The sequence below is a fragment of the Syngnathus typhle genome, linkage group LG18 (assembly GCF_033458585.1).
Source record: "Syngnathus typhle isolate RoL2023-S1 ecotype Sweden linkage group LG18, RoL_Styp_1.0, whole genome shotgun sequence".
Taxonomy (NCBI): domain Eukaryota; kingdom Metazoa; phylum Chordata; class Actinopteri; order Syngnathiformes; family Syngnathidae; genus Syngnathus; species Syngnathus typhle.
Window position 1 is genome coordinate 2,614,856 of NC_083755.1, and position 68,202 is coordinate 2,683,057.

General features: G+C 48.4%; 5 protein-coding genes, 1 long non-coding RNA gene and 1 other non-coding gene across 10 annotated transcripts in view; 3 read left to right on the forward strand and 4 right to left on the reverse strand.

The window, feature by feature from the left end:
* The first annotated feature begins 1,144 nt into the window (after positions 1–1,144).
* LOC133143284 (U2 spliceosomal RNA) lies at positions 1,145–1,344 on the forward strand. Its single transcript, XR_009710400.1, has one exon. It is a non-coding gene; the product is annotated as a U2 spliceosomal RNA (small nuclear RNA).
* A 17,785-nt stretch (positions 1,345–19,129) lies between these two features.
* On the reverse strand, positions 19,130–29,402 carry LOC133142596 (uncharacterized). 2 transcript variants are annotated; one of them, XR_009710222.1, is made up of 6 exons: positions 29,190–29,402; positions 28,629–28,923; positions 27,249–27,349; positions 25,276–25,390; positions 25,075–25,201; positions 19,130–21,305 (listed from the first exon to the last, which is right to left on the reverse strand). It is a non-coding gene; the product is annotated as an uncharacterized LOC133142596 (long non-coding RNA). The 2 variants fall into 2 exon arrangements; XR_009710221.1 differs by having other exon boundaries at positions 25,075–25,390.
* Positions 25,204–33,504, forward strand: wnt3 (wingless-type MMTV integration site family, member 3). Of its 2 annotated transcripts, XM_061263917.1 has the most exons (5): positions 25,205–25,343; positions 27,966–28,187; positions 29,428–29,669; positions 31,471–31,736; positions 32,010–33,504. In XM_061263917.1, exons 2-5 carry the CDS (start codon positions 28,153–28,155, stop codon positions 32,487–32,489), a joined length of 1,023 nt encoding a protein of 340 aa, XP_061119901.1. In that variant the 5' UTR covers positions 25,205–25,343; positions 27,966–28,152; the 3' UTR covers positions 32,490–33,504. The 2 variants fall into 2 exon arrangements, with proteins under 2 accessions (XP_061119900.1, XP_061119901.1); XM_061263916.1 differs by lacking the exon at positions 27,966–28,187 and having other exon boundaries at positions 25,204–25,343.
* A 102-nt stretch (positions 33,505–33,606) lies between these two features.
* LOC133142593 (vesicle-fusing ATPase-like) lies at positions 33,607–42,779 on the reverse strand. Its single transcript, XM_061263915.1, has 22 exons — positions 42,644–42,779; positions 42,068–42,153; positions 41,881–41,977; positions 41,580–41,619; positions 41,253–41,419; positions 41,060–41,167; positions 40,875–40,950; positions 40,508–40,663; positions 39,322–39,521; positions 38,641–38,806; positions 38,433–38,507; positions 38,180–38,367; positions 37,195–37,290; positions 36,897–37,053; positions 36,698–36,831; positions 36,561–36,627; positions 36,402–36,481; positions 35,492–35,626; positions 35,310–35,423; positions 34,336–34,391; positions 33,941–33,985; positions 33,607–33,835 (listed from the first exon to the last, which is right to left on the reverse strand). Exons 1-21 carry the CDS (start codon positions 42,653–42,655, stop codon positions 33,961–33,963), a joined length of 2,235 nt encoding a protein of 744 aa, XP_061119899.1. The 5' UTR covers positions 42,656–42,779; the 3' UTR covers positions 33,607–33,835; positions 33,941–33,960.
* A 213-nt stretch (positions 42,780–42,992) lies between these two features.
* On the reverse strand, positions 42,993–47,930 carry psmd11b (proteasome 26S subunit, non-ATPase 11b). The gene is made up of 13 exons (XM_061264702.1): positions 47,779–47,930; positions 46,973–47,074; positions 46,709–46,905; positions 46,540–46,597; positions 46,263–46,457; positions 46,045–46,189; positions 45,910–45,970; positions 45,770–45,832; positions 45,566–45,691; positions 45,456–45,491; positions 45,335–45,386; positions 43,972–44,114; positions 42,993–43,894 (listed from the first exon to the last, which is right to left on the reverse strand). Exons 1-12 carry the CDS (start codon positions 47,867–47,869, stop codon positions 43,972–43,974), a joined length of 1,269 nt encoding a protein of 422 aa, XP_061120686.1. The 5' UTR covers positions 47,870–47,930; the 3' UTR covers positions 42,993–43,894.
* A 2,099-nt stretch (positions 47,931–50,029) lies between these two features.
* On the forward strand, positions 50,030–52,287 carry cdk5r1b (cyclin dependent kinase 5, regulatory subunit 1b (p35)). The gene is made up of 2 exons (XM_061264601.1): positions 50,030–51,020; positions 51,115–52,287. Exons 1-2 carry the CDS (start codon positions 50,119–50,121, stop codon positions 51,128–51,130), a joined length of 918 nt encoding a protein of 305 aa, XP_061120585.1. The 5' UTR covers positions 50,030–50,118; the 3' UTR covers positions 51,131–52,287.
* A 551-nt stretch (positions 52,288–52,838) lies between these two features.
* The window catches only part of myo1d (myosin 1D), a 15,684-nt gene continuing 320 nt past the window's right edge, over positions 52,839–68,202 (reverse strand). The window contains exons 1-22 of one of the 2 annotated variants that reach the window (XM_061264067.1): positions 68,047–68,202; positions 64,770–64,978; positions 64,372–64,465; positions 64,143–64,308; positions 64,021–64,074; positions 63,855–63,950; positions 63,674–63,790; positions 63,400–63,603; positions 63,170–63,315; positions 62,979–63,093; positions 62,732–62,902; positions 61,563–61,633; positions 61,175–61,249; positions 60,970–61,102; positions 60,742–60,908; positions 60,058–60,265; positions 58,604–58,827; positions 58,270–58,321; positions 58,013–58,117; positions 57,825–57,938; positions 57,283–57,437; positions 52,839–53,734 (exon numbers count right to left, since the gene is read on the reverse strand). The exon at positions 68,047–68,202 is cut by the window's right edge and continues 320 nt beyond it. In XM_061264067.1, coding sequence (XP_061120051.1) covers positions 53,578–53,734; positions 57,283–57,437; positions 57,825–57,938; positions 58,013–58,117; positions 58,270–58,321; positions 58,604–58,827; positions 60,058–60,265; positions 60,742–60,908; positions 60,970–61,102; positions 61,175–61,249; positions 61,563–61,633; positions 62,732–62,902; positions 62,979–63,093; positions 63,170–63,315; positions 63,400–63,603; positions 63,674–63,790; positions 63,855–63,950; positions 64,021–64,074; positions 64,143–64,308; positions 64,372–64,465; positions 64,770–64,978; positions 68,047–68,141 — 2,928 coding nt within the window. In that variant the 5' untranslated portion in view covers positions 68,142–68,202 and the 3' untranslated portion in view covers positions 52,839–53,577. Of the gene's footprint in view, positions 53,735–57,282; positions 57,438–57,824; positions 57,939–58,012; positions 58,118–58,182; positions 58,322–58,603; positions 58,828–60,057; positions 60,266–60,741; positions 60,909–60,969; positions 61,103–61,174; positions 61,250–61,562; positions 61,634–62,731; positions 62,903–62,978; positions 63,094–63,169; positions 63,316–63,399; positions 63,604–63,673; positions 63,791–63,854; positions 63,951–64,020; positions 64,075–64,142; positions 64,309–64,371; positions 64,466–64,769; positions 64,979–68,046 lie in introns of both variants that reach the window. The other variant, XM_061264065.1, reaches the window with a different exon arrangement.

Consider the following 68,202-nt stretch of genomic DNA (forward strand, 5'->3'; position numbering starts at 1 on the left):
TCAACATTCTTTCATGGTCTGCCTGGGTGTCGTGGCTGAAGATCCTAGAGAAAAGACCCTAAACATGCAACTGCATATTGGCCATAATATAGCATAGAGGCGGCTGCAACCCCAGTTTGAATCTGGTTAATAGCAGAATAAATTTGTTACAGTTATTTTTTATTCACCCTAAACAGTCTTACGTTGGACCATGACAAATTTACATACACACGAGCTTACAGAAAATGACAACTTCTCGTGGGGCTAGTGGCTCGTTCCTTGCTTTGAACGGACAGCCAAAACGATTCCTAACAATTCCTGTGTGTGTATGGGGGGGGACAAAGGAACCAATCAGATGGCCCGAATCCATGCATGGCCGATGACGGCAGTGATCAACACAGTGGTATTTGAGAAGTGAAATGAAGTTTATATTATTTGCAGACAGTGTGCAATCATTATTTAAACAAAAGTAGGCAGGTGCATACATTTGGAAACCCCATCAGAAAAATGACATCAATATTTAGTAGTTCCTCCTTTTGCAGAAATAACAGCCACTAAACCAGTGGTTCTTAACCTGGATTCGGTCAAACTCTATGAGTTCCGTGAGTCGGTCTCAGGGGTTCAGCAGAGATCAGACACACCTGATTTATAAATTCGTGATAACGCATATCTGAACTGGTCTCGCAAAGGCAACAGCAGAAGTCCTACTGATTTGCTGGCATGTCATTTGTCGTGAATTCATGCATTGTGTTGGTTTTATTCTTTCAACAAGGTGGTGTTCATGCACTTCTGGATGAGTTCCGCTCTATTCTTCTGGCCCAACTCTTTCGGCGCAGCCGTTAGGTAGATATGATGACCATGGAAAGTTCTTTGTGAATGATCAATCTTTGCCTTTCATGTTCATCGGGACTACACTTTTAATAGGTACCTACACTGTGTATTTGGATAGAGACTGCTGAAAGGGGACACATATATGCCTCGTGAACTACATGCATTGCTGCGGGTGAAGAAGTGTGAACAAATAAGTCAGCAGACAAGTTTGCTGATTTATTAGTGCCCAGAAGAGAAGCACTCTGTTCCGTACTGTAACCTGTTAGTTTTGTTCCCAGTTCTTTACAGTTTACCAGTTCGTGACATGTAAGCGAGTCCGTCACTCGTATACTCCATCGCTTCTCTGCCTTTTGGCTAAAATCAAGTGTAGTATCTGTTCTTGGGTTTGGGGGATTAAGATAGCTGACCATAGAAGAGAAAAATTTAACCATAAAAGTGGTGCCAGGGCTCGAAACTAACGATTGCCCGATTGCCCGGGGCAAGTAGCGATGGCAGACGGGCAAGTAGAATTTTTCCTCACTTGCCCGAACTTGCCCTGCCATAATACCATGTTTTCAAGCTGTAAAAAGACGATTTTGTGCATAATTTCTCGCAACTTCTGCCGCTTCTGGTCCGACATTTTGTTTTCTAGGGAGCGGTTAGTTTCTCGTGTAAGTCTGCAATACATTGATAACGGCAAAGCGCTTCGTAATTAAATGCATGCTCCCTCACCCGTCCCTGGCTCTTCTGCGGCTGCGCACCAGCAGAGCTTGTTTCCGGTTGAATTTTGGTACTACAGTAGACTAGTGTGGTTTAATTGCATCAAAAGTTCTACACTGTATTAAAACAGGCTGCAGGCACAATATGATGGAATAAAAACATATGAAGGCAAAACTTATAGTGTTGTCTTTTTTATTGCAAAAATGTGTCGGGCAAGTAAAAATCCACTCCAAAAAAATTCGGGCAAGTAAAATTTTGTTTCGGGCAAGTAAAATTTTCTCCAACTTGCCCGAGGGCAACTTGGGCAAAAAATAAGCTTCGAGCCCTGGGTGATTTTACCCTTGCTTTTACTAATCAGTTCTGTTTTCATCCCGACAATGAAGGTGATTTTAAAGTTGGAATGAGACATTTTTTACTTCATCTGGAAATCCAAGTTGGAGAGACTGAAGAGAGACACCATGAAGAAAAACAAAAAAAAGAAGGAAAAGAAGTGCCAGACTTAAAGCTCTTCCTCTGAAGCAGATATGTTGCCCTGCACATGCGAAGCGCGCTCCTTACACCAAATGTCATGTACCAGCGCCACCTGCGACAGGACCACGCCCCCCTATCAGCCGAATTGCCGCCACCTGCCACAGGCTCAGGGACAGCGCTATATCAACGCCGCCAGCGCAGACCCGAGTGTCCGTCTGTCGCATGATATTGCTTCGCTCTCCGGTCCACGACAAACTGGCGTCCATGAAGAATCGAAGATACCGCAGAACAGCTTGTTCTTCCTAGCCTGATCGCCGATCCAGTGCTAGCTCCAGCTACTCCCACCGCAATAAAGTCTCTATCGCTACGCACTTGGCTGTACTGTCCAATCCCTTACACCAAATGCACCGAAAAGCCAAGCAATAACACGATTCTGGATGGGCTCATACCTCCGGAAACTAAAGCTAATAACCACCGACCAAAGAATTCCTGTGTCTTTTAACCTGCCACCTTCTTTTTCCTTAATCAAGAAGTTTTTGAAGTACTTTAAATTAGAGCAAGAAAATAGTGAAATTTTAACAAATCACAGATCTATGATCTCTGTCCTACAGGAGCGGGAAGCGGTGTGTCCAGTGCGCGGCCTTGCATTCGGCGAGCCCACAACAGTTTGGCCCAACGTCAACCACCCCGCCCTCTCGAAACAAACTTCGGGACCTGTCATGGATGGTGGCCCGTGATGTCCTCCCAGTCAGGTCCGTTATGCACTCTCGGGGCATGTCAGCGCTCTCAACGTGCCCCTGATCTGGCTGTGGCGCCCAGGAGTCAGTGTGGGACCTGCTCTGGTAGTGCAGGGCTGCCGTAGACCTGTGGGTGACCTGCAATTCCCCGCAAGGAAAGCGCTTAATGCAGACCTTGTACTCTATGGGGTGAGACCGTTGAAAATCAAGCAAGAAGACTTTACAAAGCAGTTGCTGACCTTTGCTGCCATCAATGACGCCATGTGGACTTCCAGAAACTTGCTGGTAAGGAAGCACAGACAGATCCCCCCCCCAGCCCGTGGCTGTGCTCCAAATGGCTGCAGCAACTCTCACAGCTGCACACGGCAAGCCTAGGAGACATCGACCAGGTATTGCAGTACCTCCAAGAACAGTGCACCCCCTCTACTGGTTAAATCAATAGTTCAAAACCAAAACCATTTCAATCCGTTCGCTTCATTCTTACAGGATTAAGCAGTCAATTATGACTTGATGGGGTCTGATCTCAATGTAAGATGTTAGGATTCGAGGCTTTCCCACCAAACGGTTTGCAAATAGGTTCATTTCTCAAGGCTTCATGTGAACCCCCCCCCCCTGCTGGTCAAAAAGAGTAATTTATTCCATTAATGAGAATTACATTCACCTTTATATTTTGCTTCATGTAGCCTGATCAAAATGAATAAAACTTCTCTCTGTATGTGCATTCACGTGTAACATTGAAGGAGGTGGACGTGTGTTTCAATATGTAAATAAATACCATTGTTGTCTATTAAGAAGCTAAAAGTTGATGGAACACATTTTTTTTGTAGGGATGCTGTGTTTTAACAAGTAAAGATTGATGTGCTTATGGATGAAGATGACTTGTACTTGTAATTGACAGGGGCGGAGCTGTCAACTGATCATCACCTGGTGGTGGGTTGGCTCCGACGGTGGGGAAGATGCCGGTCCGACCTGGCAGACCCAAACGTATTGTGAGGGTCTGCTGGGAACGTCTGTGAGAATCCCTTGTCAGGAAGAGCTTCAACTCCCACCTCCGGCAGAGCTTTTCCCACGTTCCGGAGGAGGCGGAGGAAATTGAGTCCGAGTGGACCATGTTCCGTGCCTCCATTGTTGAGGCAGCCAACCGGAGCTGTGGCCGTAAGGTGGTTGGTGCCTGTCGTGGCGGCAATCCCCGAACCCGCTGGTGGACACCGGCGTTAAGGCATGCCGTCAAGCTGAAGTAGGAGTCCTATCGGCCTATTTTGGCCTGCGGGACTCCGGAGGCAGCTGGCAGGTTCCGGATGGCCAAGAGGTACGCGGTAGCTGAGGCAAAAACTCGGGCGTGGGAGAAGTTTGGCGAGGCCATGGAGAACGACTTCCGGACGGCTTCGAGGAAATTCTGGTACACCATCCGGCGTCTCAGGAGGGGGAAGCAGTGCACCGTCAACACTGTTTACAGTGGAGATGGCGTGCTGCTGACCTCGACTCGGGACATCGTGAGTCGGTGGGGAGAGTACTTCGAAGACCTCCTCAATTCCACGACGCGCCTTCCATTGTGGAAGCAGGGCCTGGAGACTCTGAGGTGGACTCTCCAATCTCTGGGGTCGAACTCACTGAGGTAATTTAAAAACTCCTCGGGTGCAAGGCCCCAGGGGTAGATGAAATCCGCCCAGAGTTTTTAAAGGCTCTGGATGTTGTGGGACTGTCATGGCTGACACACCTCTACAGCACTGCATGGACATCGGGGACGGTGCCTCTGGATTGGCAGACTGGGGTGGTGGTTCCCCTCTTTAAGAAGGGGGACCGGAGGGTGAGTTCCAACCATAGGGGAATCACATTCCTCAGCCTCCCTGGTAAGGTCTATTCAGGGGTGCTGGAGAGGATGGTCCGTCGGGAGGTCGAACCTGTCACTGGCCAAGCAAGATACCTGGGCCAAGTTTGAGAACCAGTTAGTGTGCTCGAACCTCATAGCTGGTTGAAGCGCTGGTCTTGGAAAGCAGGATCGAGTCCTGATTTTGATTCTCCTTTATATACAAGTTTGAATGTTGTCAGGGTTTTCCAAACTATCATGATCGTTATTTATTATTTTGGAATGTATGTAACCAGTAATAAATAACCTAGCTTGTCCCATCCTACACAATGTCGTAAAACATCCCCTGCTATGTTTTGACCAGAGGTCAAGGGCTTTCTCTCCATCCAGTCCACTCACACACCCACCCTGTTTCTCTTAATAAAAATGCTCTTGCGGGAGGCGAGAGTTAGACGTCATTCGATCATTGCTGTACGCACAGTGACGAATGGACTCTCCGCCTGCAGCTGCCCAGAAAATGACTTACCGTTTTTTTCCGTGTATAGTGCGCCCCCATGTATAGTACGCACCCCTAAAAATGGCATGCTGATGCTGGAAAAAAGCTTGTACCCATGTATAATACGCACCCAATTTTTATGAATTATTTTTAATTTTTTCTTTTTTTTTTTTAAGTCCCAATGATCGTCACACACGTAGGGAGGCAATGGGTCCCATTTTATAGTCTTTGGTATGGTCTTAACTAGGCTGGATGTAATTTTTTTTGTTGCCGTTGATTTCTCCGACTGCCCCTAAACGCACCACCGCGCTCCGTGCGCGCACGGGACAGCAAACGAGCAGGTGATCGAGCAAGCGTCTGATACGAGAGCATTGCGGTCGCATGGAGCGTGTTTGAAGTGAACAGCAGAGAAGAAAGGAACAAGGCAAAGTGTTGTGAAATAAAATATTACCTGTAATACGGATTTAGGTAGAGAACTGAACTCTCGCTCTTTATATAGCTGACGTGTCTTGCGCATCCGTTCTGCGCATCTGTAATGGCGGCCTCCGTATGATATCCGGTTTGCGTGTGTGCGCGTGTGCGTGTGTGCGCGTGTGTGCGAGAGCGAGAGAGAGCGAGAGAGAGAGCGCGAGAGAGAACGCTCAACCGTAGCGCGCCGCCGACCGCCCAACTGCACCGAGCTGGTCGATTATTGTGACAGAGCCGTCCCTGAAATTTAGAAGATATTTTTAAAGTCCTGATGTACTTTCTAAAATTTAAGTGGACCTCAGTGCGCACTGCGCAGGGAGCTTAATTTGGTGCGGTCGCGCAACCGCAGCGCGCCGGGCGCTCACTGTCGCATTGCTTGAAGAGCGCCTTTGTGTTTTAGGATGAACAGCAGAGACCAAAGGAACAAGGCAAAGTGTTGTGAAATAAAATATTACCTGTAATACGCATTTTGTTATTTGCTGATTGAAACTGCTAATTAAACTGTGAATTGAAACTAATAGGAATAAAACAACTCTCGCTCTTTATATAGCTGACGTGTCTTGCGCATCCGTTCTGTGCATTTTATTTCACAACACTTTGCCTTGTTCCTTTCTTCTCTGCTGTTCACTTCAAACACGCTCCATGCGACCGCAATGTTCTCGTATCAGACGCTTGCTCGATCACCTGCTCGTTTGCTGTCCCGTGCGCGCACGGAGCGCGGTGGTGCGTTTACGGGCAGTCGGAGAAATCAACGCCAACAAAAAAAATTACATCCAGCCTAGTTAAGACCATACCAAAGACTATAAAAATGGGACCCATTGCCTCCCTGCGTGTGTGACGATCATTGGGACTTAATAAAAATAAAAAAAAATAATAATAATAATAATTTTTTTTTTTGTACCCATGTATAATGCCACCCCAGATTTTAGGACAATAAATTAGTTACATTTTGCGCACTATACACGGGAAAAAACGGTACTTGTCTCCCATGTGGTTCTTGCAAAATAAGTTAGAGTGAGCACCACTCTAACATTTTGGTGCCGAAACCCGGGACCCTCATACCCGCCATCTGGCTGACGGAGGAGGACGTGCTGCATTGTCGACAGGCCAGGGTCCATTAGGAGGACCTAGAAAAGAAAGTCCTGGGAAGAGAATTTTTCGCTGGGCCAGCATCTTAAGTCTGCCTTCGTCTGACAGAGGTGGATTGACGGGACCCGGCAGTGCAACGAAGCAGGTGACAAGTAAGTTAAAACCCTAAAGTTGTGTGTTTGTGTTGTTGTGAAACACGTAAAAAGTTAAAGGTGCACGAGATATACGGCTTTGGTTTGTCCGAGCTATGAGATACGACTTTGGTTTGTCCGAGCCATGAGATATGGCTTTGGTTTGTCCGAGTTATGAGATACGGCTTTGGTTTGTCCGAGCTATGAGATACGGCTTTGGTTTGTCCGAGTTATGAGATACGGCTTTGGTTTGTCCGAGCTATGAGGTACGGCTTTGTTTTTTCCGGGCTATGAAACAGCTGGGATTCTAGTCCCAGTGGAAGGAACGGGCTAAGAAAAAAACTGTTTATTTTTCCTAATTGAAGAAGGGCGTAGATACTTTTTTTTTTTTTCCGTTTTTCCAAGCTGTTTGGGAGGGTTTTACACCCATCCTGGATAGGCCTAAGAATAAAAAGCGGTAGAGTTTGTGTGGTTGAGAAAGTGTGACTGGTAGAATAAATTGACTAGATAGCAGTTCTAGCATTGATCAACGGCAATAATACAGGCTAGTAATTGTTGAAAGGTCAATTTAAACCTGCATTGAGGATCCTCAAAGAAAAGGAGGACTGTCCCGGTTGCAGCGCAAGCAGAGGAGCAAGGGAGGCATTCCGCTCGTGCGCAAAACTTGTATACAACAACTATGCAGTGGGCTAGACATGCTAAAAAAGTGATCCAAAAAGGCAAAAGTTCTTATGTATTTCATCCATTGATGATGGTAATGATCTAGATGAAGATACAACGGTCTTCTTCCAAAGTTCCCAAAGGGGGAGAGGAAGAGTTAGAGACCAACAAGGCCGCAGGCCGCCATTCAATTCAAACTCCACATCAAATTTGGACTGTTGGAATTGTGGGGAACGGGGACACTTGGCAAGAGTGTGTCGTCGTGAAAAACAAAAACAATCAAAGGGCGGAGGAAGAGGCAGAGGAAAAGTAACATTTTCAGCATGACAAGCTTCCTCCACTTTGACTCCTCATGCTAATACAGAGAAAGAAAGAATAGATGCCAATATGACAATGCTGTTTGTATGCCCAATGACAAATGACCAGAGATCAAATTGTGTGTGTACACTAAAGTTAAAATTTGCAAATCAAGTGGTAAATAAATGGAACTTGCTTCTAGAAGATAAATGAAAGATTCGAAGTCACTGAGGTAGTTAAAAAACTCCTCTGTGGCAAGGCCCTGGGGGTGGATGAGATCCGCCCGGATTTCTTAAGGGCTCTGGATGTTGTGGGGCTGTCATTGCTGACACGTTGCTAAACAGCCTTCTTTTGGACAATGACAGTTTTCCACGCAAGTTTACAGTCGATACAGTCTTGTAGGGCGAGTGGCGCAATGGATGACACATGACGGCAGATTCAAGTGATGAGAATCAAAACAACAGACTTAAGAGACCCAAGGTTAATTAACTCAACCCGTTTCGTTTCAATTGACAGCCCAGGTGACATGCACCTCAGATGAAATGGGGCTAGTTGATCAACAGCAATCTTTTAACGAAGGGCTCATCTGGGAGTTGAAACCCGGACCTCTCACACCCAAAGCAAGATTCGTACCCCGAGACCACACGTGTCAAACTCAAGGCCCGGGGGCCAGATATGGCCCACCGTAACATTTTCTGTGGCTCGCGAAGACAAACTGTGAATTAAATGTAAGTCATGCTAAAATTGCAAATTGTCAACTTTTAAAATCCATCCATCCATCCATCCATCCATCCATCCATCCATCTTCTTCCGCTTATCCGGGGTCGGGTCGCGGGGGCAGCAGCTTCAGGAGGGACTCCCAGACTTCCCTCTCCCCAGCCACTTCATCTAGCTCATCCCGGGGGATCCCAAGGCGTTCCCAGGCCAGCTGAGAGACATAGTCTCTCCAGCGCGTCCTGGGTCGTCCCCGGGGTCTCCTACCGGTGGGACATGCCCGGAACAACTCCCCAGGGAGGCGTCCAGGAGACATCCTGATGAGATGCCCGAGCCACCTCATCTGGCTCCTCTCAACGTGGAGGAGCAGCGACTCTACTCCAAGTCTCTCCCGGATGACCGAACTTCTCACCCTATCTCTAAGGGAGAGCCCGGACATCCTGCGGAGAAAACTCATTTCGGCCGCTTGTATCCGGGATCTCGTTCTTTCGGTCACGACCCATAGCTCGTGACCATAGGTGAGGGTAGGAGCGTAAATCGACCGGTAAATTGAGAGCTTTGCCTTTTGGCTCAGCTCTCTCTTTACCACGACGGACCGGTACAAAGTCCGCATTACTGCCGACGCTGCACCGATCCGCCTGTCGATCTCGCGCTCCATCCTCCCCTCACTCGTGAACAAGACCCCAAGATACTTAAACTCCTCCACTTGGGGCAGGATCTCATCCCCGATCCGGAGAGGGCATTCCACCCTTTTCCGATCGAGGACCATGGACTCGGATTTGGAGGTGCTGACCCTCATCCCGACCGCTTCACACTCGGCTGCGAACCGCTCCAGTGAGAGCTGGAGATCACGGCCTGAAGAAGCCAACAATACCACGTCGTCTGCAAAAAGCCTAGAAATTCTGTCCATAGAAACTATGAACAGAATTGGTGACAAAGGGCAGCCTTGGCGGAGTCCAACCCTCACTGAGAACGAATCCGACTTACTGCCGGAAATGCGGACCAAACTCTGGCATCGGTGATACAGGGACCGAACCGCCCTTATCAGTTGGCTCGGTACCCCGTACTCCCGAAGCACCCCTCACAGAACCTCCCGAGGGACACGGTCGAACGCCTTCTCCAAGTCCACAAAACACATGTGGACTGGTTGGGCGAACTCCCTTGCACCCTCGAGGATCCTGCTGAGGGTGAAGAGCTGGTCCACTGTTCCACGGCCAGGACGAAAGCCACACTGTTCCTCCTGAATCCGAGGTTCGACCTCCCGACGGACCCTCCTCTCCAGCACCCCTGAATAGACCTTACCAGGGAGGCTGAGGAGTGTAATTTCCCTGTAATTGGAACACACCCTCCGGTCCCCCTTCTTAAAGAGGGGAACCACCACCCCAGTCTGCCAATCCAGAGGCACTGTCCCCGATGTCCACTCGATGTTGTAGAGACGTGTCAGCCATGACAGCCCCACAACATCCAGAGCCCTTAAGAAATCCGGACGGATCTCAGCCACCCCCGGGGCCCTGCCACCGAGGAGTTTTTTAACTATTTTGGTGACTTCGACCCCAGAGATTGGAGAGTCCGCCTCAGAGTCCCCAGGCCCCGCTTCCACAATGGAAGGCGTGTCGGTGGAATTGAGGAGGTCTTCAAAGTATTCTCTCCACCGACACACGACGTCCCGAGTCGAGGTCAGCAGCACGCCATCTCCACTGTAAACAGTGTTGACGTTGCACTGCTTCCCCCTCCTGAGACGCCGGATGGTGGACCAGAATTTCCTCGAAGCCGTCCGGAAGTCATTCCCCATGGCCTCGCCAAACTCCTCCCATGTCCGGGTTTTTGCCGCAGCAACCGCCGAAGCCGCGTTCCGCTTGGCCATCCGGTACCTGTCAGCTGCCTCCGGAGTCCCGCACGCCAAAACGGCCCGATAGGACTCCTTCTTCAGCTTGACGGCATCCCTTACCGCCGGTGTCCACCAGCGGGTTCGGGGATTGCCGCCACGACAGGCACCAATGACCTTACGGCCACAGCTCCGGTCGGCCGCCTCAACAATGGAGGCGCGGAACAAGGTCCACTCGGACTCGATGTCCCCCGCCTCCCCCGGGACATGTGAATAGCTCTGCCGGAGGTGGGAGTTGAAGCTCTTCCTGATTCCACCAGACGTTCCCAGCAGACCGTCACAGAGCGTTTGGGTCTGCCAGGTCGGACCGGCATCTTCCCCCACCATCGGAGCCAACCCACCACTAGGTGGTGATCAGTTGACAGCTCCGCCCCTCTCTTCGCCCGAGTGTCCAAAACATGCGGCCGCAAATCCGATGACACGACTACAAAGTCGATCATCGAACTGCGGCCTAGGGTGTCCTGGTGCCAAGTGCACACATGGACACCCTTATGTTTGACCATGGTGTTCATTATAGAAAATCCGTGTCGAGCACAGAAGTCCAACAATAGAACACCGCTCGGGTTCAGATCGGGGGGCCGTTCCTCCCAATCACGCCCTTCCAGGTCTCACTGTCATTGCCCACGTGAGCATTGAAGTCACCCAGTAGAACGATGGAGTCCCCAGAAGGAGCGCTCTCCAGCACTTCCTCCAGGGACCCCAAGAAGGGTGGGTACTCTGAGCGTCCGTTTGGTGCATAGACACAAACAACAGTCAGGACCCATCCCCCCACCCGAAGGCGGAGGGAGGCTACCCTCTCGTTCACCGGGGTGAACCCCTATGTGCAGGCGCCCAGCCGGGGGGCAATAAGTATACCCACACCTGCTCGACGCCTCTCACCGTTGGCAACTCCAGAGTGGAAGAGAGGGCTTGAACCGGAACCCAAACTGTGCGTGGAGGCAAGTCCGACTATATCTAGTCGGAACTTTTCTGCCTCGCACACCAGCTCGGGCTGCTTTCCAGCCAGAGAGGTGACATTCCATGTCCCAAGAGCCAGCTTCTGCAGCCGGGGATCAGACCGCCAAGGTCCCTGCCTTTGGCCGCCGCCCAGCTCGCACTGCACCCGACCCCTTTGGCCCCTCCCACAGGTGGTGAGCCCATGGGAAGGGGGACCCACATTTCCTTTTCGGGCTTTGCCCGGCCGGGCCCCATGGGCGAAGGCTTTGAGCCCCGCCTCCAGGCCTGGCTCCAGAGGGGGGCCCGGTGACCCGCGTCCGGGCGAGGGAAATCTGTTTCCATATGTATTTATCATCATAAGGGGCTTTTTGAGCCGTGCTTTGTCTGGCCCCTCACCTAGGACCCGTTTGCCACGAGTGACCCTACCAGGAGCATGAAGCCCCAGACAACATGGCTCCTAGGATCATAGGGGCACGCAAACCCCTCCACCACGATAAGGTGACGACTCATGGAGGGGCTTTTAAAAATCATATTTTAAAAATATTTGAAAAGTTTCCACGAGTCTGATCTGAAAAAACAATTATTTGTCAGTTTGTTTTATAGCTTATACTATATATAATATGAGGCGTTTATTTATTTCGGTCGACGGTCACAATGGCCCGGCGAGGGAAACTTTGACTACAATGTGGCCCGCGACAAAAATGAGTTTGACACCCCTGCCCTAGGCCAACGAGCCTCAATGAAAGCTCCCAGACCATGTTACATTCTGTGTTACGTTGGCCTGTCAAACACACCACACAACAATAGACAACAGTGTTCCAAAGAAGAGCTCGGTCGGAAGTTGAACCCGGGAAATCAAAGCACCCTAAGCGAGAATCATTGCCCTGCACCAGTGAGCCTCATAGTAACCCAGCTGACCCCGTTACATTCCGATTGGTAGCCCATGTGACATGGACAACTGAATGTCAGTGATTTATGGAATGAATGGAATCTGGTTGGCCTAAGGCTCCCAATTCCCCAACTTCAAGCCCTAACGCTAACCCTAAAACTCTAACAATTACCAAACCCTAATAATTAACCCTTAACCTGCTAACCCACCTACTGTAACCCCCTCACCTTTAGTCTCTAATGATCCCCCTAAAGGTAGTGCTCTCTAAACTTGAAGGCAGGCATATGCGAACCGGACCAGCAGATTGCCCCATTTCAGAAGTGTTTTAGAAACCTTTACAGACGGTTAAAACCCACATAATAGTTATGCGTGCATGTGTTCTCGCCCCCCCCCCCCTTTCCTTTCTCCCGCCAAGTAGCAATTTGCCCCCTACAGTGCACAGTCCTCCTCAGTACAGTGGGCAGTGTCTCCGCCTGTCACGTGGAAGACCGGGTTCGATTCCCCAACGGGGAGTTTATTTCTTTGCGAAATAGCATTTAAGCATGTTTTCAACCCATGTGCGTTAACCAGTGTTTGCAGCAGAGTTATTATATAGCTGCGTGTGTGTGTGGATATACCATCAGCACACAGGGCGTGTGATGCGTCAGTGCAGTAGTGTTGGACTAGTAGTGCCTGTAGTTTGTGCATGCTGCATGCTGCCTCTGCTTGCCACTTTTGTGCTTTCAGCTACCGCCCTCTGTTTCCGGGGGTGAAAAGAGGAGCCGAGTGTATAAGCCTCCTCAGCCGGTACACAGTCTCTCCATTGCCAAGACTTGCACACGCCTCCTCGTGGCCACACACGGTAACTGGCACCTTGCGGTCCCAGGCTAAGTTGTGCAGGATCTCGGAGCAGCAGTGGGCCCCAGAGATGTGGCATGTAGGCCCACCGGTGTGTGGACACGCTCTACTGCCCATCAACCACTGTCCCGGCCGGCTGTGGGTAAACAGCTCCAGCTATGGGTAAAAAGTGAAGACCTCAACGGTGGACCAGGCGGAGGATGATGGCTGACCTAAGGGGTGGCGTCACAATGGCTGGGAAGGCGGATGAAGGCTGCAGCAGAAAAGGGTCACCAGTCGTCTTGGTCTCCTTGCCACTGGACTCTGACCCCGATCTGTCAAGGACAGTGTGGTGACTGTCTGTGCACCAGTCTCCCCACTTTAAGCAAAGTCACGCACAGGCGTCTTTTTCAGGGAATCCACCTTACATCCCGGATTCCCTGAGAAGAAGATTGTCATACTCGTCCCAAGTGACCGCCGAGGATGATTATATAGCTGCATTGGTTGATATCATTACATCGTAAGATGGCGCCGCGGATGGCCACCTCGGTGACTCGCTCTCTATTACTTTGTGTTATTTTACATCTTTTCAACCTCACTTTGTATCATACTTCCAGTTTGCCACGTAGAGCGCCGCAGCGTCACTAGAGAGACGATCTACATTCCTACATTTATATATGCTTTTCTAGTTTTTCCTCGCTTTTTACGTTTTTTACTCCACTTTTGGGAGTTTACTATTGTTGAAAGTCGCAGACCGTCAATTCCTGCCATTTCAACCACGTCACTGTTTGGCTCTCAGCGGAGGCTTTGTGGCTGTTTGTCTACCGTCGATCATCAGACACGTAAGTGTGGCTGCGGATCAAGAGGTTTGTACTAGGGGTGTAAATCGCGGGTTTTGTCACGATACGATATCATATCGATACAAAGAACTACGATACGATATTTGCCGATATCTTAAAGCCTGCAGCGATTCATTCACGATATATCGCGATATAGTGCTCTATGATCGATTTTTTTTTTTTTTAAATAAAAAATATAGAACAATATCCTGATTTATAACAATTCATACGCAAAATCAACAAGGTACTGCAAACTCTTTATTTAGGAAATTACAAGAGTATTGTAGTACACAAAGTGCTTATTTTAACACTGAACTTTGATGTCGTGTTTTTTCTTTAAATGTGCGGCGAGATTTGTGCTCCCTGAATATTTGATCACCGCATGGCAGGATTTACAAACTGCACGTGTCTTGTCCGTTGAGCCATCTTTTCTTTGGAATCCAAAGTGCTTCCAAAAGAATGACTTGAAGCCTAAAGGGGAGCAAATTTCCTCGTCTTTTTGGACACTAGCCATAGCACCAGCCCAGGAGCCGCGTACTAGTTGTCGACTCCCCTTTCACGTGCCTGCTCTGCTCACAACACAACAACGCTGCGCGCACTGCTCCCGGAAAGAGGAAGCAAGCAACAATGAACTGGATTTCAAAATAAAGTTGCGTCTAATGTCCGAGGTCAAACACGGCGATATAAATCGATGTTTACGTTTAGCATTGATGCCAATAAATCGTAGAGCATTATATCGATTAATCGATGTGTATCGATGAATCGTTACACCCCTAGTTTGTGCGGCTTTGTGCACCAACTGCACCCTTCTCTTAGAGAGGTTGTCCCTGCTAGAGGGGCGTGCCCGCCAGCTAGAGCATAATAGTGTGATAACAGTAGATGTGGCGGACACAGATGCGGACTGTAGTCAGCCTGCTAGCCCAGTTAGCATTAGCCCCAAGCAGCTTGCTAACCGCAATGAGACAGTTAAGACGCATAGCCGTCCCAAGCCATCTCGGCCTACTGGCTCTCGCACCTTGGTCATAGGTGACTCCATTACCCGAAAAACATCACACTTAAAAATCCAGCCACGGTAATCTGTATCCCTGGAGGCAGAGCACCCGACATAAAAACTAACCTAAGGGCGCTAGCTCGCAATAGGTCTACTCAACAGCGTAGGTCCAACAACACTAGCCACTCGGATATAGTGATACACGGTTGCTCCTATGATATATTTCAAGCATATATCGGCTCTATTGATAATCTTACAAATTAATTCAATGCGACATTTTTAAATGCCATCGACTCGGTAGCGCCACTACGTCTGAAAACTCGCCGTAGAAAGCCTACTACACGGTTCACAGGTGAAACACGGACGCTTAAGCAATTATATAGCAAGCATGAACAAAAATGCCGTTAAAGCAAACTTGATGTTTTCCATGAGGCATAGCGCGACAGCTTCCTGAAATACAAAGATGCCCTTATTTTAGCAAAAACTAATTATTTCTCGCAAATTATTAATCTCTATAAAAACAATCCTAAATACTTATTTGATACAGGGGCAAAGCTGACGTGGTGCCATCCGACCTCCGATAGCTCCTTCCACTCAGCCGACGGGTTCATGAATAAAACTTCTCTCTGTAAGGGATTGGAGAGTACAGCCAAGTGCGTGACGATAAAGTATTGCGGGTGGGGGGTAAGGTGGGCAAAGCTGGAGCCGGAGCTGGATCGGCGATCTGCTTCGACGAACAAGCGGTTCTTCTGTTTCCTCGAATTCTCCACTGACGTCAGATCGTCGTGGACCAGAGAGCGACACAACATCTCGGGACAGACGGACAATCGGGTCTGCGCTGGCGGCGTTTATATAGCGCTGTCCATGCGGCTGTGGCAGGTGGCAGCGATTCCGCTGATGGGGGGGCGTGGTCCTGTCGCAGGTGGCGCCAGTACGTGACACTCTCTGTATGGGCATTCACGTGTAACATTGAAGGAGGTGGAATATTGTGGGTCAATATGTAAATAAATACCAACATTGTCTATTAAGACACTAAAAGTTGATTGAGCACATTTTGTTTTGAAGGGCTGCTGTCAAGGAAAGACTGATGTGCTTATGGAAGAAGTACTTGTGATTGTGCTTGTGAACAGTAAAGTTTATGTTTAACGTATCATGATATAGTGAAAGCCCTTCTGGTTGCGAGCAGGTCTTTATTCTCCCGCTCTAGAAAAGCTAAGAACATCAAGCCCGGGTGGAATAAATGGGTAGCTGGCCACCATGCAGAGGCTAATGAGGCCCACAAGGCTTGGGTAATAGCTGGTAGGCCCAGACAGGGACCTGTCCTTGAATATAAAAAGAAATGAATGCCAAATACAAATATGCATTACGGTACATAAATAAGCAAGAGCACACCCTAAGTGCTCACTCTTTGGCTGATAATCGGTTTAATAATGATGTAATTAATTTTTGGAAAGAAGTAAAATCCCTGAACAGGGCTAAAGCAGCTCTCCCATGTAACATAGAGGGAGAGGGGGTAACAGATTGTGTGAGCATCGCTGACCTCTGGAGGCAGCTGACCTCTGGAGGCAGCATTATTCAGCACTATATAACAGTGTGAAAACGTTACTAAATCTGGCCCTCCTTGCAAAAGGTTTGGACACCCCTGCTCTAAAAGTACAAAATATCTTGGGCACATTATTACAGATACCTTAGATCAGCGGTCCCCAATCCCCGGTCCGTGGAGCATTTGGTACCGGTCTGCACAAGAAAAAAAAAATTGCTTTATTTCCGGAATGAGCTTTTACTTTGGAAATCGACCGGATTCTCCCCTACATCTCGGTCACGTGAACGCTAGTTTGTCACCCACAAGCTAGCAAAATGAATAAAAAACAAAAGTCTTTGAAAAGTTTCGTTGTGACGGGGAAAAGGCCCAGTGATGAGACAGAACAAGAGCCGACGACTCCCAAGAAAAAGAAACCCGCATTCAACAGACTATACCAGGAGTCCTACTTAAAATACGGCTTTATTACCACAGGTGACGCTCACGCACCGAGCCCACTTTGCATAATATGCGGCGGGCATTTTTCCATTTCATTTGCGATATATTTGTTTTTGTGTTGTATCTGAATCTTATTTGTTCATTCATGTTTAAACGTTAATAGCAACCAGAGTCAAAGAGTGTTCGGGGCACAGTGGATATTACTTGTTGTTTGCACAATGTTACGACGCTGCTAGTAAAGTTGCATTGAAGTTGTTTTTGTGCCAGTTGTATCATTTTAATTTATTGTATTTATTCGCCACACCTTAAAGGCCCGTAGGCCCTAAAAAAGAAATTTCCAAGAATAAGAAAACTGGATTAAAATCAAGGCAGAATATCCCGAGATCGCCACAAAAGCAATGAAAACCCTGCTTCTCTTTCCAACATTGTATCTTTGTGAAGCGGGATTTTCTGCGGTTACAGCAACCAAAACAAAGCTAAGGAATGTTTGGCTACGGATTTTAGTTATTGATCTGACTCCAAATTATGATCAACACTTAACACAAGAGTTGTTATGTCCAAATCCACACACTGTCGCACCTAATGATTTTGCGAGTTCGTTCTGTCAAAGAGAAGACCAGTAGATCAATTAGGCCGAACTTACCAATTGTTTAATCCTGACAACAGTGGCGTAGCCAGGAATTTTTCCAGTAGAGGCGCGCGCCTACAGGAAAAAAAATCTAACATCACCCACGCCGTTCGCTGATTGCTAAAACAACATCCGGGTCCGGGAGGCAAACGGTGAATGGATAACATCGCGCACATAGAATAGCGCAAGCACATTCGCGCAAGACCGAAAGAAAAAAACGGCATGAAAATGAAGAATCGAAAAAGCTCGATTTTTTTTCAACCGGTGCGCAGGGAGTCCTAACTGGAGCGCCGCCCCGGCTCGCCCCGGCTTGGCTACGCCACTGCCTGACAAAGCAAGCTAATACAGGCGCCTGGGTCCCCCGGTCCCTCACACACTAAAGCTCGTGTTTTCTTGTGACCATCAAGAGACAACACATTCTTCCGGGTTGCCCAGTTTTAAAGAAACACAATATGAATATTAAAGCATTCAAAATATTGTGTGGTGATTGGTCGATGGTCATCCGCTGCTCAGTGCAGGTGTCTAGTCTCAGTTGTGGGCGGTTGGGTCTGGACAGCAATAACGAGTTGTTATTTGCGTTCCTCACCGGCCTTGAGATGTCCTCCCTGTCTGGACATCCTGTTCCACAATACTTTGTAGAAAATAAGTTCATACAGTTGCCTGCACATTCCTTACCGCTCTTCATGCGACTACACGAGCACACTAGAAATTATATCGATATGATTATATATGTCTAACGCAGCCTTAATCAAATATGTTTGCAAACTGCTGAAAGTACATTTCCCTTTGGGAAGTAATGGTCTTCTTCTTCTTATCGTGGCTACAAGGCAGTTAGTTACAGGCTTGGCTAGATGTGGTTCAGCCACAGGTGAACACATTTCTGTAGGACCGTCAATGCTGGTCGTGAGGAGGTTCCTCGTTTCCAAGGTCGACCTTTGTGTCTATCTCCAGGCATGATGTTGTTTTCTGTACTGTAGCTTTGTGGCTTGTAGCTTGCAGTTTTCGGCGTAGCTTGTAGCGTAGCTTGTAGCGTAGCTTGTAGCGTAGCTTGTAGCGTAGCTTGTAGCGTAGCTTGTAGCTGCGTTGTAGCTTGTAACTTTTGCTTGTAGTGGTAATGGTGAAGTAATGGTGAGTTTTATTTTTATGCGCTTCATATTTGTTTTTATGCCAGTCGCTTCATTGTCTTTAATCGTATTTATATATTTATTATAAATGTATTGTTTATTTATATCTAATAATTGAGGCTTTTGACTATGCTGGCATGGTTTGGAGTGTAATTCATCTCCAGGCATGATGTTGTTTTCTGTACTGTAGCTTTGTGGCTTGTAGCTTGCAGTTTTCGGCGTAGCTTGTAGCGTAGCTTGTAGCTGCATTGTAGCTTGTAACTTTTGCTTGTAGTGGTAATGGTGAAGTAATGGTGAGTTTTATTTTTATGCGCTTCATATTTGTTTTTATGCCAGTCGCTTCATTGTCTTTAATCGTATTTATATATTTATTATAAATGTATTGTTTATTTATATCTAATAATTGATGCTTTTGACTATGCTGGCATGGTTTGGAGTGTAATTCACCTCCACTGCGATGGTGGCGTTCGATATTTGACATTTGAATATAAATCTGTCATTTTACTTTTGGAAATAAAAGTTGTTTTCTAGAAATCCATACTTGTGATATATAAGGAAAAATCTGGAGCATTCTTCAAAAAGACAGACCTACAGCCAGCAATATGGTTTTGCAGCTTCGCAGTCCATTTTCCTTCAGACACAACTCGACACGATGGTGGCGTTTTGTATTCACTTCTTTATTGTTCCTCGCACACTCTCATTTGTTTTCACCTGCGCTTCTTGGCGCGCTTTCTTTTATTTACTTCCTACTTCCCGTTGCCGCAAACAAGATAAAAACCAACGTAAAGTGTCCATAGTACATAAAAGAGAAAACGTCTCGTCACGGCAGTAAACACAAAATACGGCATAAGACACCGAACAAATGGCACAATGACATATATAATAATAATAATATAATGAGAGCACAAATAGCTCGACAGGATGTCTTCTTTATTTGGTGCCACACTTGAATAGCGTTGAAAGATTTGCCCTCAATTGAGCGGCACCTTCTGCTATGCTCATTTTGGCCACTTGGTGGCAGTATGATGCAAACAAATAATTTCACAACTGACTCGGGCAAGCAGTCGCAGTAATGTTAACTCCTTTTGACAAAAAAAAATAAAGTGAACGTATGCCTCTAAAATGTCCAAAGTCCGGCCCGCGGGCCAAATCCGGCCCCCGGTCAGATTTCATACGGCCCGCAGCTTTGGTCTTACAATGTATTATTTATGGCCTGCCTGGACTGTCAAATTGAATAAAAAAAATCATGAAACTTGAAACTGTAATTCCTCCTATTACCAAAGGGTAGCAGCACCACCCCTCTCCGCTCATTTCTGCCATGGCGACTGCAAATAAAACGAAGAAAGTTGACATTGAGGGCTGTCGCTTTCAAGAGAAATGGGAATTACAATACTTCTTTACTGAAAATCAAAGCAATTTTAACCATTTGTAAAGAGGCGGTTGTCTTGTTTAAGTTATTAGTGTCAATCAATGTAGTCTTGATTGACACTAATAATGTAGTTTTGATTGACACTAATAATGATAATAAAAACAATAATGATAATAATAACAATGATAATAAACAAAGCAGGCGGCTCGGTGGCGCACTTGGGTAGCACGTCCGCCTCACAGTTAGGAGGGTGCGGGTTCGATTCCACCTCCGGCCCTCCCCGTGTGGAGTTTGCATGTTCTCCCCGGGCCCGCATGGGTTTTCTCCCACATCCCAGAAACATGCTTGGTAGGCCGATTGAAGACTCCAAATTGTCCCTAGGTATGAGTGTGTGTGAAAATGGTTGTTTGTCTTTGTGTGCCCTGCGATTGGCTGGCAACCAGTTCAGGGTGTCCCCCGCCTACTGCCCGATGACGGCTGGGATAGGCTCCAGCACGCCCGTGACCCCCGTGAGGACTAAGCGGTTCAGAAAATGGATGGATGGATGGATTTATTTAGTTAATTGGCCATAAATGAATAAAATAAAATAAAAAATACAACATAATTTCAACATGCCAAGATATGATGCATAAATATTTCTATATTTCATTATTTGTATTTGTTTGTTTTTGCTAGTTTTATCTTTGGGTTTAAAGGAAACAAATTAGCCAGATCATTGCAGATACACCTGTCAGCGGAACGAGGAGGGCGGGCGAGAGGGTGGACTTGTGACCTGGACAGGGTTGTGACGTGACAGGGGCTTGGGCTGGAAAAGGCTGATGATGCAGGGAGTCCATTATTGGGCTTGGAGGAAGCGGAGGATTAGAACAGCAAAGAATTTCAATAAAAGAAGTGTCTGTTTCAAAGGGGGGGGGGGCGGTGTGGTGGAGGTGGGGGCATTAGGGGGTTCCCCCTTATTGTCCCAGCAGTGATTGAGAGCAAGAGGAGGGGAGCGAGTGAGCTGCCGGCATTGTAGTCGCCTCTCCTGTGTAGGTGCTGCTTATTAGAGGAGATGGCTGATGACGGGGGTGGAAATTTTTTTTCTAGGCAGGAGGGGGGGAGCTGTTGACTCTTCATCTTGTGTGAACAAAGTCCTTTCCATCCCCGCTGTCCTGGGTTCTCCTTGTTTACGAGTGCCATGAATCCCCGACCCCCCCGCCTCCTCCTTCACTGACACCAACCTGCAACGCAGCACTTTGTGGGGCATAAGTGGCCTTTAATTAGGACGCCTCAGTGTCCGGCTCAAAAGTGGTCTACCACCATGACCCCCCCCCCCCCAAACATTGGATGGAGTGTTTGCTGCTCTCATGAAAAGGGTTTCTTTAGCACCAAGCGTTCTTGTCTCTCTTTGTCTCTCATCTTAAAGGGAATTCCAACAAAAGGCAGAGATATGATCCAACCAAACACTTCCAGGATGTGTCGCACAGGAACTCTATAGAAAAAGGACATTATTGAGATTAACAGAGTGACCTGCTTGCTGGACACTTTATTAGGTCAAAAATAGCTTTATGGATATTTATGGTTAAATTCACATTTAATATTTTAATCAAATTTGATGACGTGGCATATTCTGATTACCTTCAAAGTGTCAAAGTCAAAGTGCTATCACGGTCATGTTGGCGAACGCCATTACTGCTATCACATGACTCATATTCGAGTCATGTGATTTACGAGCGACATAAAAACTCCTTTTGGGAAGATGCCGAAAACCTTACAACACAAAGGCCTCATGGAGCTTGGCGGGAACCGATTTTATACATATTTATAAACATATAATATACATACATACATACATACATACATACATACATACATACATATAGTATATTCATACACCGTATGCCCTAATTGCATATTTTGTTATGGTGTCTTCGTGACTCCAACCATCAGTGACAATTTCCTTGACATTCTTGGCCATGAAAAAACGATTGTGATCCCGGTTCCGAGTTTGCCGACAAAATGAGTCATTTCTTGGAATCTATTGTGCGAGGAGCTTACGGAGCTGAAAGGAGGCGAAGGGGTCTCAAAAAAAGGCAACGAATAAAGCGGAAAGATGGCAGCGGAAGGGGGGGTCGAGGCGTGTTCACAAAGTTTGTGGCTACAGCTCAGTGTGTGTTGATAGCCTCCTAATCCGAGTTTTATTGGCTGTCTGTGTCCAGCCACGCTGTTGGACGGAGCGGTGGAGATGGGGAGGGGCGGCAGGGTGTGTGTGTGGGGGGGGTGGGGGGGGGGGGCAACACATGTCCTCTTTTGTGCTAATACGCTGATTAGGCCTGAGAAAGGGCCGGACCTACTTACGGCCTTTCTCAGGTCACCGTAGAAACCAGCCCAGTGGGGGACCTCATTGACACCCCCCTTCGACCCCCCTGTGGCAGCCCCTTCTCAAATATACGCCGGGCCACGGGCTAGCAGCGTGTGTGTGAGCGAAAGACATCGGTTGGCTGCGAGGTTGTTGACCTTAACCGCCGGGGCCGCTTCCAGCCACGTTGGCCCGGAGCGAGGAAACACGCTTCCAGTGTTGTCGGGCGTCCGACCGCAGACCGTGTGGCCTGGGCCCTGCGCTCGTCAATCAAAACCGTGTCGTGTCACATTCTCCTCGTAACCAGGTCGTCATCCAAAAAAATCCCAACGCTGAGCTCGGCACATTTCTGACGCTGTCGTAATAACGCGACAACGCCGGTGATGGAAAACAGATCTGCGGGCTGCTGGCGTGACACATGGACATCCTGGATGGGACCCCCGCCACCCCGTTCTGTACCTCCAGTGGCAGGTCCAGTGGTTCTTCTTCCTCTTTGTTGTCACATAAAGGGCACTCTGTGTGAGTGAGGAGGCTCCAAGGGGGGAACTTTACTGCTGACCTCCACACACTCTGCTCACTGGGTGTGCCATCAAACAACAACTCAACGCAGAATTTTCCACAAAGAAGAACCAGAACTTAATCGAAAGTAGACCCCGCCCCCCGCCTCTGTGAATTGAACCTGTCACAATGAACAACCAGAACCACTAAACAGAACCAGAAGCATCGACCCATCTTTTATGATAATGCCCTTGTCAACTGGGATGACGTGGTCCGAGTGGGAATGAGACCTTCGGGGACGGGAGCCATCGGCGCTCCGGGCGCCATCTGGCGGTCGCCGGGCCGCCAATCAAAAGGGCGTCTTCTTTCAAGAACCAAAACGCGCGCTCCGCCTGCAGGTGGGGCAGAAGAAGCTACGCAAGAGTGAGGCCTTGTTTTTTTGTGACACATCAACATTCCTGTGAGGCACTTTGAATCGCTCATCATTTGAAGACATGTCTAAGCGTTAAAAAGTCCTGAACGCATCACAACATCTGCTACTTGGATGGGGATCTCAAGAACAAGAACAATCTCCTTTTCTTCATCCTCTTTTCATATATATAACAACAACTGCAGGCATATACCGTTTTTTTCCGTGTATAGTGCGCCCCCATGTATAATACGCACCCTAAAAATGGCATGCTGATGCTGGAAAAAAGCCTGTACCCATGTATAATACGCACCCAATTTTTAAGAATTTTTTTTTATGAAATTCTTTTTTTTTTTTTTTAAGTCCCAATGATCGTCACACACGCAGGGAGGCAATGGGTCCCATTTTTATAGTCTTTGGTATGGTCTTAACTAGGCTGGATGTAATTTTTTTTGTTGGCGTTGATTTCTCCGACTGCCCATAAACGCACCACCGCGCTCCGTGCGCGCACGGGAAAGAGGCGTGCGGACGTGAAAAAGGCGGTTCTGTATGGGAGAGACGTTGAAGAGGAATAAAAACACCCTTGGAAACCAAAACTTGGTGATTTCAAGTTTCATTTCGAGAGACATTTGTCACGTCTCGTCCCCAGTTTTGCTATGTGTCTAGGTTGCCATAGTTTCTGTTCGCGTCGCCCCTCTCTTCCTGTGTCACCTCAATCAATGTAACGTGTTTTGTATTTAAGTCCTGTCTGCCCCTCGCTCACCGTCGGATCATTGCATGTGTTACTGTCATGATGTCTGTTTGCTTTCTGTTCCTGTCTTTGGTAATGTCACCCTGTCTTTTTGTTCCACGACTTTGTCGGTCAGTCCTGTTGTTGGTTTTGTTTTCTAAATAAAAAAAAAAAAAATAAAAAAAAATTTGTACCCATGTATAATGCGCACCCCAGATTCTAGGACAATAAATTCGTTAAATTTTGCGCACTATACACGGAAAAAAACGGTATTCTTTATCATCTGCAAAGAACAACTAATATTACTGCGCTTTCCTGAGGCCCAGCGCCACGATAAGTCTGCATTATACTGCCTCCTGGTGGCCAAGGCGCCTATATCAGTCGGAGCAGCGCAATGTCTAATGACAGGACTTGTACATTTCCATAACAGGCGAAAAAAAAAGTATGCCAGGAGGAAGCGCCAAGCAAGTCTTGTTTTGCCGCATGCACCATCGTAGCCGCGTGGCGCGACGGGACAGGACGGGACGTCTAGTCGTCTGGCGTAGTGCGCCTCTCCTTTGATGCTGGCTATCTTGTTACTATTCAGGCTGATCAGTTTCCTCGTATGTGAATCGGATGACTCCAGGCCATCCATCACAAGCCACCCACCCTTCCTTCACTCTCCCGCCTCCCCCTCCCTCCACCTATCAGAATGACAATGGTGTTGATGTAAAAAAGTGTCGTCTTTAAGCTGCAGTATGTCTGGTCGCTGTCGCACTTTATGGCTTTATTGTGGCCCCTTTCATGCCCCCCCCCCACTCATTGGGGCAGGCAACAATTTGGAAAATTCACTGTATACATTCTGCACCTTACCCGCCCACCCTTGTTCGGCGGCGTGCGGCGACATGCGCTCGCCTGCCGATATCCGGATCAATTAGTCAGGCCGCAACCTTCCCCATACTCCCCGCCCACTCTGCACATGACTGGAGGATGGGTATGGGGGGGGGGGGGGGGGTGATTGACAGATGGAAAGGAATAATATATTTTTTTTCGTAACCTAGGGCCATCTCCTGCGATTGGCTTGCCAGCTGACATCTCCAACCCCCCCCCCCCCCACACTTCACCTCCCTCCTCCTCCCCTCCCTCCCATTTAATATTGGGCCTGTGGATGAGGCATCCTGAGGGAGAAAAAAAAAGTCCAGCGAGAGGAAGACATCTACCTTTGGGAAAGAAGAAGCCGAAGAAGAGAGGGAGGGAAGGAAGGAGAGGAGAGGAGCGTCACTCACTTTTCTTTCTGGCAGCCACCAGGAGCCTCGCACACTTTCCCGGCCTGACACGAACAACAGGACGCTGCTTCTTCTTTTCGACATTTTCAATTTAATCCTCCTCTGTGTCGCTCCTGAAAATTTCCCCCTAAAATTTTTTGAAGGAAAGTGGAGCTTCCATGCGTTGAAGCTCGCAACCAGGCTGGCCTGATGGATTTGTACCTGATTGGATATTTGCTGTGCGTGTGGCTTTGCGGCTCGCGGGTGCTCGGAGGCTATCCCATCTGGTGGTGAGTACGACGCGCCGCCGGCAAGCCCCGACAACGTGTACGGAGTTCTGGGAAGAAGAAAAAAAACGTGACGCCGCATTGACAAAACATAGGGGCCAAAAAAAAGTTAATTTGGCAAAATGCATAATATAAATTAAATTTCAAAAAGACAATTGAACTCAATTGCAAGAGAAATTCCAGAAAAGCACAAACTGAATTTCACCCCAAAAAAAAGCAATTCAACTCAAAAAGTCAGAATTTCATCAAATATGTTGAATTTTCATGAAATTTTAGGAACATGCATTTGTATTATTGAGCAAAAAAAGCACTTTGTTATTATTTCTGAAAAGTGTGTACCTTACAAGAATTTTTTATCGTCGCTATTTTCAAGAATAAAAAAGTTGTCTGGTTACAAGTGAAAAAAAAAAAAATTCTGAGAACAACTCAAACTTACAAGAACAATAAAAAAAAAGGCTTTTCTTCAGGACACAACACGCCAATTTGGCCGTTGAATTCTTTGTTATGGTTACAGGTTTTCACCTCTAATGACAATTCTGTTGAACTTTGGGATTTTTTGGAAGAATGATTTGTGTGTATGTGTGTGTGTGTGTGTGTGTGTGTGTGTGTGTGTGTGATAGAGGCGATCTGGCAGTGTCCGTCCAACTTGTCAACGCTACTACGCGTTCGGTAGCGCAGCGAGCATGTGACGACCGTCGCGCAACGCCAGCGCGCTCTTCTGCTTCCATTTAGCGCTTGGCGCTGGCTTTGCGAGGCCTGCTTGACGCCCACTGCTGGCTGCGGCGAGGACCGCCGCGCAACAGCCACAAAGGGGCTTGGCTTTCTGACCGGCGAGTTTTTTTTCCGGGGGGGGCTTCGATGCGCTTCGATGTGCTTACATCACGGCGGTATCGCGTTCCCAAACAAAGCGTGGGGTTGCCTTTGATTGGGGGGGGGGGGGACAAATCTTTAGAGCCATGGCTCCAGGTGACAGCGCAGGTGTTGTCGCATACACCCCCCTACTCGAGTTGGGTTTCAGTGAGTCGCCCGGCGGGCAGCGCATGACGGAGGGGCCGTAAATTGTGAGGCAGCAATGAAGATGCACATACGAGCGCTCAACTGGCCTCGTAAATTCCCAATCAGGACTTGCTGCGGGGATTGAGACGACAGCAAAACATCTCGAGAAGCTCGAGGGCCTTGCGAGCGGGTTTTCCATCATCAAAATTTGAGGAGTCATGATCTGGAGGAGGGTCACGCATCCGTGAATACACACAGTGTGACCCAAAGCATCTTAAATGGAGCTGAAGAGTCCATCTCCGGGTCTCAGGAATGTCATTATCTGACCCCCCCTCCCCTCCCCAAAAACTTGGAGGGATCGGTATAAACGATTCCCAGAGCGAACACTCGGCGTGAAAGGATTGAGGATGTCACTGTTATTGGCAGACGTCCGCTGAGCGTAGAAGCAAAGTGGACGGGAACGTTCCTCGGAGGCCGAGGTTAAAGTTCACTAGCCTGCAGACAGGTGCAATTCCGACTCGGACTTCACACTGCATGCAAGAACAAAAAGTGAAATAGTTTTTGTGGGTCTACTTGTGATAGAGAAGCCAAGCCGCCTTCATGTGGCTTTTTGGAGGCGACGGCAACATGAAGGTGAGCCCTTCACAAGCACATTTCAAAGCAAGCGTAATCTGGCCCATCATCAAAGCAGATGCACAGCGCTCACGTAGGAAATGACAAAGTAGACCCCGACTCAGAACCCCCCCCCACCACCACCCGCCGCTCCCTCCAGCACGCATGTCTATTAGTGGCACTAAAACATAGGCCGGACCGGTTCCTCAAAGGAAAACCTCGGAGGCCCAGAGGCTACAAACTCATTAGGACTCAGCGCACACGCAACATTTAAAGTCTTCATTAGCTGGCCCATCTCACCTGTTAGCGCCTTGGTGATGAGCACATGAGGTCACATGGCCAAAGGTGTGCCGATCACGCCCGTGCAGCACCCCTGCCCCCATAAGACGCCATGTCCTCATCTGCACAAACAAATTCCACAATCACACCTGAAGATTCCACAAGCTCTTGTGTGAGTTTTGATTTGACTGATTAGTGTTGACGTCTTGGAGTATGGAGCCAACAAGTTAGCATTAGCGCGAACGCTAAAAGCACTGCAGACTTGATATTTTGAGTTGCTGCAAAAAAAACAAGCGGTTGCTACGCCTTGGGCTCCTGCACCACGCTTGTTTTATCCGCACCTCGGCGAAGGCGTGAGCTGGCAAAAAGAGCTTTCAGCTTTGATGGCCCCGCGGCATGGAACACGCAGCTGACTAAACTGAAACTCTCTGAAGTTGTTCCACTTGGAGCGTTCCGTTCTGTCCTCACCGAAGAGGGCCTGCATTCCAAATTGGTGCTTGTTATTGTGTTATGTATATATATTTTTTTTATGGAGGACCGCATAAGCATAAATCAGGCCTAATGTCTCAGATGGTCTCGGCGGAGGGTTCACAAGTTTACGTCGCGTTCATCTTCCCTCTCGTGACTGCAGGGCGTCCTCGTCCCAACGCTGCACTCCGGCAGCGGCGGCATGAGTTCCCGACAGGTTGGAACAACTTTCAATAGTCCTGTCATTTTTTTTTTTTTTTATCTGATCAGCCGGAAGCTGTTGGACTACAAATCAAGTGTGCCGGAGAAGAAGTCGTCAACACGAGAAAAGCCGCCAACCATTCGTGGCCCACTTAGAGTCTCTCCGCGGACCTTCTTGAGGGATTCGGCAACAACACTGCAACGGCGGCGCGACTGCCGAGTTTTCGCTTAGTGATGCGAGCGCCTGCGGGCGAATATGACAAACACCCGCTTATGCGTCCGCGTTGCGAGGTAAACGTGAGTTGAATGTAAATAACGTCCCCAAAGTCATCCGGGATGGGAGACTCCAGGCTAAATGTAGCATATGCTAGCTTGACTTATTCACGAGACAAGTTGGTCTGTGAGTCTTTCATTGATTTCCTTGCAGTCGTTCCAATCAGAAGGTCACCTTCGCCAAAAGATGCAACCAAAACAACAAGTTCCTGTTTCGGGGAAGTAGCTACTTGGAAATGTTTCTTCTTTATAAACAAACAAAATGTGTGTTTTGTTTTGGGGGTGGGGTAGGAATAGAATTTCAAGTCATGATTCTGTAAGTTAATGGACTCACTTAGCCAAGGTGCTATTGTACTTTCACATGGGCCCACTTAGATGGCTACAGAGAAAATCCCCAACCAGGTTGTAAAGCCCCCTGGGGCCAGAAGAGGCCCATGCGGGACTTGCCGGGGCATGCACCTGCCAAAGCCTGCAGTTGGCTGCCGCCGCCGCCGCCACCGCCACCACTCTTTGCCGTTTGTCCCAACGCCTGCAGCAGATTCCCCCGGATGGCTGGCTGCCTCTAAGGAGGTCTGTCGTTCGCCGCCCCGGTCGGGACATGTTGCTCACGGCTTACGAGAAGCCGGGAGAAGCAGGAAGCAAGGCTCAGGTGGGCGGGACCAAAGCCATGCTATCTTGACTCCGCTCGTGGACCCTTAGGGCTGAGACTCATTCCTCATCCGTCCTGACACAAGGTCCGAAATCATATCAGAATCTGTTGGGGGGGAAAAACAAGACAGCTGCTAAGACGTTCTAGCTCAGGGGGGCGGTGGGTCTTCAAACTTGACTTTGTGATCTGAATTTGTAACTATGACATCAGCTCTTTGGAAGCGTTCAATTGTTCTTGCATGTCTGGATGAAATGATGTATTAAGATCCCCGACATGTCAAAGAATCCCATCCAACCCCTGACTGATTGATTGAGAAGCATAGCCTTGGTCTTCCAATAAATAAACAGGAGCTGTCAGTATTGGTGACTCACCACGAATGTTTGCGCTGTCAGAGTTGAAGGAGTCTGCTGTTGTGGTGTGGCAGGTTTCCATCCCACCCTCTCACCATTATTGGGAATGCAGGAAATTCATGGAGGACAGAAAATGAAGCAATTGGGCTTACAGACACAATTTTAAAAAATGAGCATGATCAAATACCTGATTTCCTTGATTTGTTGGTTGCGGCTGACATTGTCGCTGTCTCCACCCCCAACCCCCCCCCCAACCCAGGTCGCTGGCCCTGGGCCAGCAGTACTCATCTTTGGGCTCCCAACCCATCCTGTGCGGCTCCATCCCGGGCCTGGTGCCCAAGCAGCTGCGCTTCTGCCGCAACTACATCGAGATCATGCCCAGCGTGGCCGAGGGAGTCAAACTGGGCATCCAGGAGTGTCAACACCAGTTCCGCGGGCGCCGCTGGAATTGCACTACCATTAAAGACAACCTGGCCATCTTCGGACCAGTGCTGGATAAAGGTACGCCGACCGGCCTTGTGTGTTTGTGTCACAGTGGGGTGGGAGAGGGTGACTCATGCGTGGCGGCGGGTTCAGAAAGGCTATTGCAAGCCGTTACAAAACCTCCACATGTAGCAGAGAACAGTTTGCAGCCTGAGGCACAGGGCTGCAAACTGTAATTCTGCTGCCAAAACACTAACTGGAGCAATTACAATAATAGACACCTTTCCAAGCTGCAGCCAATGCAGACACAAGCACCGACACATTCTCCTCACATCCAGATTCGTCCTCTCCACCTTTTGCCCGTTTACAGCTCACTGTATTAATTATTAAAGAGGTTCCCAGTCAAGCATCACTGAAACACTGCACACATTCATCAGGTGGCTCACATACGGAATATTAAGCGTCCGGGATAGGGCGACAGTGGGATGAGGCCTTGGAGTCGTTGGTTGGGAAGGATTCTTGTGTTGCTGCCGATTGGGAAAGAATCAGATTACGTGTGTGTGTGTGTGTGTGTGCGGGTGTGTGTGTGTGTGTGTGTGTGTGTGTGTGTGTGTGTGTGTGTGCGTGCGTGCGTGCGTGCGTGCGTGCGTGCGTGCGTGCGTGCGTGCGTGCGTGCGTGCGTGCGTGCGTGCGTGCGTGCGTGCGTGCCACAAGCAAATGAATGTGCAGTCCAAGCTCCTCCGTCAACTCAAAAGGAGAGCGGGGACCCAAATGAGATTACAGGCAATAGAAAAAGGCCGGGGGGCTCCGCTCAACCCCTACTGTGCATGAAGGCCGGTCCGTGCCTCACACAGTCCGGCTCCCACGGACGCCCCATTCACACGCCCTTTTGACTCTGTCATGAACAGGCTAAATCTCTCCCAACCTGGCCTGGATGTGCTCTCGGCGGACATACCGAGGTTGGAGCCTTACGACGTTAAGGGAGTTTAGGGAACGCCAGAGTGGGGAGGTGGGGCTGCCAGTCGCTGGGTTCTTTGTGTGGATAACACAGTGTGACACAATGGCGAATTGATGAGCACCAGCGCCAGCCTTATCCATGAGCACGACCCGGTTGGGATCCAACGGAGTGGGTGGCAAACTCATGCTCTTGGAATTTCTGGCTCTACCTGACCCCCAGCACCACTACAGGGTATCTTCCAGTGCGTCATGGCAGAGCCACAGACAACACGTGTGCCGCGATTATGAAACAATGGTGTCGCCTTACATAATGAGCCGCTGCCTTCAAAGGGGGCGTCGGCAAAGAAAATGGGCTGACGTGCTGCTAGGTTTCACCTGAAAGCCTTGGGCACTGGGGTAGAGGGGGGGTGACAACATTCCTGAAACACTATCCAGATGCAAAGCAGCACACCTCAGGGATGACAGGAGGTCATGAGATCCCACTGAGCGCTAAGGCCCCCCTGACACCGCCACAAAGGGCTGATGTCACTGCAGGGACTCGGCTTTTTTCAGGAGTCCTCACTCATCCCGAGGTAAACAAAGTGTTTACTGTCCTTTATCGTCCAGTGAGATGTGGAGAGAAGAGCTCATCATGGGGATTCTCGTTAACCATCTAAACTCTCAGATATCTTTGAGGTTCCGATCTAGTGGGGGCAAGGAAAATCCTCAAGTGAGCATCCTCTTTGTCCTGATCAGACTTGGGTCGAAGGAAAGTACTTTGAATAGCAGCGTCTGGATTCTGGCAGAGCTCACATTTGCTCTTGACCATGTTTAACACGATTGACACACTCTATTCCTTCTCTCTCTCTCTCACCCCCCCCCCCCCACCCCACCCCCCACCCCCGCCCGTGCCTGTTTGCCGCCCGGCCTCCGTCTCCCGCAGCAACCAGAGAGTCAGCATTTGTCCACGCTATCGCTTCGGCCGGCGTGGCATTCGCCGTGACGCGATCCTGCGCCGAAGGTACGTCCACCATGTGCGGCTGCGACTCCCACCACAAGGGACCGCCCGGGGAGGGCTGGAAGTGGGGCGGCTGCAGCGAGGACGCCGAGTTTGGTGTGCTGGTCTCCCGAGAGTTCGCGGACGCCCGGGAGAACCGACCGGACGCCCGCTCGGCCATGAATCGGCACAACAACGAAGCGGGACGCACGGTAAAAAGAAAAATCACAAATCTCTTCCCTGATAAGAACATCAAAATGGTAGAAGAGACTGTCGAACTTTGATCAAACGTCTGCATGCACAAAAATGGATTCCTACGTGGTGACTTCTCACCACGATCAAATCCGCTGATGAAACTTTTGTCTGTGAGTGTCAAGTATGCATGACCGCAGGCCTTGGAATGTTTCTATCTCAGATTCCATCTCTGTTCCAGAGTAGTATCATCGCATTGACGCTCAAACAATGTCGTGTTGTGTGTCGCCCAGACCATCCTGGACCACATGCATCTACGTTGCAAGTGTCACGGCCTGTCGGGGAGCTGTGAGGTGAAGACGTGCTGGTGGGCCCAGCCCGACTTCCGCATGCTGGGCGACTACCTGAAGGACAAGTACGACAGCGCCTCCGAGATGGTGGTGGAGAAGCACCGCGAGTCCCGCGGCTGGGTGGAGACCCTACGCGTCAAGTACGCCTTCTTCAAGCACCCCACAGAGCGCGACCTGGTCTACTACGAGGGCTCGCCTAACTTCTGCGAGCCCAACCAGGAGACGGGCTCCTTCGGGACGCGGGACCGTGCCTGCAACGTGTCGTCGCACGGCATCGAGGGCTGCGACCTGCTGTGCTGCGGTCGCGGGCATAACACCCGGACTGAGAAGCGCAAGGAGAAGTGCCACTGCATCTTCCACTGGTGCTGCTACGTTAGCTGCCAGGAGTGCCTGCGCGTTTACGATGTACACACGTGCAAATGAACCAACGGGCGCGGGTGGACTGGACTACAAACCTTTCGGGGTTCTTGCACGGCATCCCGCCTATTTTGTAGCCAACATCCGGTCCCTCACCCGGTGGACGCTTCTGACCTTCCCCTAGCTTCACCTCCCCGATTGTCTTTATTTATTTTCCCTCTGTGCCAATCACATGCACAGTAACACACAGATGCAGTAGAAAACAAACAACACAAGACTATTTGCTTTGGAAGTTTAAGAAATGAGTGAAATTTCAGGCTGAACCTAAAATGCACTTCAATCTCTTGAATGCAACTTGGTTCATCATGAAAATTCACCTCAAAGCTAAATTCTTTTTTTGCAGCATTGGACTGCTTTTAAAACTAAATCAACCTCTTAAAAACAAAAAAAGGTGACTTGAGCAGGGTGGCCTGGGGAAGCGGGCCAGGCCGGTCCGAGCCGGGCCTCAGCGCGTTAACTACTGAAAAGGGACTGCGGGTGTTCAAAACTACTGAGCGGACGAGAGACGCTAACGCGGCCTCTACATTGCTGACATATTAGCATTGGGCCGGGACTGCAGGTATGCAGGAGGGAGCATGTGTGCGAACAGGCAAGCTCATTCCACATTTCAGCCAAACTCCACTCTGCAGAATCGCAACAAGGATTTCTGTTTTTTTTCTACTAAACTGGTTGCGCCGCAAGCGATCAGAGATCCTGCCGCAATCCGGCCGCAAAGAGGCAAAAGCACAAGAATGATGGTGGGTTTTTTTGCAAAAAGGGGAGGGGGAGTGCAAGATTTGCAGACATGTATTCAACATAGTGGAGCAAATGTAGCTGTCACGTGCGCTAGCTTAGCTCAACATCTTCCCACACACAGGCTTCTTTTAACACCCGCTATATCCAAAGTTTTGTACAAATGTTGTAAAAGTGAATAGTTCCCTCTTGATTTTATAATCGTAAATGTTATGTTTTTATAAATATTATTTATTATACAATGTATATATATGTATGACTGAACCAAGATTATATATTTGAACGACAACGCTGTTATGGAGAGGGTTTTTTTTGCATCTCAGTGACTCTCACTCATACTTTCGAAGTATTTATAAAAAAAAAAAAAAAAAAAAAAAAAGACAAAACACTGTTTTAGTCTGATGATTAATTTATTCATAAAACAAAAAGGTAAGTCAACAGCATAGGACATTGAGGCGTGCGGAATGATCTGGAGCTCAAATGTCTTGTAATTCCATAAAAAAAAGCTCACTGATCATCAACAATTACAATATACACGGATCCAATTCATATCGCTCTTCCACAAAAAAATGTTGTGGTGTGTGAGAGACACGTCAAGACAGGAGGACGTTGGTCTTTATCTAGAGGCAAAAACAAGTAGACTTTATCTGAGTCACCATCATTGTGACAGTAACAACGACTACAAATCATTCAGTTCAAAATTGAAACGTTTTTGGTCTTCTTACCTGTTGTTTTTGTGGCTTCTCTACATTGGCACAAAGGAACCCATTCTAGAGAAAGAAATGAGGACAAAATGGCAGTATTGTGAGGATTCAAAACAATTACGATGTTTGAATTCAAGGGCCAAGATCACAAAGCAAGTTTGGTACAGTCGACGTCAAATTAATTCAATCCCAAAGGAATTAAAGGAAAATCTCTAGTTAGCTGCCTATTTCTGAAAATGTGTCAAAGCGAATCATTCTGTATTTCTGTCTCACTGCTCCCCCCCCTCTCATTTTTTTGGTTTATTCCCTCTACACAAAGAATCCATCTTCCAGGAATTTTACAAGCAGAGTCAGACTGAACGTTGCCTGCTTTAGTGCTTCGCGCCCCTGAGCTCGCCCCGAGCCCAAACACTTACGGTCCCTCATCTCGCAGCAGACCCAAGAACTTGCTAACTCTGTAGTGGGCGTCCATCTACAAAGCACACAAAAGAGGAAAAAAGTAAGCAACTTACCGTCACCATCGATCCTCAACGACGCGGAGTCGTTTGTCCATCCCAAAATTGCACGAGGAAGTGCTTGTTGCCGTGGCGACGAAAAATTAATTCTCTGCGAGTCCCGGCACACCTGAGTTCTCAAACTTTTTGGGGTCTACACTTTTAGAGCGTTGCAAATCCATGGAGTCAAACCAAAATTCTCAAGATGAAAAAAAACAAAACAAAAAAACTTAGCAAAACACAACGAGAAGGCCAAACCGCGAGCCCCTGCGGGCCATATGACAAACCTCCGGGAGGGGGCTGCGTCCCCGTAAATTACAGTCATATGTTGGTTCAACCTGCCTCGCTCGAAGACGCCGCGGGAGACTCAGGGACTTTTGGCAAAGTGTCCCCGTGAGTCAGGACACGTGAGCGCCACTTGGACGTTGAGCGTACTGGAAGTGGTGACCAAGAAGCGTTTGCAACAAATCATTAGGCAAAGCCGCGCACATTTTTCATTGGACTCAACACATGGCGGTTTGTGAGCAGCGGCGGCGGCGAGGACGACGCTCTGGCGACCAGATGTGGAGGACGAACGCCCAGAGAACACGACGGCGAGCGCAGGGGGTGGGACGCCCAAGTCCTTGGCGTGCGACTTGCCGCCACTGACTTTATCGCAATCATCTTTTATCGAATATAATTCAATACCGCTCAAGAGCCAAACGTGTATGCACAGTTAATATAAAAAGTCTACACACCCCTTTACAAATGCCAGATTTCTGTGTCATAAAAAGAGACTAGGACAAATCAATTCAACACTTTTCCCACCACTAGTAGCTATATCATGAAAACTGCAATTAAAAAATCTTTTGGGGAGTTGAATCAAGTCTTGTTCACGCTCGCGTTCGCTCTCGTACCTGCGCGGCCATCTCAATCAGGATGATTAACTTCCTGATGCCGATCCAGAGGCGCTGGCCCTTGACGGCGTTGGCGATGGCCGCCCTCTCCTTCTCCTGGAAGCTTCCCAGCAGCTTGAGAAGAACAAACATCTCAGCCACGAGTTTTAATATATTCGTGTATGTGTGCGTGTGTGTGTTACCTCCAGGGCCTCGACCAGCTGCTCGCCGGTGGAGATGTTGGGAACGTGGACGGTGGTGCTGAAAGCATTGAGCATCTCCATTTCCTGGAGGACGTCTTTGCGACTGCTGGTGCCTATGATCAGCAATTTACGACCCTGAAAAGACAGTTGAATATTTTTCAAGTTGTTGCATTGTCAATTTTTACTCATTTTGCTTCATACAATACGGGGCTATTTTTCTTTATTAAAAGCAAAAACACGTGTGGATGATTTTTGGTGGTCTGACAGTTAAAAGTCATTTCAATTGGTAAATTGGAATAAGCTTGAAGGTGAAATTTGAAGCATTGGCGCCGCAGAGCAAAACGTCGCCGTGACGGACGTGTGAAGCAGAGCGGAGGAGACGAGCGAGCGAGGGCGAACGACGCGAGGACGACAGACAAACATGAGGCGAGAAGAAAGAAAATAATTGTCGCTGCGCTAAGCCGGCGAGCTGGAGGAGGACCAGCAGAAGGCGCGGCAGGAGAGTGGCGAGCAGACAGGGGGATTATGGCCGCCGGCCGCACCCCTGCGGTGTGGGGGGTTGCCACGCTGCATGCAGATGAGGTGCCACACAGGCGGCGGCGCTGCCAGGTCCCGGATCTCTCACAGAGGCCATTCTCCTCCGTGTCGCCTCGGCCCCCGGCGCCCCGCTGGGCCCGGCGCTTCTCATGCACATGCGGCTATACAGAGCGCCGTTCGCTCATTGGCAAAGCCTGCAAACGGCCGCGGGCGCAGCCAGAGCGAGGCACGGCTCTCGGCCGCTCCATTCACTCAGAGTACAACAAACACTAACAAGCGTCCCCTCGCACAACCGCGGCTCTCATGCCACTCGCAGCCGGGCCGCGCCGCAAGCGCAATCTGCTGCCCTCTCTCTGCCGCCGAGGGAAGTTACCTTGGGAGGAGGCTTCTTGAGGAGGACCAGCAGAGCCTGCAGCACCAGGTTGGAGAAGCGAGGGCCGATGGGCACGTAGTCTGAACTCGGGAAAAGAGGGATGGCGTGAAAAAAAAAAAAGTGGGATGTCACGAAAGACCTCGATGGCCGTCCGCGTACCCAGCAAGCGCTCGATGTCGTCCACCACCACGCAGCTCAGCTGAGACTTGTAGGCGTCCTCGAATATCTGGCAACGGCGGAGAATTCAGAATCCATAAGACACATTTGCACCGGGAAATGAATGCAAATGAAGTGACCTTTTTAATGGCCTGGCATTTGGCGATCTCCGAATGTCCGATCATCTTGTCAGGTGAACAGATCTTGATGAAAGGGAACTGCGAGTCTTCGGCGATCTTAGCCGCCAACGCCGTCTTCCCGCTGTTTGGCGGACCTGAGTGATCAAATCCCAACAGACGTCCGTCATGGGTCCGAGCTGAGCGCAAGCGTGTGCCTTACCCTCCAGCAGCACGGACACCAGCGGTGTATGTTCGCTGTTCTTTGTCTGCTGCACCAGCAGCTCACCGTCCTCCAGCACGGCCGACACCGGGTCACCCCAACGGACGATGCCGTTCATGATGTAGCTGCCGTAGTCCTCCTGGTTGGTGCCGAACGCCTGCGGACGAGTCGGCACACTTTTGAATTTCTTGACTATGCTTTTAAATGTCTTGTGAAGATTCAAACTAAGCAGTCAAGTATTTGTACTGTTGTCAACTTAGAGACTTGAACCGGACTTGATTTGAAACCTCCAACTTACAGGTTTGATGTCGTTGTTGAGCGAGGCCATGAAGTCCATCCTGCTGACTTTCAGCTTTTCCGCCGTATCAATGTTGACCTCCACTGTGTTGCTGGCCTAACAAGCACACACACAGGCGCACACACTAGTGAGATGTGCACATTACCAGCACACAACTACACAAACAGAGCGCAAAGGTCAGCCGGAGAAGACCCAGGCGATGAATATGAGCTCACACGGGGCACCAGACGTCTCGTTCGTCGTACGTCAACGCCCGCTAATATCTGCTGCGATGTCTGTGTGCAAGTGTTTTGTCAGCTGTGTAGACTTGAACTTTATAATGATTGGGAGACATTTTCTCAGGATAACACACACACAGCACACAATAATTCATACATTCCACCTGTTAACCTCCAAATAGTTCTATATACCGTTTTTTTCCATGTATAATGCGCAAAATGTAACTAATTTATTGTCCTAAAATCTGGGGTGCGCATTATACATGGGTACAAAAAAACAAACAAAAAAAAAAACTTTTTTTATCCAGATATGATACGGAGGCCGTCATTACAGATGCGCTTTCTTCTCTGCTGTTCACTTCAAACACGCTCCATACAAACACAATGCTTTCGTATCAGAGGCTCGCTCGATCACCTGCTTGTTTGCTGTCACAATGTACCCTACACAAATCCGAAACATTTCTTCGCTATCGAGTTTGCTAGCGCATGCGCAGTGATACTGACCGGCAGAATAACATCCGGTTGTTCCCAAAAACTATCTTTTTTCTGAAATAGTTTTACGTTTACGGACTTAAGTAGGAGTCAAAATTTGGGTGCGTATTATACAAGGGTATAGGCTTTTTTCCGGCATCGACATGTCGTTTTTAGGGTGCGTATCATACATGGAAAAAAACGGTATATGTTTTCTTTATCTTAAATTGCTCTTGTACGTCTTGTTTTGTCTTTAAACGAAACTAGGACAGCTCGTTCGAGCCTCAATGTCTGACCTTGATGTGTCTGTTCATGGCAGTGGACTGCGCCGCCCTGACCAGGCCCTCCAGCTCAGCCCCGCTGTAGTTTTTGGTCTCCGCCGCCAACTCCTTGACATCCACGTCGCTGGCCATCAGCTTGAACTGCCGCATCTTTGCCGTGTGGATGTTGAGGATCTGAAGGCGACCCTTCTCATCAGGCAAGCCTGAAAGAGGGAAGCGGACGCTATCATGCCCGGCCCAGCCGAGCGTCATCCCTCCGCGCGCTTACCGATCTCCATCTTGACTTCTAGCCTTCCAGGTCGCAGCAAAGCCTCGTCGATCAGGTCTGGCCTGTTGGTCATACCTGGGGACGCCATGGACCAGTCAGATGCAGTACAGCTTGTGATACATAATAATAATAATAATAAAAAGCCTAACCCACCCCACCACAAGATGACGCTAAAGCAAAACTTTTACATGAAGTGTTGATGTGTTACCAATGACCAGGATGTTGTTGAGCTGCTCCACGCCGTCCATCTTGGAGAGAAGCTGGTTAACCACCGTGTCGTGCACGCCCGTGCTGCCCGCCATGCTCCCTCGCTGCTTGCAGATAGCGTCGATCTCATCCAAGATGATGATGTGCAGGCCGCTGTTGGCGCCCAGCTAAGGAAAAAAAAAAATTTAAATGCAAAGTTTGACATGATCAACATACATAAGTGGAGATGCATTTTGTAAACATTTTGTAGGCATCACTTCGAGTTTCGGGGCTGCGAATACTTTCGTAAAGTCGACAAGAAAATTCTGAAAAAGTCAAATGTCACGCTTCTATCATCCTTCGTCATTACTGGAGAGAGTCAACAAGCCGAGGGGCTTTCCCCCCCTTCGCCGTCCGCACACCTGTCAGAGCAGCATTTAAAACAGCTGCGAATGCGTGCGTGAGGGCGAAGCGCCTCATTAGGTGGTGAAGACTGAGTTTCCAGGCAAGTCTCCCACTATCCAAAGGGACCACCGCCTGCCCGACCTCTCCACTTGCACGCCACGCTGAGGAGTGATCATCATCACGCGCCGCCGAAAGGGCAGATCTGTCCACTCCGAGCGAAATGACTTCTTACGTGTTTGGGGGAACTGACGTCTATGCGTGTGTGAAAAGCAGAGGAGAAAGTGGATGGAGATCTCACCCTCTTCTGCTCCTCCTCGGCGTCAGCAAACAGCTTGCGCACGTTGGCCTCTGACTCGCCCACGTACTTGTTGAGGATCTCGGGGCCGTTGACGATCTTGGGCTCGCGAGCGTTGAGCATCTTGCCGATCTGCCGCGCCATCAGCGTCTTGCCGCAGCCCGGCGGGCCGTAGAGCAGGATGCCCTTCACGTGCTTGCAACCTGCACCCACGAGAAGGGAGAGTCCATATCTAAACCATAAGCCAAATTTCAAGATAGGTTCATTTCACAACACACTCGTGTGTTGTGGCAGCGTGACGTCGGCCTCGGTGGACAGTGTGGCTTTCATGGGCGGCCATTTGCACCTGCGCTGTGGCATTTGGGCTAATTGAGAGGCCTGCTGATAAACATCTGAGCTGCCATTTGCACCCGCAGAGGGAGGGAGGCAAGGAGTGGCCAGGTGGAAAGTGGTCTTCGGCGCCAAAGCCCGGGTGACCTCGGCAGGAGTCAAACTTCCTCGTATTCGCGCCCAAAATGCTGCAGATTTTGCCCCCCGCCAGGCCTTCCTTCTGCTGTCAGCACCTGTCCTCCTCATGCAAGCCAATTAGCCCTTTACCTTTAGCGGGACACACTATCAGGGTTTAACATCTCATCGCGGCGGCCAGCTGGACACAGCCAAAGGCAGACTCCTGCGCAGTGGCGCTTGGCTAAAGGTCAGCAGCAGCGGTGTGTGTGTGCGCACACACTCAGCGGAACGGGACCAAGACCCACCACAAAAAAACTAAAGTTAAAACTAAAGCCAATTAGCAAATCGGCAAGGGTTCACTGAAAAAAATTCTCCTTAGAACGGGTCCTGACAAGCCTGAGGAACGGGACTCATGTGTCAGGAAGAGAGGCAGTTGAGTCAAAAAAAAAATTATTGTGAATCATGTGACAGCAGCCGCCAGACGCGAGCCTGCGTGCAACTCGCCAATTACGACATTATGACACATCCGCCTTCAAAGGTGTCTTAGCCCATCATTTGGATTTAAGGATTTATACACCCCATGAATGGATTTGACATCATAATCCGGTGCTGACAGAAGTTACTCTAGCTCAAATAATTTAAATAAACTATTTGTTCAAGTCTGCCCACACATGCACTATTATTTTACATGTCATGTACATGCCCGAGCAACAGGTGGCGCAAAAGAAAAAAAGAGACTCACCCATCTGTTCTACGATATCTGGAGGGAAAACGCGCGAGGCGAAAGCTCGTCGGAAGATGTCGGAAAACTCCTTATCGAGGCCTCCGATGCCCATCTTCTCAAAGTTCCAGTCAGGACTGATGATAGATTGGTGAGACCCTCTGGTCTTGGATTTCCCTGTGAGGCAGTTGCACAAACATTTATTATTACCACAGGTGAGATATTTGTGGTGTTTGTTCTGGGAAAAGTCTACATGTGAATTTGGCGCCCCCTTGTGGCATTGTAGGGAATTGTCATTCATTCCACTTATTCCTTCCTCCCTCATGATTGTATGACATAATTAATTGATTTGTAGCTGAGTATACAAATGGCAAAAGCGATAGCCCACCAATCAGCGTCATGGACGAACTCTCGGCTTTCTCAAAGATCACCTGACTGTTTGGCAGCAACAAGCCAATCGAAATCTGAGGGAAAGATGCATTGTGATTATTGATAACGTGATGCCGGGAACATTGTGAAGGCATCAAGACATTAAGGGTGGGGGGAAATAAAAACTTTAAAAAAAAGGGACACCTTTGGTTTTTTAAGCGAGGTCTGGTCACCCTTGAGGATGCTGGGGTCCATACCTTCCATATCTTTCACCAGCACATCAAATGGCTTATCGCCAAATTTAAACACAAACTTTTTAAGAAAAGAAAAAAAACCAAATCAGTCACACAAAATGATCGATATATTTCAGTGAGTGTCACGGACAAACGTCTGCTACCTGCTGTCCCGCGGTGAAGGCCTGCTGGTTAAACTGCTGAAGAAAGTCGCTGGCCATCACATCCGAGTCGTAGGGATTGCTGTCGGCGTTCTTCTTCTGCAGGAAGTCGATTTCCACCATCATGGAGTCGATGCATTGCTTGGACTTGTCAAACGTGTAGTTGGAGACTGCGTGATATATACAATTTTGCTTATTGGAAATTTGTTATTCGGGTTTATTCAGGAAAGCAAAAGATTCAACAGGAAAACTTGATTTTCTTTTTTTGCATTGGATGACTGTGTTATACTGCCCCTAGGTGGCCAAGATGCGCATGTCTTTTTCACTCACCTTCTACTTCTTGTCCGATAGACAGACCGGCCCATTTTCTCTGTATGATGAGGAAAAACAGAGAACAAGATGGACTTTCATTGCTTTAAAGTCACAATACTGACGTGTGAACGGCTTGGGAAGCAGATTTCAAGTCCAGCAGAAGAAGAATAGAAGGAAGAGAGGGTTAGAGAGTACCTGTGGGCTGGTGAAGAAGCAGCGGCCAGGGTTAGAGACAGCCCAAGAGGAGGCCACGTTAGAAGGAAGAGAAAGCACTTTGTTATGAGCAAGAGTCAGCACACACAGTTTGATTGGACCGTACCTGTGGGAGACTGAAGGCGATGCTGCCCAAGTTGACGCTGGGGTGCGTCTTCAAGGTGAACACGTACTTGTGGGTGAGGTTGCGCACAGTCACGTGTCTGAGACGAAGGCAACAGAAAGAAAATGTTCTCAATTGTCAAAACGGTTTGGTTAAAGAATCGGACATAAGTCTAGTAATAAGAACTCACTGCTCCAACTGTGGCTCCTTCTCGTTGATGACGGCACAGTTGGTGAGGGACAATTTATCCGTCGGGCATCTCGCCGCTTGCATCAGCTGACAAAAGATTTGTAAAAAACGTTAAAAGTTTCGTTGACTACTAAAGTTGAGTTAATGATGCTTAGTAGTGACGTCATGAGTTTCTCCAATCAAACCGGAAGTTAATCCTTGTTGGCGATTCAATATACCAACCAAACTCGACAAACGTCTCGTGATAACCAGAAAGAATATTAGATGTTTAATAATGAGACTCAACACAAAGAATATACCAAATTGAAACACAAGGTCCATACGTAGCAGCAGAAATTGAAAATGTTTGCTGACGTAAACAGTCACGGCTCAAAATAAAGTTTAAAACCAGTTAAACCTTCTCGCAAGCTTCTTTTGAGGCAGACAAAACAATAATTGCCACATTCGACTTTTGAATGACAAGTACTTCTTGCCACCACAGCCTTTTCAGTCATCTTTTTTTTTTAACACTTTTAACCTCCCCCGTTTGTAACATTGGTGCGCTGATTCGGAAACTGTTTATTCGAGATATGCTTACCCTCGTCGTCATCTTTGGGTTGAGATTTTGTTTACGACTATTAAGTGCAAGGAAAGTTTGTCTTCCGCTGAAAGAGCAAGCAACGGCGGCTACATATCGCGAGATGAGCTGAGATCTTTGTGGTCACGTGTCTAGCACGTACTGGTGACGTCACGACAAAGAGTAAATAAATTATTCTTTCATGGCAGTTTTTATCATTTTAAATATCCACATGCACTTATATTGTTTCCCCGAATGCATTTTATTGTTTAATAAACTCGTAAATATTTAACAATGACGTTTAGTTTAGTTTTTTAAGACAAGAGTGGCCAAGATATTCCATGAAATTTAAAGAGGCAGGAGAAATATCTTTAAAATACAAAATATTTATTTCGAAAATGTCTTTGTAAGAGAAAAACAAAACAACCAAAAAAACATACAAATTGTTTGGTTACTAGCATATCACGGTAATGCTAGAACTAACAATGGAGAAGAGCAGAGTCGGATGCTGAGAGGCAAAAAAAAAAATGTTTTGGCCTGATGGGACTTTATACGGTGCAACCCAACAAGAGGCAGACAAGCGCCAGGGGACATGGCACTCGTGGTAAAATTTCCTCTCGCCTCTTCTATAAACATACATGAGCATTCACGGTTGGGGGCAGGCATCTGGCAACCATTATTTTTTTTGTTTGTTTCTTTACAAAAACACAAAACCAAAAGCAAATATAGTGAGTTTAATACACTTCTGAAATACAGCGGGGATTGAAACTGTTGGCAATGATATGAATGAGGGGGTAAAAGCAAAATTGAGTATTCCAACCTTCCCCAAAAAGTCAAGTGTGCTTCTGAAAGCCACAGAGAACATGAACAATAAGGAACAGGGAGGGGAAAAAAAAACTGTCATTTCTGCTCTTTAGAAAAGAGCTTGAAGAGGTTCAAGTGTTATGCACTATTCTTCTTTTAAATCTTTTTATTGTGGTCGTACAATAAGATTCCCTGATGGCCTGGCTTGGCCGCTGAGTTTAAACGAAATATCAAAATAAAATAGGGCCAGGGGGAAAAAAACAAACACAAATGTGATACTGTCCATTGAGGGAGAGAGGTGAGGTGTGTCTGATGGATAGTGGTGGTGGTGTTGTTGGGAGGGTGGGGTCCTGTTTGCCGCACTCGAGTCATCTTCTCCCTTGTCCCCTTGTCCCCATCTTCAAATGTTACATAAGCTGCTCAAAAACACACGCACGCTTCCCTCCAGGTCACGGCCGCAAGCCTGCTCTGTGGACAGAGATGGGAAAAGACACTCAGCATCTACTTGACATATGTAAAATGTTGCTTTTAAACACGTGGCTCACCTATGTCAGCTTCTTGGCTTTGTTGTAAAGTGAATCGACCACTTTGCTCATGTTCTGAATGGTTTCCAAGGCGGCTTCGTACGTTTTGTCCACGGGCGGCTCCTCAAAGATGATCAGCACTCCTTCGCCCTGGTCCAGGATTCCTGAGGCCGCCCGGTCCACACAAACAAAACAGTCAACAATTGCACATAATACGTTTAGTGAGTGTTGTAGCCTGATGGAAAACATTTTGATTGAATTTTGTAGCTCGTGTCAATTCATGAACCAAACCAAATAACTGTGACCCAGGGCTGTGGACTCGGTCGGATTTTTGCACCGAGTCCGGCCTCTTGACCATGAGTCCGAGTCCGGCTGTCCATTTTTTCTGTTAATTCATGTGACTGCTTAGTCTTTATTCAAGACTAATTTAGATCAAAATCTAAATAATTACAACAGTTTTGTGACGGCTTTGTCTTTATTAAACATATAAACGAATACAATAAACAGATACTTTCAAGTTTTAATCATTAATTACCCCATTATAGCTCAGACATTTATCTAAACACAAATAATTAGTGACGACCCCTTATTTGGAAAGCGAAAAACCCATGTCGTATGGCGTCAGCACTATGTTGTTTTCAATAAAAACATGAAGAACTCACGTTTGCGTCAGTCAATTAAATTTTTTATAAAGGATTATTCTCATTTGATGTCTTTAAATTCATCCGCGTTCTGCCATTGAAGCGGGGTGCATTCAAAGACCAGTCGTTGACATCGGTTTTTCGCTATAATTCGGTATAATTCGAGGTAGTCCACCCTCACCCAAAGTTAAGGTTTCATGGGAATATTATTGTCATAATTGTCTGGACCATATATGATAATTGTTTAATGGTAGTTATTGATACATCTTGAAGATGTCAAGTTATAGGTGCATAAGACTCTGTTGTTCATGCATATAGCACGTTCATTGTAAGAGGGGAAGAGATGTTGTGTATTTTGGGCTAACTCAAATTCCGTAGTAGAAAAACCCCGGAAGTGGGATGGGCATTCTGTGTTGTTGTGGTACGCCCTGTGAACGCACTGTGAGTAAGGAATAAAGCAGTTATCATTCACGTCATTGTTCGACCTATTCTTGCTATCTAAGAACCTGGAAAATAGTAAGGATATAACATATATCACGGGTCATTACGACGAGTTTGATGGAGTTTTTACTGCTTCTTCCAACTCCTACCGCGCTGACTGTAACCTGACACTCTCTGGCTGCGTCTTGCCTCTTTTTTTTTTATTGTCGGACTCGGTGGACTCGGTCAAAATCAGCACAGAGTCCGAGTCCGGCAAAAATGACCGAGTCCGAACCGAGTCCACAGCCCTGCTGTGACCTTACCGTGAAACTTTTTATCAAGAATCATCTGTGACAGCTTGCGCTCTACATCCCCCTATAAAAAAAGATGGATAAGGAATCAGTCAAGAATTTAACTGCTGCTGATAGATTTAAGTCACCTTACCTTTGAGAGTTTGATAAGAGATGATACATGTTCTATCTGGAAGGAAAAAAAAGATATAATAAAACTGCTTGAAAAAATAATCCTCCACACGATTCTACGTGACGGCTCACCTGAACTCTGGAGAAGGGCTCGATGACTCGGATGAGGTTCTGTTCCAGCAGGTTGTCGTATAGCTTGGCCAGATGAGTGTTGATGATGGGGTCGTCCCTCAGCTCCGCTCTGTACTCTGTGAGGGCCTGCGGGAAGGGATGGGGCGTAAATCACAGCAACACCTCACGCGGGACACGAGTGGAGCAACCCAAGACTTTTGATACCTTTTCAAAGTCTGCTAATGATCTGTTCTTGCTGGCCTGGGCCACGCATTTCAATGCGTCTGTCTGTAAGGAGGGAAAGCGATAACTGACGCGTACAAACCAACAACAAAAATGAGTCTGGATGAGCGGAAGAAGCCTACCTGGCGCCCAGTGTATCGTAGGCCCAGTTTCCCGCTGATCAGAGACTGTACCTCCTCTGGTCTGCAATAAAGAAAAAAAACGAAAATTTAAAAGCCGGACAAGAGAGACGCCGACACGTTTGAGCATCTGCGTACGAGCTGAGGACAATCTTGCAGAGGAGCATGTATTTGAGGGCGGTGATGGCTCGCGGGCTGTCGATGGAGTCGTAGCCCTCAAAGGCCTCGAAGAAGTAAGAGTAGGCCGTCTTCCAGTCCTTCTCCTCGGCCGCGTGGATGATCCCTGGGCGCGTCACAACAAACGTTCTACGGAGAACGCAAGGATGGGCGATTTATAAATAAAGAGGGCTTCCCACCTGACTGCATGTCCAGCGCCGCCTGCAGCTTGGGAGGACAGTAGATGGCGTTGGCGGTGGTGCGTGCCGAGGTGAGCGCGGCGCGGGCCTTGGGCAGGTTACTGAGGGCGTGGTACGTCTTGCTCTCCAGCAACTGCACCTCCACCAGCAGGGCCTTGTCATCCATCTTCTTCAGCTCCAGCAGCAGCTGAGAGCCTGAGGAAAGAAGGCCGGTGCCAGCGCCCGTTGAGAACGACCAGAATGATGGAAAAAAGGCGGATAATAGGCAAGCACCCACCTAGCGCCAGGGCCTCCTGGTACCGCTTGGTGTCAAAATAGAGGGAGATCAGTCGAGCCTGAAGGCACGAGAAGAAAACATGAATCACATTAATAGCCGCACAAATGAATCTGAGATAAAGTATTTTTTCAGGCACAGTCATAATTCATTTTTATTTTTTTGTCTTTACTTCAAGGGCTTGTCGCAAGAAGGTCCTCTTCTCGGTCTTGGCCCATTCAATACATTCCAGACACAGGTCCACCTCTTGACCTGTGGCTGCCTCCATGTCCAGGAACAAATCCAGCAGCGAGCGCACCAGCCGTGCCGCTTTGGCCTTGCTGATGGAGATTAGGAACGGCCGTACGAATTTCAGCAAGCCACCGAGTTCTGGGGACGGCAGGGCGCATCGTTAAACAGGCATTAGATGACACATTGCTGGAGTTTCCAAGTTCACCTGCCGCCTGTCCCGTCTTGGCCAGCAGCGTTCCCAGCTCCAGGATGCTCTGCTCTTTGACCCTGACCGCTTCTTCATCGTTCTCCTGGACGTCTCGCCTCACTACCAACGCCAAACCGTTACAAACACACTCTGGTTATTTTTTACAAATATCATCATCAGATTTTCAGGCAATAACTGTTGCACTTTGACCTGCGTCTTATTTTAGACAAGCATCTGTACTAGCGTACAGCATGTGAGTGGAAACACGAGGTGCGCTCGATGACAGCTGAAGTCCGCTGCTGTGACAAGGCAATTTGAGGGCTACCTCGCCGGTGTTTACACATGACATACATGAGACTGAGGACACGCTTTAAAAACACGCACACACCAAACTATTCGAAATAAATGTTGGCGAAGCGCTGTCGTGTCATTGCGAAGAACATTTTGTACCTATCAAAACAACAACAAAACATGTCACATCCTCACCAATCACTGTCGCGGTGACGACAGGCTAGCATCGCTAGCAATTTAGCAACACCGATAATCGAATGGCACATAAACAAATATTAACGAGCAGATTGGTATGAGTAAATAAACATGTTTATAAAGAGTCAAAACGTGACTTGCATGAGACGTCAGGCCTGTTAGCAGAGCGGCTAACGAGCTAACGTCCGTCCAGCACCCACTCAACAGTGAGTCAGCACCGCACAACCGGCTCGCTGCTACCCGACTAGCCCCCATTCGCGGGCGACAAAGCAGCAAGAAAACGCCCCCCATGTGGCAAAGCGGCACCCCCAGCCTCCAAATAAAAGCATGACTCGTACCTATCGAGTGCAGAATGTTGATGGAGGCATCGCGGTCCGTGCTAATGAGAGACTGAGCTCTCTGAAACTCGACCACTGCTGCAGCCGCCATTTTCCTTATTCAAAGTGTAGCCTGAATGAGAAGTACGTGCCGGACGTGACGTCATGGGATGGGTGCATGTCGGGAAATGACGTTCGCTTAAATGTTTACTGTATCTGTATGCCTTTATTGTACTGCCCCAGGTGGCCAGGTTTAGCACACCTTCTTCCATTTTAGGCAAAGCCCTTCCTTTCTCCCATGCCTTATTTACAGCTCGGCGAGAAATGTGTATTTTTTTTTGTGGTGGCTGGAACAGATTTTCCCCTCTTTATTTCTATGGAGAAAGATGATTTGCAATTCACGAGCCAGATTGAATTAACTAACTCAACGCACTCCTGCAGTAACAATAAAAACGAACGATGTTGAATAATACGCCATTTTAGTTATAGATACAATATAACATTTCATTGCATTCATAAGTGAAAATGACGCTATGTAATATCTCATGTTATTAAAATAATACAACCGCGTGGCAGTGATAACTTGTTTTGGTTAAGTCTAGATTTTAGATTCTTACAAGAAAGAAACCAAAATCAAAACATTTTTTTATCTTTATGGTTGATCAAGTGCAATATGTTTTATGACCGTATCTTGACAATCAATATTTGCTATTGAGGTAAGACGTGTGTCACAAACACCAAATGAGCACATTTCCTATTGATTTTGCCCTCGGGGCGGGTAGATTAGTGCCAGTGTGCCTCAAATTGGGTCAAACGACAACGTCCTCCAATCACCGGACGCTTGGTGGTGCGTTCAGGTGCACGTTGCACTCTATACCGCGCCTGCGGGGCTCCGTGCATGCACTCGTTCTTCGAGTGGCTGCGTGGCGTGGACACTCTTCAGGAGGACCACCGCCTTTGCGCCATCACTGCACAACACAACAAGACACGACACTACACTGCACATCAGCCAGCTCGCAGCATCATCACGGCCAGGAGCAGCAGCAGGATCCTCATCCGACATCCTCGCTGCGCATCCACTGCGTGATTTGCCGTCGATTTGTTTTTCAAATATTTTACCATTGAGGATTATTGCTTCTCACAGCGGCTTTTAAACGAACGGAGATGCTAGTGAGTCGCCGTTCATGAGGGGGAAGACGCTCGTCTTCGTCGTTGCGCAGTCATTCGGTGAGCTGGTAAGATTTATTTTCATCATATTCATCTCTTTGCTTGGATTTTAACCTGGATTTTATCCATTTTTTTGACGTGAGGATGCAAGAATATCTCCTTTCACTCGTATGGGTGTAATTGCACGGTGGTGGCTATAAATAGCCTCGTTTCCACGCGCGAGCTCAGCTTCAGGACCACGGACAGCATCCGCGAGCCGGAATTAGCATTGAAAATTTGTCAAAATAAGCCTTATACTATGTTTTGGGTGCTTAAATTGTACATTTTATCACGGATCACGGTGCTGAAATGATGCACAATGGTGGACTAAAGGTTCGGCTTGGTTGGCATACTGCAGTGAGAACGATTAGCGACAGACACTCACCTCATTTCATGAAAACGATATCCCATATACCCAACTAGACCTTATGGGCGCTGTTTACATTCCAGGCGTCCATTTTAGTTATAGTGCACTATTCAGTTGCTGGCCATTAATTATGCAGTTGTGCTTTTGAAATATGAATTTACCGTAATGGGGAGTGTTTTATTTTTGTTATTTTTACATTGTGGCTCAGTCAGGAAAAACATATGGTATATTGTTGAGTGTGATTATCTTCCATTATCTCTATGGCAAGATTTACGCGCGCGCGTGTGTGTGTGTTTCTAAATGAATCACTCCAACGCTGCTGCAGAGTCCAGTCAGTGCTGCTAATAACCCTCAGGGACAAAAAAAATAGGAGTGAAAGGAAATATACATGTCAGAGTCAGAGTCAGCTTTATTGTCAATTCCTTCATGCCAAGACACACAAAGTATTAAGCCAATTCTCAATTCGTTTTAGCTAGCTGTATTAACGGGAACAGCAATGTGATGGAAGATTCTAGATCCCATTGAATGTAGGGTGGTAAACATCTCAAGATGATACAGAGAAAGGTTAGGAAGTTCAGAGCCAATTAGCAGTTAACGGCTAGCTGCTTGGTCCCTAACTAACAGGGCTTCGTTTCTGTATAAGCAATGCATGGTCGCCTTGACTGGTCTAATTATTGATCCGATTGGCCTCCGGCAGCTGCCATCCGCAGAGTGAAAAAACGAGCGACAAGACAGGACGCTCGCCGTCCCCTCCCGAGATCTTGCGCCGTCTCCTCGCCGCCGTCGCCATGGGAACCGTGCTCTCCCTGTCGCCCAGCTACCGCAAGGCGGCCCTGTTTGAGGATGGGCCGGCCACGGTGGGCCACTACACGGCGGTAAAGAACAGCAAGAACGCCAAGGACAAAGGCCTGAAGCGCCACTCGCTCATCAACGTGCTGCCGTGGAAGCGCATCGTGGCTGTGTCGGCTAAGAAGAAGGGCTCCAAGAAGGTGCAGCCCAACGGGACCTACCAGAACAACGTCAGCCACCTGAACAATGAGAACCTGAAGAAGTCGCAGTCGTGCGCCAACCTGTCGTCCTTCACGCAGGACCAGAGCACTCCGAGCAACAAGGCCTCCAACGACAACTCCTCGGTCAAGAAGGCCCCGGCCCCGGCGGTGGTTGCCGCCGCCCCCGGGACCCCCAAGCGGGTGATCGTGCAGGCGTCCACCAGTGAGCTTCTGCGCTGTCTGGGCGACTTCCTATGCCGGCGCTGCTACCGCCTCAAGCACCTATCGCCCACCGAGCCGGTTCTGTGGCTGCGCAGCGTGGACCGCTCCCTGCTGCTGCAGGGGTGGCAGGACCAGGGCTTCATCACACCCGCCAACGTGGTCTTTGTCTACATGCTGTGCCGCGACGTGGTCTCTTCCGAGGTGGCCAGCGAGCACGAGCTACAAGCCGTGTTGCTCACCTGCCTCTACCTGTCCTACTCCTACATGGGCAACGAGATCTCCTACCCGCTCAAGCCCTTCCTGGTGGAGAGCTCCAAGGAAGCCTTCTGGGACCGCTGCCTGTCCATCATCGACTTGATGAGCGCCAAGATGCTGCAGATCAACTCGGACCCACACTACTTCACGCAGGTCTTTGCCGACCTCAAGAACGAGAGCCAGAAGGAAGAGGAGCGCAGCCGCCTGCTTATCGGCCTGGACCGGTGAGGAGGGGGGGATGCATGCAATCTAGTCTTTGAAAATGGCTTTTGACTTAAACCCCATCGAGTATTCTGAGTCTGAGCTTTGTTCCTGCAGGAGGGCCATCGCCTGACTGCTGTTCGTCGTCACGCCACGGCCATGAAATCCTCTCTCCCGGTCTATGCGGACTCGCGTGGACTTTGATGAGCCCGGGACGGAACGTCAGCTGCGGCGTTAAGGCTTGGGGATTTTTTTTTCTCTTTTTAAGGAGGGAGGCCGGCGATCTCTCGGAGCAGACAAAGCAGTGAACGCTGGGAAAGATTTGTTACGTTATCTGACTTTTTCTCAACCAGAAGACGGTGACTGTATTTTTTTTTCCCTATTATGACAATTTAGTGGATGTTTTCACACCTGTGTGGAGCTTATTTATTGCTTTTTCTTTACGGCTCTTCTGGAAAAAGCTCATTTTCATTGTAATACTTGATGATGATGGTTAGAATGACATGTATTTTGCACGTGTGCCGGCGACTTTAGCGCAACGTCGTCTTCTTTGGACTTGATGATCTGCGTTCGTGTTGATTTTTAGCTCTGCCTGCTAAGCTGATTTTTTTTTTTTTGCTACTTAGCGTGCTCATCATGGACAGTTAAGAGTGCCATATCCTCCATCACACTCTCCCTTCCACTGATATCTACTCACTCGAATGACTTTAGCTCATTACACGTCAATGAACATTTTAGCTTGAGCTTATCATCTTTCGTGGGGAATTAAGATTGCTTCTGGTTGAGTGTCAGGGATTTATCGCGGGTGACGCGCAGGAATAATCGGACCAGCACCACCGCCACGATGTCAAAACAACTGGAATAAAGTGGAGTGAAAAGTCAAAAAAGTGCTTCATTGGTGATACTTTTTTTTATTTATTTTTTTATAATCTGTCCTACTCAGCTGCTTAGACACGCACAGGGTCGATTTTGTGTGCCTTTTGTTTTTATTACCCGAACAGTTTGAGTTTTTATATTTTAGAGGTCACATTTCTCCGCTGTATTTTATTGCCAGCATCAAATTTGATGAGTATTTGATAAAGTCTATCGACAGAGGGAAGGCTTACAAGTGTGCTTAAAAGGGGAGGTCACATTTGAAGATTACGACGGAGGCTTTTATGCGCATCATTGAAAGATAATACATCACTGGAGTCTACCGTGTTTGAAAGATTCCCCCCCCCACTGCCCCCCCCGAATCTTTCTTTTTTTTATCTTCCTCTTCTACTTCAACTGTCCTGTTTAGCGGAAATGTGCCCAAAGAGATAAACAAAAGCAAAAAGCACATTTCAACAAAAAAAAATTAAAAGCATCTTCTTCATCAAGAAAAAGTCAAGATTGAAGGGAAAAAAAAACCCTTGGAAAAAACTGATCATTTTGTGTCTGTTGTTGCGTAACTTGTAGATAAATAGCGGTGGTGCAAATGTGTGTGCGTGTACAGACCATTGTGGGAGGAGGGGCTTATTAAAATCTTAGATTTTTCAACAACAAAAAACAGGGGGGAAAAAAAAAACAGTTGTTGTTCCTGATATCACGTCTCGGTTTGGCTTATTTTCATTTATTTTTGTACTGTGATGAAGATAAAATCCAAATAAAATGCACTGATTGTTCCACTCGTGGGTGGCTTTTTTGCTTTCCGTAAAAACGCTAGGTAGTCAATTAGGTCGAACAGTACTAACCAGTCAGCAGCGTCAGACAATTAAAGGGCCCGCCCGGCGGGACGCGACGTTGTCATGGCGATAACGAGTGAGATCCGATATCACTCAAGTCATTGGGGAAAACATTTGTACACAAGACTGCAAAAGTACTGCATGTTACTGTTTATTGCTATGAGAATATGACAAATGTAAGCAGAGAGGATATCAAATGAGGCACGTCAGACACAATAAATAACCAACAGCGAGCAATTTGGCGCATGCAGGAGCGATGGCGAGGGAAGACGCGCAGTTGGCACACATGCAACACGGGAGGGAGGGGGGTCATGTGACATGGATGCTTTCCAATTTGGGATTTTGGGGAGGGAGGAAGGAGAAAAAACTTGGCATGATGGCGAGTCACTTCTAAGGCTGATATAAAAAAAAAAAGGCCAACGGTCAAGTCGACGACCTTTGGCTCCCTTTACGACTTTGTCACACATCGAGGGCTTTGGATTTTAGCACATCGGGATTCTCTTAGCGTGGATATTTTAAATATGTCTAACTTTTAATTTCCTTAAATTTCGGACGTGCTCAACACAGCCCAACTAAAAAAAAGAAAATCAACAAACGCCTTTGGCATGGACAATCATTTCAAATGAACACTTCTAAACCCTTCGTTAATTTATACCCAACTTATTCTCAGATTGACAACAGAACAAAGTCAATATTGCACTCGGCAAACAAAAACAAAAAGAAAGAGAAAAGAACATGTCTCGAGTGGATGGATCCAGCAGTGCGAACCTTTCAACGCTGTGATTGGACGATTCAGTAAACCGGGCCCAGAACAAACAAACGAGTCAATCACCTTCCCGGGTTGCTGGGGGGCTTCGTCGTCGCCGGCCGCCGTTTAGTTAGCGGGGACGGCTAGCACGTAGCCGGAGCGGCTCTTGGTGAAGTCTGGCTGCGACTGGTTGATTTTGGGCTCGACCACCACCGTGCACTTGCGGCCGTTCATGCTGCAGTGGATGGGACTGTTGACGTTCACCTGCAGCTTCCTACGCTCGCTGTCGCACAGAAAAACACAAACACATCACCTGATGACAGCGACTTGTTACACAACCACAACATGTCTCTGACACACACACAAAATCATGAACACAAACACGCCTCCCACACGGCACGCCTCCACAGAGCCACCGCATCTAGCTTCAGTCGGAGCGTAGGGGAAAAGTCGCTGCTGGTTACCATGGCAACCTCCACCAGCCCAACTCCTCCATCTGTCATGGCCGCCAGCCAAAGGTACTTTGTGTGTGTGTGTTAGTGAAATGCCAGAGGGATGCTGTGTTTGGCGTGAAGGGCAAACACTGAGGATTACACACAGAAACACACACACACACTGGTCTCGAAATAAATCACACAATGAAATCGCAACGTGTCGATAAACAGAATTTAGAACAAAAAGCTTCTTTTTATGGTCACACGGGATGATCTTTGTCTCCCGCCTGAGCTGCTGTGACCTCCCCCAAGGCAGACTTTCACTTGACTGGGCTCTCAAACTAGAAAATCAATTCTTTCCTTCCCCCCAATCGCATTTTAACCACCAAACATCCTGTCGCTGTTGTTTGACTTTGCAGCATGAGCTCACGTTTCACAACTTTGGACGGGGACCAACAGTCTCCCCCCCCTCTGCTCTCTTAACTACAATTACAAAGATTCAAGGCCAATCAAAAGGTTATAATCCCCGTGAAGGATTAAGAGCGCAGATTGTGGATTATTCCGCATTAGTTTGATTTATGCGCAGCTAATTAGCATGCGTGTTTCTACTGTACACGGCGCGCGAGTCTGACAAAGGGCACGTGAAGAACGGAAATGCTAATTAGAAATTCATCCTACTTGTTATTCGTGTGTTTCTGCTGACTGAGCAAAAAATAGAGCAAGTTGGGAAATTCAAATCTCACAGGGAGACATTTTGTGTTTCATATCGGCGAAATTCAAGGAAAAGGGAGTTTTTTTTTTTTAATTGATTCAAATCTTTTTTTGTTTGACTCCACAGCATGTTTTTGCCACCTCGGGCATTTACACTTGCAAACAGCAGAAGGTGATGTTTTTTGATGAGCGTCATTGGCTTCTTATTTTATTCATGCATGGTGGAGGCTGCTCACGTGTTGCCTTCTTAACCTGTTTGTTGTGACTTGGTCGCATTTAAACAACAAAGAGGGCAAAAACAAAAGGGCCGACACGTGACGTGACCCCGCGGGAGCTTGCGACATGTGGAAATCGAGTGGCCGTCTTCCAGCGGGTGAACGCCGCGTGCCAATGAACAGCTGTTGCCGGGAATCCACACGGGCTGCGCTTAAACAAACGGGCTGCCTCGGCGGATGAGTGGGAGGTGAGGCAGAACCGGAAATGCACAAAAAGCGCCGGCATCTGTCTCTGGAAGGGGACGGTCACACTTGGCAGATGGCGACGGCGGCGGGGAGTCTCGAATGAGCTTTTGTGCCAATGTGTTGCCGCTGTTACTGTTACTCATTGATCAGGAAAATCACATCGACTGAAAAAATAAAGAATGACACCTTGCTTGTGAAAAACAAATTAAGGATGCCCCTACTAGCTTAATGCTAGCATATGATGAAAAACGCCATTAGATGGCTAACAATTTGCAATGAGTCGTGTCATTTTCCCCATTTAAAAAAAAGAAAAACACATTATATATACTTTTATAATGTAGAAGGAAGCTGGCGGACCAAACAAAGTCTCTACGCAGAAGGTTGTCAGATGAGAGAAAGAAAATGACACACCTGTGAGGCTCGCCAAGGAGGCGGCGGCGCTATAGCATGACAAAGGTGTCCGACGTGATGGATGACGCTGAGGAAATGAGGTCATCAGGCGAGCGTGACACGCAAAGAGCTATGCTGGAGAGGTGGCGGACGATGGAGCTAATCGTACTTGGGCCTGGGGGGGGGGGAGGTAGAACCACTGTTGCTGGGCGGAAGGTGCGCACCCGTGGAGGTCACACAGAGGAAGATGGCGGCCATTAAAGATGGACGCTCGTAAAGTGTGAGTAAGGTGCAGGTCATAGCGATTGAATGATGTCACTGTGCTGACCTTGAAATGTTTGGCCACAAAAGTGAACACACCCCCAACGGGGGAAAACTCGGAATAAATAAGACGGCTTGCTTACTGATCAGACAAACATGGAAGCAGCCGTCGTCATGGCAACTGCATCCGCAGCGCACCCGGAAAGGAAACGAGAGGAAAAAGGGGGGGGGGGGGGGCAAAAGACGAATGGGAAAGAATGTCAGGTGAAAAACAAAAGAGAGCTGGTGGCTTGAGGGAAGAAAGGGAACATGGAGGGGGAAGAAAGAAAAGGGGGATGGGTGAGGAGGCAAAGTGGATTAGGAAGCGAGAGAGCGGGGCGGATGGGGGGAACGGGTAAAAGGAGGGACGAGTGGGGAGAGAGGCTGATAGGAAAAAAGGCAAGGATGGAAATAGACAAAAGGAGAGAATGCAAGATGGAGGGCGAGAGCAGAGGGGCGGGACTGACAGTGCTCCAAGAAAGTAAGAAGGAAAGGCGAGGCCAAGGGGGATGGCGGAAAGAGGAGTGCATCGCTTGCATCAGTAAAGAAGAAAGGCTCGATTCAGCAGAAAAGCGCTGTGACCTTGGTGAGGAACAGCAAATCATCTCTCTCTCTCTGTCTCTCTCTCTGTCTCTCTCTCTCTCTCTGTCTCTCTCTGTCTCTCTCTCTCTCTCTCTGTCTCTCTCTCTCTCTCTCTCTCTCTCTCTCTGTCTCTCTGTGTGCGTCTAGGTCGGGTGCAGGCTAAAATGCACTTCCAAAAGTGCTGACATGCCCCCTGTTTCAATCTTCACCTTTTAGGTGCAATGTGGAACGGACTTTGATTGTATGGCGTGTCGGGAGAATCCCACGGTACTTTAAGGCACCTTAATCAATGAAGGTTTGCTGATCGATGATAATAATAAAGCAGATGGTTGAACCGCTTCTCATTTAGGTGTACCAAAGTGTTTACGAAGTGTGAATGGTTTTTCAATTGTGATGGGTCCATCTTTGCCGTAACCCTAACGAGGACAAGCGCTGACCCCCCCCCCCCCCCCCCCCCCCCCCCACCGCAACGAGATTTGGACTCCTCCGACTTCCTATCCGATCGATTGCTTACAGAGCTACGTCCCGTCACTTCAGTCCACACTGTTCTTTTCCAATACACATAAAAGCGAGAGAACGGGGGAGGCTGCGTGTGCTCTAAAAATAGTCAGCTGCAGCAGGAGATCTTTAAATATTTCATATCCTCCACAGAAATGAAATGGGGGGAGTCAAGTGAGGCTGAGGTGGGGCTGGGATTGGAGGAGGGGAGGGGGCGGCACATGAAAGAAAAACAAATGTAGCTCCTTGTGAGATGCCGCTTTCTTCAGTGTGAGCTTCTCGGCGGAAGCTGTGGCCTACAGCAGCTCCTTGCCAGTATTTTCATTTGGCATTTGTGTGTGACCAGCTGAGAATCTACACAGATGCTACTTTTTCCTTGACAGAATTCCTCTCACTCTGCTGCTAGCTGGCTAACAACAATGCTAATGTCATACTAGGAGAAGGAGACACGTTACCTCTTGAAGTGGCTGAGCAGGGCACCCACTAGTTCCCCGATGCGGCTCTCGTTGGCAGGCACCAGGCCCTGCAGGCACACCACCAGGTCCCGGCTGTCCTTGGTATGGAAAACCACTAGCTGGTCCTTGTCCGGCGAGACGCTCATGCCCGTCACCTGTCAAGGTAGAATGTTGTCGTGTCAAATATGCGTGCAAAAGCCACTGCGACATTCCTTGCTCACATACATTACAATACATCTTGTTGTTTAATAGAAACTTGTTTTTTTAACAAAAATGGCCGCACAGCAGGAAAGAAAAAAGGTAAAAGGCAGAAAAAGGAGATGAACGACTCTCTCCGGGAAAGTGAAAGAGGAAGAGCATCGTTCGCCGCCAGACATCAGCTGATCCACTCGGTCGCCATGGCGACACCGTCTCCTGGGATGTTGGCATGACAACGGAGGGAAAGGAACCGAGACGGCACCCATGTTGTTTTTGCACAGGTGTTAGCTTAGCACTTAGCACCAATATTTTTTAGCACGTGGATGGAAATGAAAGCGTCGTACGTTGTAAAGGGGGATGCTCTTCATGGGTTTGTACTGCTTGAGGGGGTCCATCTTGTACAGGTGGCGGTCGGTGATAAGCACGGCTCGGTCCTCCGCCTTGTGGAAGTGGTTGATCTGTGAAAACCCAGATTTGTCATTCCGGCTTTGGGGGTGCCGAGGTCGCCGTTGCGTGTTTGCCAGCCAGCCACCTTGCGTACGTTGCAGGCAAAGAGAACCCGCATGAATTTGTCTTTGCGCTGGAGCTCGCTGGAGACCAACGTGAAAGACGCCGTGCTATCAGGGCTGTCTCGCTTCTAGAAAAAAAACACAAAGGTTTGAGATCTGACTTCTCTGCATAGATAGCAGTGCCGCTACTCGCCAGGTAGTTTCCTTCCCAGGCTCGCTGTAGTCCCAAGTCCACCCTGTGGCCTTTGAGGGCCTCCAGGCAGGCCACCTTCGCCCTCACCTGCAGGGTCTCCTCTGCACTGAGGCCCTTGATCATTGTCCAAGCCCACCACCTGCAGAAAGGGAGAAAGACAACAAAACATCTTATTAAAGTAGTGGAAAATCGACCGCAAAGTTCTCGCTGAAGGGAATGAAAGGGGAAAAAAAAAATCCATTCCCAGTGTGAGCACAAAGAAACCTGCTTCAAAGGGCCGCATTTGGAGGAGAAAACAAACCTGAGGACTTGTCAGTCTCCAGCGGTTTAGGGGTCAACCCCGCCGCCGCCAGCTTTGAAAAAACCCCAACCGAGAAGCTGCATTTTGTTTTCTTTGCGATAACCGCCCCCTCGCATGTACCTGTTGTAGATGTTCCTCAGCGCCTCCTCGAACTTGCGCAGCACTTTGGGCGGCGTGGGCCACTTGACGTGACGGCCGAGGTCCCTCATGGAACGCACGTTGTGGAAGCGGCGGTTCAGCTCGCGGATGTACGACTTGACCTTGTAGTGGCGGTAGGCCTGAAGGATGACCAGGGCCGCCCGCATACGTCGGTACCGGATGCGGGCGATGGTGCCCCTCCAGATCTGGCGATGCCAACACACACACACACACACACACAAGAAGCAAATGAAATTAACACTCATGATTGAGATCATGAATATTTCATTGCGTGGGTGACTGGCGGCAAGGAGGAAGCGCATTTCCAGCGCATGAATATTAAAAAGGCGCAGGAGGTGGTCTTCACCTGATGAGTTCGCTGTCATAATTGGAGAGGAGGATGAGGAGTCACGTTGCCAACGGCTAATCTGTCTCATTCCCGACACTGCCAATTATCCCGGCGAGATGAGGTACCGCCGCATTGACAGACGGGAATTTTTCTGATTTTAATCGTGCCGCCGAGTAGGTTTTGTTCTCATTGTCACGCGTATATGACAAAAAGGAGACATAAAGCATTTTTAAAATAAATCTGAGATGTCTACGGCACTCATAGTGATATTTTATTCAAAAAAATGCTTTGCTCTGCCCTGTGTTTATCCAAGCAGATCACTAATTAAAGCTGAACGCTGTGGGAAGTGGTGGTTGGGCGGGGGCGGGCGCCATGGAGGTCAATTGGAGGGGAGGGGCAATCAAATAAAAGAGCATCAAGTGACGATAAATCACATTACTGTTGAAATGTTCTCATTAAGGTGGGGGTTGGAGGGGGGGGGGTTCTCACGCTCTCGCGCGCTCCAACATGGCGGCGAGACAGCACCCTGGGGACCGAAGGTGAGTCTAATCAGGCCCCGTTGAAGACGCCCCCAGATGGCGCAGCCCTCCATATTTACCCATAAAAGGGAGAGCTTTAACTGCGCTCTTGTCAGGATTTACAATGGCAAGAAAAGGAATTGACCAGTTCCTTTTACACCCGAGCTAAGGCAAAGGTTCCCACCGCACAGTAACAAAATGATCGGTCTGGATGTCACGTCAAGTCTCCTTAAGCTGGATTTGACTTCCCAATCTACTGAATAAAGACCATTTGCGAAGGAGAAGGCGACAGGGAATTAAAAAAAAGAAAAAGAAAAAAAAAAAAGTCTTGGACACGCTGACAGCTAATGCCCCGAGACCGGAGAAGGAGAAAAGGCTTTGGAAAGCAATTAAGGTGGCGGGCGAGGTGGGGGTGGAGAATTCCCCAGGGGAATCTATGGGACACGCTGCTTTGACAGGCACACACTTACTGGGATGTGCTCTGGTGCACTGGAATTTATTAAATATTCATTTTGGTCACATGGGGGAAGCACATCAGTGGGCCTTTCTTTCCAAGTGGACCCTCTCACCTTCTGCAGGAACAGGATGATCCTCAGGAGCACCTCGGCACGCTGTTCCTCCAAGTTGAAGAGCGTGCGCGGCGTGCGCACAAATACTTTGGTCTTGCCGTAGGCCACGTCGTCATCAAAGCGGCAGCCCTGCAGGAGCTTCTTGACCGCCTCCTTGTCTGAGGGAAGGTCGTGGTTGGGCCACGTGAACTTGGAGATCATCTTGTACCTGTGAGGGTGGGAAACAGGATTAGGCACACCAAATCAAATTGGAGCAACGCTTTTGCTTGTTATGGTCACAAATTCTTATGTATTAGGTATTTTATGAAGACACCTGGGAGCTGTATGAAAATGGGGATAATAAGTCTGGGTGTAATAGGGCAAAGTCAGCCTTAGTCATCTCACTTAGTGCCTGATGTGAATGATAGCGCCTCATTGGCCGCTTCCCGTAATGAGACGTGTGATTCACAACTGTCGGCTCAACCATGACATCACTTGACACCGCGAACAAAGCAGGCAGGGCCTTGAAAACATCTCACGCGTCCTTTCCTCGACATTTAGCAGGCTGAGTCAGGGCCCGAAGCTGTGATATAATCGAGGTGACCTCCTGCTGCCCGGCCGGTGGGTGAGCGTAACAGATGGAGAAGCCGAGACAACAAGTGCACTTGCATTTTTCACAGAGTTGCTTCATTTTTTTCTTTTTACCTATGCAGGAATCTGGGGTAGGTCTGTCTGTAGGCAAAGCCGGCGCGGCGCACGCGAACGTTCTCTAGCAGGCCCAGGTACTCCACCTGGTGGCGGCAACGGTCGCGCTCGAAGATCAGCGGCGACTTGACATCGTTGGGCTTGATGCAGCGGACATAGTAGGGCTCCTGCAGACGGGCGGCGAATGAGCAAAAGAGGCGGGGCCTGGCGGGGTGTTAAAATCATCACCTTGCTGGCCAGGTTCTCCACCAAGGAGATCATGGAGTTTTTGAAGAGCGTGGCGGCGGTGAGCGGCCGCTTGGTGACCTCTGTGATGCTCAGCTTGCCCTCGGGCCACATGGCCTTCAGCACCGGGTTGGAACTGGACACCCCCCAAAAAAAACAGGTTTTAGAATGTGGTTATTTTTCTTCTGACTTGAAGCAGACGTGATACCTGTTGTAGAGCAGCCTCTTGAAGTCCTGAAACAAAGTGTCTTTGTTCTTGTCGATGAAACCCACCACAGAGTAGCTGCACGGCGAGGGGGGGGGGGGGGGGGGCAGGTAAGAAGCACAAACACATTATTGCTACAAGTTAATCCTATTAAATGAGTCCGGTTGCGCGATAGCAGGCCTGCGCGATAGCAGGCCTGCTCTGGCGGCGCTAAGTAGCTGCTAAGGGATCAATCAAAACCACCACTCCCCCCCTCCCTCTCCTGGGAGGCTCTTGAACAGCACAAATGGGCTGGAGGCGAGTGCGTTAAGAAGGCTTAGCACGTGTGATTTCTTCATTTGGTTGTCATCGAGTTGATGATGTCATTGAAACACTTGTGGCGCGTACTCACCTCACATCGCCGGCGTAGTGTCGGATACGAAAGTCTCGGTCAAACTCCAAACTCTTGTCGGTCGGTGAGAGCTGGACAAAGACAACAGATGATGCGAATTTGTTTATTATGATTGGATGATGACACCGTGTTTTGAAAATAGCTTGAGAGGTCATCTATTTGCACATTTGAATACATTTTGGCCCCATTCGACACTGAAAGTAAATAAAAGATGATGATGTCATTCTCTCCGTGTTCACCCGAGTGTTCAAGTTGTCGCAGAAGAGCAAATTCCAAAAACGGCAACACTTCTTTAGTGGAGCGGAAAGTGGCGGCGGCGGGTGAAGACCGGCGAGGAGAGCCGAAGCCTTTCAAATGAGGCCACAAGAGATCACGGGGGAGCGAGCTGGATACCGGAATGATGGCAAGGGAAAGAGACAGCGCAGAGAGAGAAAAAAAACCAATGTGTAAGCGGAGGTGTGATGTCGGCGAGGAAGCCTGACGGGAAATAACAACGGCCAACCGGCACGTCACACAAACCTTAAACGAGATCTGGAAACAATTAATCGGTTAGCGATTAGTTTGAAACTAAACAACCACTGCGCTAGCGGTTAGCATGAAACACAGTTGGCCCGAGTCCCGTCAGCCCTCAACTGGTGTGAAAACCCAGAAGGCTAACACGCACTTGGCACCGGTTCACTAAATGTGATGGCACGCGTGTGTGTGTAGACGGAAAGTGATAAAACAAGGTCAGGATAACGAGCACACAAAGTAGGGAAGGGAGGGGCATCGCCGTTGAACAAAGAGGATACTTCAATGACAACATCGCAAGGCGCATAATAAAGTTGACATCTTAAATGCACGGAGTGATTCATTTTTTTTTTTTTTTTTAAACTGTAGACCACAAAATATCCGATTTATTTTGTTATTTGTGATCAATGAAGTGGGATTAATTACTCAACAAGCTCAAGTGGGCGGACAAAAAAAACAAAAATGCTAGCATGATTTTATTTAATGTTGAATTCCACCTTTGTAGGTGACCTTCCTGACAAGCAGATGTTTACCAAGCACTTACATCTGCACTGCCCCCCCTCCCACATGACATCATCCATTGCTCTTACATTTCTCTTCCTGACAGCTGGCGCCCTCTAGTGTTCTAACAGGAAGTCTGCACCTGTGATTTTGTGTACCTTGCGGCTGGTGTAGTGGGCGTGCTTGGCCAGCAAGACGTTGAGTCCCTGAAGGAAGAGCTCGTCGGTGACTTTGCCCACATTCATGCAAGCTTCGTCCAGCACGGAGATGATGCCCTTGTGCTGCTGCTCTACCAGGTCCACAATGATCTGATTGTTGAAGTAGTCGATCTAAACGGGGGGCAGCGTGACGTGATAGGCAAAAATTGTTTCTGGGATCTGCGCCAAAGTGAAAGTGGAGCCATACGTGTTTCCACGGGATGCCTTCTCGCTGGTACTCCTCCTGCTCCTGCTTCAGCACCAGCTGGATGAAGAGCTGCTGCAGTTTCTCGTTGCAATAGTTGATGCAGAACTGCTCGAAGCTGACGACGGCAAAGAAAGAAAAAATAGTTCTTTGCCGCCGCCTTGTCAAAAGTGTTGCTGGCGGGCATCTCAAACCTGTTGTTCGGAAATATCTCAAAGCCGTAAATGTCCAGCACCCCGATGACCGTGTCCTTCCCGTGGACCCTGGCGTTGTAGTTCTTCACCTCGATGATGTCATTGATGCATCCCACGATCCAACAGAAGAGCCGCTCATACATGGCCTGATTCAGGGACGATCAACGGGTGAGCAGAAAAAAAAAAAGAAAAAAAGGAAAAAAAAAAAAAAGGAAAAAAAAAAAGCTCACCTTGGCGAGGGCGTCGCGTCCGTAGTTGGCCTCCTGCGCCGTATGCTGCTTCTCGATGACGTCACGGCCCGTGGCCACGGTGCGGAAGAGCAGAGCCTTCTCCACGTTTTCCTGCTGGGTGGAAAGCAGCTCAGACATCACCGGCACCAGCGTGGTGCTCTCGATCAACGTCACGTCGCCGTCCACACCGAACGTCAAGTTCCCCTGAAAGAGAGAGTTTCTTTCGTCAAACAAATTCAGAAATGGGGAAAAAAAAAAGGGGGCGGGGCGTTACCAGGTGCAAGATGGTGGCCAGGATCTTGTAGACCGTCAGGACCTCGTCCCCGGTGAAGCCGATCACTTTCATGGCGTCGGCCACGGCTTTGAAATCGGCGCCGTCGTTGATGCACGACTGCAGATGGCCAAGCGCGAGATGATGGCGTGTTCTTGATGATGTCACGCTTGCGCCCGATTACCTTCATCTGGCCGCCCACTTTGATGTAGTTGTAGCGTTTGGGGTCCCTTTGGATGTGCAGCGTACGCAGGAGAGCATCGGGTGCTCCTTTCAGGAGCTTGACCAAAAAAAAAACCACGTCACAAAGATCAATTTTTTTTTTTTTTTTAATAAGTAAACAAACTGACCTGATGGAAGGAGTGAAAGCTCCTTTCTCCTTCTTGCTGAAAAATCACTCTTGACTGGCGAGGAAAAACAAACGGCGTCAGTAAGACAGACGCTAATGAGTTTCCACGTCGAGTGAGCCGACCTTCTCCAGCAGGTAATTGTTGATGTGGCCGCCGATGGGGTCTCCCTTGAAGTCAAAGTTGATGTCCATGTACTTGCCGAATCGGCTGGAATTGTCGTTGCGGTTGGTTTTGGCATTGCCGAAAGCCTCCAGGACGCAGTTGGACTTGAGGAGCATGTTCTTCACCCTGCAAGGGAGGGAGTCGGTTAGCCCGCTTGCCGCTCGCCAGTTGGCGTTATATCTCACTCACCTCTCGACCTCGGCCCGCTGGTTGGGGTTGGTGATAGCGGCAATGTACTGCATGATGTACTTGCTGGCTTCCGTCTTGCCGGCGCCGCTTTCCCCTGCAACAAAAGTAATGGGACACACCATTTAAAAAAATATATATATATATATATATATATATATATATATATATATATATATATATTTAATGACTCAGCACTATAGACCTTAGAGTGTCTCTAAAAATATAATACACATTTATCTTAGTTTATATGGCAGACCTCGAGAAGTGCAGTGTAGTTCCATTTCCGACCACAAGGTGTCGCTTAATCACCTTGGTGGTCAAATAAAGTGTTTTGGACGGTGTGCTTTTTCATTGGTAGTTAGAGAACATTGATGGCCACGTTGCACTTCATGGTGTACCTGAGATGACAATACATGTGTCTTTGTTGCGTCTCTTCATAGCTTTGTAGGCCGCGTCGGCGATAGCAAAGAGGTGCGGTGGCCTCTCGTAGAGCTCGCGACCTTTGTACTGCTCCACCACGTCACGGCCATAGATGTCCATGGAGCGATACGGGTTGACCGACACCACCACCTCACCGATGTAACTGTAGATTCGTCCTTTCTCAAATCTGAAGACCAAAAGCAACGTTTAAGAACATACATTAAATGTAAAATTGCTAAATATATTTATCTGCAGCCTTTTCTAAGGCATGGTGCATTTAAACTTCAGGTGTATTCTTTTTACCCCATTATCATGCAAGCAAGCAATAACTATTCACTTTATTGAGTAGGATAAACTGTTAATATATAACAAAGAAACAATTGAAGTCTTTCAGGTTAGTCCAAGAGGATGTGGACCACAAAGTTCAGTTTATTGTGTAACCTCGTATCTCACAAAGTCAGTTGGGATAGTCACCAGGTTAATAAAAAAAAAAAAAATTAAGAAAAGGTCTGCTGCATCTTCATCATTTAAGAAGCTCTCTGTGGTCTTTCCTCGCTCTCCTGGCCACCACTTGACCTTTCGTTTCCTTCCTCTTCCAAAAAAGCAATCGGATCCCAGATGGTGGATGCAGAAGAAGAATGGACTCTTTCTTCACCGCTCTCCCTTTGACAAACGAGCCGGGCTGAGGGCTGCTGGTGACGTCTTTTCACAGTCTTGTCACAGAAGTGATGATGCTAGGTTAGCTAACATGATCAGCGCTCTAAAACGCCTCCATAGCAGCCGGAGCAGAACAGGAGCATTGTTGGGCTACGCTAACACGCTTCCCCACTCAAAGCTCCATTGTGGCTTCGCTCGCCGCCACCGCCGGGCGCCCGCTCCATTGTTACGGCCTCAATCGGAGGCAGAAAACGGTTTAACATTTGACTTGGTGATGGAAGGAAGAGGGAGGAGGAGGAAGGATGGTGGTGAGGAAAAAGTCATAAAAGAAGTCAACCATTAAAAAATATCCGCCCAGGCCAAACTGCTGCGTGCGGTTTTGACTTTCTATCTTTGGACTCGCCATTCCAAAAAACAGAACAAAAAAATAAAATGTTCACACTGACAAAGTTGTTGGTCCTTGTTGGCGTGCATTCATCACACACGTGTGGTTTCAACTTCAGGGTCACATCAGGCATTATAAAGAGCCAGGAGATAATCTGCATGCGTTCTACTTCATCATAGTCGCTCCCGTTTGGAGTCCGAAGGGGCTTAAGCTGATCTCTGCCCATCCGGCGCGGATGACGTGATGCCCGTCAGAAAAAAAACAAAAGTTGTCATGTCCAGCTGTGCCTGCACTCTACAAAGCTAATTACGCTCGCCCAAATGTTTAGGCCTATTCTTTTTTTTTTGTTGGGGGGTGCAGAATAACACAACACGAGCACAGCTAGTGTTTACATAAGAACGGTAATGTGGTTCCGATTACTCAGGCTCGTATGGAAATTCTTGCGGCGAGACCGGACCGTGGCAGGCCCGGCGGGCAAGAATCCGTCTGTTGTCGAGGAGAGGCAGGAAATCTGCAGGCGGGCCCAGACGGAGTCGCAAAGCGCCATCCGTTGCCAAATCCCGACTATATCGGGGAGGTTGTCTGAGAGGCGGCCCGTGCGAGCTATCGGGGGCGCTTTTGTTGCTAAGGAGGCCCACGGGAGAAAGTAAACAGAGCCGCTTTAGCTGATAAGACGGGTACAAAAGGACAAGGCCCGCCCGGGTCACGTGATTACTTTAATGACATTGTGTGGATGAAAGGAGGAAGGTGGTGCTTAAAAAAAGCCACACAAGGAGCAACAGCGGGATGGAAACGCCGACTTTCCTTCCTGTCGTCCTTTAAACTCTCCAGAGTTCAAAGGTCAAATCACTCCAGGCTCTCACAAGGCCACGGGCACACACGTCTGCGAGTGATTCATTCCAGAAATGCCATTCCACTGGAAGAGCAAGTGAGAGAATGTTGTCGAAACCTCGCGGCGGCTGCTTGGTGAGGTTTACTCGTGCCAGACGCCGCTGGTCCCGCCCCCTTCCCGGGACTTCCTGCGAGACTAAAACAAACAGGCGATCCTGTAATTATTTGCTTTGCGGGCCGCTGCCTTACAAAGACATTGGAGAGCGGCATCCAATCAGGAAGGAGAACCCTTATCCCGCAGGCCATCTGTCCCAAAGGAGCGGGCAGCGCTGCACTCTCACAAACCGTCCTTTTCCAAAGCAACATGGCGGGCGTGGAGTGACGGGAAACCTGGCCAGAAAAGCTATTCCGAGGTTGGACTCGCTCAAACTGAGGCATGGGTGTGCACTCCGGGCCCATTTCCCGTCTTGTCACTAGACCAGAACCGCTGAACTCCACAGCCGTGCCCACCGGGTCCCTCACACACATGCTGGCAATACGAGGAGAAGATGAAAAAAAAAAAAAGGCGCTCCTGCTTGGTGACGCCCTCAGCAAATAACAAGCCGCACACGCCACCGCCGGGGCGGAAAACGAGCAGACAGAACCTGGCAAGAGGCGGGAAAATGAGGCCCGGCGTTGGCTTGCTCGCTGTCTGGCTACTGTGCGTACTGTCGAGCTCTGCTTAATACATCAACAAGCGCTCTCGAAATGTTTCCCACAAGACGTTCATTCATTGTCGGGGTATCAAATGATAATCTTTTGGATCGTCGCAATACATCAATTTGATTCATCTCTCATTGCACTGAGCTGCAATGTGATACATGATGTGATTGTTTTATAAGCTAAAATAAGTGAACGGCATTTTTGTTTTCTTTCAAGAGTTCAACGATGGCAATATTTAAGAGTATTTACAAACACAATAATTAAAAACATTTAAAAACAAAATACAGAATTAAAAAGTAGCTTGTTCAACTTGTGTGCAACATAACAGCCAAATGCTGTGTCACCATGTAAATAGCTTTACTCTAAGGACACTTTAAAAACTGCTTAAAGACTTTAAAGAAACTGCAGCAACAATAACAAACGTTTTGCTTTTTTTTTTTTTAACTGATATTAAAATAATCATGGGGAATATCCTGCTAATGCATTAGCATTAAACTCAGGTACATCAAAGCCAGCAGGTCAAGTGTCAACCAAATCATACTTTCCTGACGTCAAACTTGAGGGGCTCCCCTCTGTGACGTCACACTACTAACTGGACTCTCCCAAAATGGAACTTCCGGCAGGTTGTTGGCCTGATACACCTGTTGCAAAAAAAAAAAAAAAGCTACAATGTCGCTCACCTGAGCTTGAGGTTGGCCATAAAGTCCTCCATGGTCACGTTGTCCAGAAGAACAAAGTCAGCCATGCCGAACTCGAGGCTCTCGTGTTCGGCCATCGTTTCGCTTTGAGTTTCCTGCGAACTTCCAACGTGCGTCCCCAGGTGAGCCGTCCCTACT

Coding starts and splice junctions, on each gene's coding strand:
- wnt3 (XM_061263916.1), top strand. CDS start 25,264: ATGGATTTGTACCTGATTGGATATTTGCTGTGCGTGTGGCTTTGCGGC. Junction 25,344..29,427: donor GGAGGCTATCCCATCTGGTG/GTGAGTACGACG, acceptor CCCCCAACCCAG/GTCGCTGGCCCTGGGCCAGC. Junction 31,737..32,009: donor ACAACGAAGCGGGACGCACG/GTAAAAAGAAAA, acceptor TGTGTCGCCCAG/ACCATCCTGGACCACATGCA.
- LOC133142593 (XM_061263915.1), bottom strand. Junction 37,291..38,179: donor CCATGAACAGACACATCAAG/GTCAGACATTGA, acceptor TGTGCTTGTTAG/GCCAGCAACACAGTGGAGGT. Junction 36,628..36,697: donor AATGCCAGGCCATTAAAAAG/GTCACTTCATTT, acceptor CGCCGTTGCCAG/ATATTCGAGGACGCCTACAA.
- psmd11b (XM_061264702.1), bottom strand. CDS start 47,869: ATGGCGGCTGCAGCAGTGGTCGAGTTTCAGAGAGCTCAGTCTCTCATT. Junction 45,971..46,044: donor TGCAAGATTGTCCTCAGCTC/GTACGCAGATGC, acceptor TCTTTATTGCAG/ACCAGAGGAGGTACAGTCTC. Junction 44,115..45,334: donor TCTTGATAAAAAGTTTCACG/GTAAGGTCACAG, acceptor GGGCGGCCTCAG/GAATCCTGGACCAGGGCGAA.
- cdk5r1b (XM_061264601.1), top strand. CDS start 50,119: ATGGGAACCGTGCTCTCCCTGTCGCCCAGCTACCGCAAGGCGGCCCTG.